The following is a 60948-nucleotide window of genomic DNA, read 5'->3' as shown; positions in this document are numbered from 1 at the left end:
CCTGACCTTAGAGAGCCTTTTATTCTCTATTTGGTTAGGTCGGTGTGTGACTAGGGTGGGTACTCTAGTTTTTCTATTTCTATGTTGGCCTGGTATGGTTCCCAATCAGAGGCAGCTGTCTATCGTTGTCTCTGATTGGGGATCATATTTAGGCAGCCTTTTTCCATCTGTTGTGTGTGGGATCTTGTTTTTGTAATGTAGTCGTTTTGCTCTACAAAGCTGCACGTTCGGTTTGTTACTCTTTATTGTTTTGTTGCTGGTTCACATTAATAAACTTGATGAACGCCTTCCATGTTGGTCCAATCCTTCCAACAACGATCGTTACACCTCCACAAGTCTGGTTAATCTAGGGAGCCATTTCCAAATGCCTGAAGGTACCACGTTCATCTGTACAAACAATAATATGAAAGTATTAACACCATGGGATCACGCAGCCGTCATACCGCTTAGGAAGGAGAAGCGTTCTGTCTCCTAGAGATGAACGTACTTTGGTGCGAAAAGTGCAAATCAATCCCAGAGAAACAGCAAAGGACCTTGTGAAGATGCTGGAGGAAACAGGTACAAAAGTATATATATCCACAGTAAAACGAGTCCTATATCGACATAACCTGAAAGGCCGCTCAGCAAGGAAGAAGCCACTGCTCCAAAACCACCATAAAAAAGCCAGACTACGGTTTGCAACTGTACATGGGGACAAAGATTGTACTTTTTGGAGAAATGTCCTCTGGTCTGATGAAACAAAAATATAACTGTTTGGCCTTAATGACCATCATTATATTTGGAGGAAAAAGGGGGAGGCTTGCAAGCCGAAGAACACCATCCCAACCGTGAAGCACAGGGGTGACAGCATCGTGTTGTGGGGGTGCTTTGCTGCAGGAGGGACTGGTGCACTTCATCACGAGGAAGGAAAATTATGTGGATATATTGAAGCAACATCTCAAGACATCAGTCAGGTTAGTCAGTCAGATGTTAAAGCTTGGTCGCAAATGGGTCTTCCAAATGGACAATGACCCCAAGAATACTTCCAAAGTTGTGGGAAAATAGCTTAAGGACAACAAAGTCATGGTATTGTAGTGGCCATCACAAAGCCCTGACCTCAATCCTATAGAAAATTTGTGGGCAGAACTGAAAAAGTGTTTTTCGAGCAAGGAAGCCTACAAACCTGACTCAGTTACACCAGCTCTGTCAGGAGGAATGAGCCAAAATTCACCCAACTTACTGTAGGAAGCTTGTGGAAGGCTACCTGAAACATTTGACCCATTTGACTTCCGGGTTGGAGCGATCTGGTCGCATCCGCGCTTCGGTCTGCAGGTTGTATAACTTTTTCATTACATTTCATTATAGTACAACGGTCTGATTTGTCTAATCTTAGCAATTTCTTCTTAGCTAGCTACATAGTCGTCGTTGTATCAAAGATAATTGCGTAATTATCGTATTTCGTCGTCTCCTATCTGTCCAACACGTTCACCGTCTACCGTAGCACTGTAGTAACTATCACACTCAACTGAACGACTTGATTAGTGTAGTGTTAGCTAGCTACATAGCTAGCTACATAGTTGTCTTTGCTGTCTTCGTATCCAAGATAATTGTGTAGCTTAGAGTGTGGAGTCTTAGAGTGATAATTGCGTTATTATCGTATTTCGTCGCCCTCCTATCTGCCTAGCAGCTAGCCAGCTAGCATACGTTCACCGGCTACCGTAGCACTGTAGTAACTATCACACTCAACCGAACGACTTGATTAGTGTAGTATTAGATAGCTACATAGTTGTCTTTGCTGTCTTCGTATCCAAGATAATTGTGTAGTTTAGAGTGTGTAGTCTTAGAGTGATTATCTTAATTCACCGAGGTTAGCTAGCCAGCTATTTTGTCGTCCTTAACGTAGGAGACACTCCTAGCTAGCCAACGTCTACTGAATAGAACTTTCGCATTCCGGTCGCATTCCGCGTCGCTCCACAGGTAGTATCACTTTTTCATTTCATTTCATTACAGTCCCAACGGTGTGATTTGTTTGATCGTAGCTAGCTACATAGCTAGCTACATAGCCGTCTTTGTTTCAAAGATAATTGTGTAGTCTAGAGCGATTTTCTAGGTTAGCTAGCCAGCTATTGTCGTTCTCCTAACGCAACGTAACGTAACCAACACTGCTAGCTAGCCAGCTAGCTCCCGAAAAGCAGCATTGTAGAAACTTCACACTCAACGGTACGACTTGATTAGGGTAGTGTCAACAACGCAGCTAGCCTACCCCAGCAGTACTCTATCATTTTAATCATTTTAGTCAATTAGATTCTTGCTACGTAAGCTTAACTTTCTGAACATTCGAGACGTGTAGTCCACTTGTCATTCCAATCTCCTCTGCATTAGCGTAGCCTCTTCTCTAGCCTGTCAACTATGTGTCTGTCTATCCCTGTTCTCTCCTCTCTGCACAGACCATACAAACGCTCCACACCGCATGGCCGCAGCCACCCTAATCTGGTGGTCCCAGCGCGCACGACCCACGTGGAGTTCCAGGTCTCCGGTAGCCTCTGGAACTGCCGATCTGCGGCCAACAAGGCAGAGTTCATCTCAGCCTATGCCTCCCTCCAGTCCCTCGACTTCTTGGCTCTGACGGAAACATGGATCACCACAGACAACACCGCTACTCCTACTGCTCTCTCTTCGTCCGCCCACGTGCTCTCGCACACCCCGAGAGCTTCTGGTCAGCGGGGTGGTGGCACCGGGATCCTCATCTCTCCCAAGTGGTCATTCTCTCTCTCTCCCCTTACCCATCTGTCTATCGCCTCCTTTGAATTCCATGCTGTCACAGTTACCAGCCCTTTCAAGCTTAATATCCTTATCATTTATCGCCCTCCAGGTTCCCTCGGAGAGTTCATCAATGAGCTTGATGCCTTGATAAGCTCCTTTCCTGAGGACGGCTCACCTCTCACAGTTCTGGGCGACTTTAACCTCCCCACGTCTACCTTTGACTCATTCCTCTCTGCCTCCTTCTTTCCACTCCTCTCCTCTTTTGACCTCACCCTCTCACCTTCCCCCCCTACTCACAAGGCAGGCAATACGCTCGACCTCATCTTTACTAGATGCTGTTCCTCCACTAACCTCATTGCAACTCCCCTCCAAGTCTCCGACCACTACCTTGTATCCTTTTCCCTCTCGCTCTCATCCAACACTTCCCACACTGCCCCTACTCGGATGGTATCGCGCCGTCCCAACCTTCGCTCTCTCTCCCCGCTACTCTCTCCTCTTCCATCCTATCATCTCTTCCCTCTGCTCAAACCTTCTCCAACCTATCTCCTGATTCTGCCTCCTCAACCCTCCTCTCCTCCCTTTCTGCATCCTTTGACTCTCTATGTCCCCTATCCTCCAGGCCGGCTCGGTCCTCCCCTCCCGCTCCGTGGCTCGACGACTCATTGCGAGCTCACAGAACAGGGCTCCGGGCAGCCGAGCGGAAATGGAGGAAAACTCGCCTCCCTGCGGACCTGGCATCCTTTCACTCCCTCCTCTCTACATTTTCCTCCTCTGTCTCTGCTGCTAAAGCCACTTTCTACCACTCTAAATTCCAAGCATCTGCCTCTAACCCTAGGAAGCTCTTTGCCACCTTCTCCTCCCTCTTGAATCCTCCTCCCCCCTCCCTCTCTGCAGATGACTTCGTCAACCATTTTGAAAAGAAGGTCGACGACATCCGATCCTCGTTTGCTAAGTCAAACGACACCGCTGGTTCTGCTCACACTGCCCTACCCTGTGCTCTGACCTCTTTCTCCCCTCTCTCTCCAGATGACATCTCGCGTCTTGTGACGGCCGGCCGCCCAACAACCTGCCCGCTTGACCCTATCCGCTCCTCTCTTCTCCAGACCATCTCCGGTGACCTTCTCCCTTACCTCACCTCGCTCATCAACTCATCCCTGACCGCTGGCTACGTCCCTCCCGTCTTCAAGAGAGCGAGAGTTGCACCCCTTCTGAAAAAACCTACACTCGATCCCTCCGATGTCAACAACTACAGACCAGTATCCCTTCTTTCTTTTCTCTCCAAAACTCTTGAACGTGCCGTCCTTGGCCAGCTCTCCCGCTATCTCTCTCAGAATGACCTTCTTGATCCAAATCAGTCAGGTTTCAAGACTAGTCATTCAACTGAGACTGCTCTTCTCTGTATCACGGAGGCGCTCCGCACTGCTAAAGCTAACTCTCTCTCCTCTGCTCTCATCCTTCTAGACCTATCGGCTGCCTTCGATACTGTGAACCATCAGATCCTCCTCTCCACCCTCTCCGAGTTGGGCATCTCCGGCGCGGCCCACGCTTGGATTGCGTCCTACCTGACAGGTCGCTCCTACCAGGTGGCGTGGCGAGAATCCGTCTCCTCACCACGTGCTCTCACCACTGGTGTCCCCCAGGGCTCTGTTCTAGGCCCTCTCCTATTCTCGCTATACACCAAGTCACTTGGCTCTGTCATAACCTCACATGGTCTCTCCTATCATTGCTATGCAGACGACACACAATTAATCTTCTCCTTTCCCCCTTCTGACGACCAAGTGGCGAATCGCATCTCTGCATGTCTGGCAGACATATCAGTGTGGATGACGGATCATCACCTCAAGCTGAACCTCGGCAAGACGGAGCTGCTCTTCCTCCCGGGGAAGGACTGCCCGTTCCATGATCTCGCCATCACGGTTGACAACTCCATTGTGTCCTCGTCCCAGAGCGCTAAGAACCTTGGCGTGATCCTAGACAACACCCTGTCGTTCTCAAATAACATCAAGGCGGTGGCCCGTTCCTGTAGGTTCATGCTCTACAACATCCGCAGAGTACGACCCTGCCTCACACAGGAAGCGGCGCAGGTCCTAATCCAGGCACTTGTCATCTCCCGTCTGGATTACTGCAACTCGCTGTTGGCTGGGCTCCCTGCCTGTGCCATTAAACCCCTACAACTCATCCAGAACGCCGCAGCCCGTCTGGTGTTCAACCTTCCCAAGTTCTCTCACGTCACCCCGCTCCTCCGCTCTCTCCACTGGCTTCCAGTTGAAGCTCGCATCCGCTACAAGACCATGGTGCTTGCCTACGGAGCTGTGAGGGGAACGGCACCTCAGTACCTCCAGGCTCTGATCAGGCCCTACACCCAAACAAGGGCACTGCGTTCATCCACCTCTGGCCTGCTCGCCTCCCTACCACTGAGGAAGTACAGTTCCCGCTCAGCCCAGTCAAAACTGTTCGCTGCTCTGGCCCCCCAATGGTGGAACAAACTCCCTCACGACGCCAGGACAGCGGAGTCAATCACCACCTTCCGGAGACACCTGAAACCCCACCTCTTTAAGGAATACCTAGGATAGGATAAAGTAATCCTTCTCCCCCCTTAAAAGACCTAGATGCACTATTGTAAAGTGGCTGTTCCACTGGATGTCATAAGGTGAAAGCACCAATTTGTAAGTCGCTCTGGATAAGAGCGTCTGCTAAATGACTTAAATGTAAATGTTAAAGGCAATGCTACCAAATACTAATTGAGTGTATGTAAACTTCTGACCCACTGGGAATGTGATGAAAGAAATAAAAGCTGAAATAAATCATTCTCTCTAGTATTATTCTGACATTTCACATTCTTAAATATAGTGGTGATCATAACTGACCCAAAACATGGAATTGTTACTAGGATTAAATGTCAGGAATTGTGAAAAACTGAGTTTAAATGTATTTAGCTAAGTTGTATGTAAACTTCCGACATCAACTTTAGTTTCACAGACATATTGTTGCATTTTTTTTCTGGTTTGTGCGAAATCTTTAAGAATAATATAAAACCAGTCTGCACACCACCAAGGTGAATTAGTTTAGTCTTGACTCTTGGTTGACAGTGTTGGGGGATGGGTAATGTATTATTGCTGGAGTGACAAATCAACACAAATGGATAAGAAAAGGTCTAAGGCGTCAGATGCCCAGTTTAGGAAAAAGAGGAAAGAAGAAGAGGAGAAACGCGCAAAAGACAAAGGTATGCAGCTATGTCATCTCCTTATGTGTATAATATTATGCATGTAATGAAATAGGCTAGTGTTATGTATGTTAGCATACTGTATGTTGCTATGTTACTTGCTATGCTATTACACATAGGGGGACAATATTCCGTTTCCTGTCCAACTAGGTTACATAACATTGGATATAATTTCACACAGTTTCATCATGATAATGTGTGTAGCCTGCAGCAAAACGATTACAACCTAACTAGCACATTATTGATTTGGTTAACTTTCATTGAGGTGACATCATAAAGGTTTTCTGTGATTGTATTGACTAAGTCCTGAGTTCAGTAAGGGGAATTTCACACGCTGTAGGCTAAATTAAAAGAAGTCAATTTTATGATGATATTTTTTTCATCTTTAGTGATATATAGTCTTTTGACATTTTTTTTTTTACAGTTAGTGCAGAATGGTGCCTTTTGGGGGGGGGGGGGGGGGCATAATGGAAATTACGGGTTGGCTCTAATCCGCTCTTATTGTTGAAGCAAGTCAGCCATATCAGCTGTGTGTTTTTTAAAGGCAGTAAAAGAGGCTGAACGGACTGTTTCGCTGCAAACAAGGCTCCACTGATAGCCAGGTGTAGCATTGGTAAGATGTTGGGACTGCTGTTGGACAACTTTATGTAGGCCGTTTGTGATCACAGCTTGTCACCGTTATACTGCAATTAATGTATTGTTTAGTGTTGTGTTGTGTAGTGTAGTGGCTTTGCTGGCATGCATCCCACTTTTTAGTGTTTGCCCCACCAATATATAATTGGTGGGGCAAATGCTACAATTGCCACTGACACACACAAAACACATACAAACAAATTACAATGTAACCTGGTCGCTAGAATCTTCTCCACTCTTTGAATCAGAACATGCATTGTTAATTCAGGAAATATTCAGGAAAGTTAGTTGTCTAACATAACAAATATTATCTCTGTCTCCACCCTCCTCTTCCCTCCATCTCTGAGCAAGTGGAGCGTTGCGCTGCGCATTGATGTGGTGCTCTTGCGCACCCAATTTTCACAGACTATAGTGGGCGTGGTGTTGGCAATGGGGATGGCGTCACCGGCAACGTGTTCTGTGTGTACATAGTAGCAAGACAACAACGAGCCTTTGACAGAAGAGACACACGAGTCACATCATACAAGTCTGACACTTAGAGAAAGGACCAGGAACCGCTGCGAATTCAAACCCTGAAGAAGAGACCAGAGGAGCTGACAAGGTGTTACAAAGAAAAAGGGATTCTGACATGCACTGGCAGAAATGTGAGTGTTTATTATGTTGATGGTGAATATGACATTGACTCGCAGGCTACTAATACGCCTAGATACGAATATTGTGATCATATAGCGGATGTTGTGACATTGACAATCAAATGCTATTTTTTACATTCTCTTGCTGCTCAGTTTGAACATCCATTCCTAATGTCTAAGTTACGTCATTGTTTTGATGAATAAGTGGCAAGTAGGCTTAGACAATAGCCTACAAGTCAGGACTAACATTCAAAATAAATGAGGGTTGTTATAAAGTGTGTAGGCCTATGTCATACCATACAATTGAGTGCATCAAACGAATGTGAGATTATTAAAACGTTAATACTAAGAAGTTAAGTCAACATTTACAGCCAATGATGAAAACAATAGCCTACTTTTGCGTATTGAAAACAGACAGCGGGGAAACTCTCTCAACCCTCGCCCATGTTCGCTACATCCCAGTTCCCCTTTTAATGCTGGGTGTAAAGGGGGAACCCGGATAGGCTATTTTACACACGCAATAATGAACGTGATTTGCCACTGCCGGCGACGGGCATAGTGTAGCAGTCAACTCTATGCAATATGTTAGTCTACACAGTGCCACAGTCATTGAGGAAGTTCACTTCGTTTTCTCTGCTCCGCACCGCAGCATATCGAGCCAGCAAATAGAAAGGTCGTCGGAATCCCCGCCGCCCACGCGCATGACTAAATGGCCAGGGGTTTCCGCCATTTAAATATTACATTGCAACAGCGTTCAGACAGGGTATCCCAGCAGCCCTGTCTCCTTGTCATGGATCGTTTAACTAACGTCCCAACTTTGACAACTGTAAAAATCGACCTTTGAATACGTTTAGTGCAATAGGCTGATGTAAATAACTTTCTGCACTGATATAATTATTTGTCTGCCTAATGATGTACTGTAACTCTAGGTTCAAATGGACTTGTAGAGTACTACGTGAATTATTCTATACCCAAACTCAAGTAGCAATATGCTTTATAGAGCACTACATCACTGTGTAGGTAATATTACAGAATACAGCTGGGACCTTTATTTCTTGCTTGGTGACAAAGAACAACTATTGAGGACGGTTCTCCCTCTCTGTGGGTGTTTTAAAATAAATACTGATTTTGGACATGGATAGTAGACTGCCTTTAAGGGTTAACACCCAACTGTAGCCTATCCTGTATATGTATGGGGGTTATTCTATCCCCCAACATGCACTACTAGTCAAATATTTGCATGAGATTATTTTTGGGTAGGCACACCTGCTGTCTACAGTATGCACCAGTGGCCAGAGCTGCCCTTCCGTGTTAAGATCACCCTTTCTTTCTCACCCCTGTGAGGCATCCCCTCAATTGGTATTCATCCCTCCTACACTGTGGTGAGGGTTGAGAAATGACGTCAGGGGGATTCAATAAATGACTTTACAGTATCTGATGATGTATTGTATGAAGATGAACTCATTAGATACATTGGAATAAAGTATTGATATGGTCACAACCGTTTTCAGTTTCATTTTACCAATACGTCATAGTTTGGCAAATGTATTCTTATTTGGCCTATAACAGTAGTAGCAATGCATTTTAAATAATAATATAATACAATAGGAGTCTCTTACAGTAATGTTTATAATCAATGTTATAAGGTATGAAAATTGCACAATTGATGTAATGTGTAATTTTAGCTTAACTAAAAATCCTTGGCATCTCCTGTCTTATTTTTAGTATTACAAATGCCAGTAGTCTGTCTTTTATTCCTTACTCAGCAAGACAGGTAACTGAGGAAAGAGAAAATAAATTAGGGAAAAAATTGAGAGACATGTAAAACTCAAGTCCAAGAGAAGAGAGAGACAAGTAAAACTCAGGCCCAAGAGAAGAGAGAGACAAGTAAAACTCAGGTCCAAGAGAAGAGAGAGACAAGTAAAACTCAGGTCCAAGAGAAGAGAGGGACAAGTAAAACTCAGGTCCAAGAGAAGAGAGAGACAAGTAAAACTCAGGTCCAAGAGAAGAGAGAGACAAGTAAAACTCAGGTCCAAGAGAAGAGAGAGACAAGTAAAACTCAGGGCCAAGAGAAGAGAGAGACATGTAAAACTCAGGCCCAAGAGAAGAGAGAAACAAGTAAAACTCAGGGCCAAGAGAAGAGAGAGACAAGTAAAACTCAGGCCCAAGAGAAGAGAGAGACATGTAAAACTCAGACCCAAGAGAAGAGAGAGACAAGTAAAACTCAGGGCCAAGAGAAGAGAGAGACAAGTAAAACTCAGGTCCAAGAGAAGAGAGAGACAAGGAACAGAATGTTAATAACTTCTGGAGTTTCCACAATGGCAGAACAGAAAGGCAGTTCCTCCTTTGTATCCATTTGAGTGGCTTCAAGTGATACCAAACTTTGCTCGTTGTGAGAGGGATACTTAAAGTGAAAACGCAACACACCCCTCACCCAGGCATTCACTATACTCTCGCTCTCAAATCAGAGATTTTGACGTTCCACTGAAACTGTGTTGATGGCACTACAAAAGTGTGTTTTTATCACTCCTTCCTATGTTCACCGAACCCCCTTGGGGAATAGATGAGACTCCTGTAGCATTCAAATATGTTATTGCAACTAGACCAAAAACTCAGGCTCACCCCCAAAAAAGCCCCCTTTCTATGGCTTGATTGTCTTCTAAGGAAAGGACAGGTGATGTGAGATGTCTGTGAGAAACTATCTGCTCCATGACCACATTTATGAATCATCATGCTAATAGTCAGACACTATGCTATGGCTGCCAGCCCAGTCACACAGCAGAGCAGACATGGCCCACGTTTATATGTTCACTCTTCACTTCTGGGTTGTAACGTGCTCTCGGCACACACAGCAGCGACAGGAAGGTGCTGTGGTTTACCACAGACAGCGTAACGGAGCTAGACAGGAAAGAGTCACAGAAAATGTGCAGTGGCAAGCCTCCACAAGGTAGTGGTTCTATTGAATCTATCTGTTAGTTCTGACCTCACAGCCTGTTTTCCTAATGGAATAGGTTCCTCAGAGCTCTCTCTCTCTCTCTACCTGTTTATGCTCCTCGGTGGAAATGTCGCTTTGTCTTTCACGTGCGGGGTGATGACTTCGAGGAAAAACTACCCTGCTTTGCCGCACACAAGCAATATCAAGCTGGAAACCTCAGATACCTATATTTTTCACCACTATCTCTCTTTCCTCTGGCTGCTGAATGGAACAGAAAGTGATGGGGAAAGAGAGTAAACATGATATCATAGATGAATCATGGGAAATCACAGAGCTGGAGGAGAATGGCCTCTTTCTGCCAATCCTTTCAATCCAAAAACTAAAGAATGAAGCGTTATCCAAAATTACCACATTACTTCATATTATGTCATAACATTATACCAAGAGCTTTAGCTGTGTCGCTCTGTAGTAATACATGTCTGATAATAATAGTAGACCATTGTAGAAAAGCACCGCAATAGAGAACAAATGTCATGGTCGACTTCATGACTATCCACCAAAGATCATTCATTGCAACATCACCTCTGTCTCCACAGCACCGAAGGAGAAGCCGTGTTACACTCTTCCCACAGTGAAGAAACTCCTGGAGCAGAAGAGGAAGAGGGAGACCTCCTCGACGGCAACAACCAGTACCGGTGTCCCCACTGCCACTGTCCTCTCCCAACAGGTGTCAACACCAGAGAAGTCTACCTCAACAGGTGAGTACTGCTTGAAGCACCCATGTAAGCCCTTTGCAACCCAACCAGACCTGGGTCAAATACATTGTCAAATCATTCAAATACTTTTCCATTGACATTGACAGATGGGTTAACTTGTGACCCTCCCAGGTGTAGCCAGCAGCTACTCAGACATGGCAGTGGGGTATGAGAGATGGGGTCCTATGGATGAGCACCAAGCCCTCTCGGCCATACCTGAAGGTCCATTCTCCCCTATGGGGAACAATTACTTCTCCAGCCCATCCTCCTCAATGGACTACAGCCAAACTCCGGCCTACAGCACTCAGATGGCCTCCAGCTACAACACACAGCAGATGCAGGACTACCCAGACACCAGGATGCCCCAGTGTTATGTAAGGAGGACTGGTTTCTCGAGCAGAAGCAATTTGACATTACATCGTCCTTTTGACTACTTGTTGTTCACTTGCTATTAAGTACATGAACAGTATGTGCTATAGTATTTATGATGATACCAATTTTACCGTTACAGACGGAGTGTCCAGTGACCGAGGCTGTGTCTAGTTTGGTTCCTTCAGGGCCCCTGCAGTCTGCTGTCTTCTCCTGGTCATCGGGGGCCCTGGGCCCCACAGAACCTGTCCAGCAGGTGTTTAGTGGCCAGATGGATGTCATTAAGCTGGAGGAAGCCAGGATGTTCCTCAGAGGGATGGACTACAGCAGAACCACCTGGCAGGATGACGACGGAGACACGTAAGTGTGTGTTTGTGACATCAGCTTGTGACCTGATGTTGAGAAAGTAGACCTGTCTAAGTTTAGGAAAATGTTAAGAGAAACTTGGCAAATGTCTTATGTTTCATGACTTTTTACATTTTCGACTGTAGGTGTCACCTGAAACCAATTTGTCACGTTGTCTTGTCTTGTCAGGATTCTGCACATCTATACAGCCAAGGGCCTGAGGGAGTATGCATTCGCTGCAGCAGAGAGGCTTGCTGAGCTGGGCAGGCTAGACTCCAAGGAACACAAGGGGAAGGTAATGCACCAAGAAGACACTTCTTCTTTAGAGAACACAGGATTGAGTTCAACACAAATGAGATGCTTCCTCTAAAATAAATGTGTGGATGCCACACATACTGAGCCTTAGTTTAATAGCATTTGCCACACATACTGAGCCTTAGTTTAATAGCATTACCCCCCCCTGTTTCCCAGTCTGCTTTGCTGGTGGCGGTGACTGCTAACCATCCGGAAATCGTCCAGGATCTGTTGTCTTTAGGAGCGGATATAAATGCCTGTGATGTCAAAGGTCAAACAGCACTTCATCTTGCTGCCACCTATGGCTTCCCCAGGGTTATGCAGGTAAACCAGCAGCACTGCCTTCAACCAAAGTGATCATCTGTTAGGGCTCAATCTAGATAAATAACAGAATGATGTGAATAACCATTTTCAATCTTTGGATCTGTATTTGTAGGTTATTCTCTCCATTGGGCCTGGAGTGAACCTGGAGGCTCGCAATTTTGAAGGTAACATCCAGCTTATGTTAAATGAGAACAACACAACCATTACTCAAAAGACATGACAAACAATATAATAAGACAACAGAATAAGTAATAACAATAGAATAAACTATTTTCCCACTCCTGTCTCAGGTCTGACTCCTCTGCACTGTGCAGCCATCTCCCACAGTGACACCATGAAGACTCTCTCCTCCCTCTCCTCCACCGGGCTGGGTGATGCCAGCCTCCATGCCCTGGCAGAGGAGAAGCTCTCCTGGCTGCAGATGCTACTCAACACCGGAGCCTCCCTGACCAGCCAGGTACTGAATGCACTACTTAAATGTAACATACAAGAGTTAGTATTTTAGAGCCAGTGTTCTACAAGTGGTGCAGTACTCAATAAGTAGAAAACACCATCTATACCTCCGTCCTCCCGAGGGAATGGCATGGTTCGTTTTGGTAGAAAATAAATCAAATATGGAGCTATTAGTCAGCTTTTTGTCTACCCAACCTCACACCTGCAAAAATCTTGAATGGGTTTTGAATATTTTCCTCACTTCGGCGCGTTGCAGTTTCATTTGGAGGCTTCATACAGTGTTTTCCTCTGTTTCCAGGAAATCAAAAGTAACAAGACTGTTCTTCACCTGGCTGTGAAGGAGGGGAACATCCAGCTGGTTCGCCATCTGCTGAAGACCCCCCTAGACAACATGAGGGACTTTGTCAACATGAAGGTCAGTTCTGCTGTGAGATTGTCCGCTCTTCAAAGGTGTAGAGAAACGGACCTGTGTCCTGAGACTCCATGAAAAGAGAAAGGAGAGGTAGAACATCTTCAGCAGTGTGTGAAAAGGTGAAAGGAAAAAAGTGAAAAGAAAGGGAGACTCATCGACAGTGTGTGCATATCTAATTATTGCCTTAGTGGTGGTCTATACTCACAGCTTCATGATTCCCTTTACCTCCTCACCGGCAGGCCCATGGTCATACTGCGCTGCACATGGCTGCTGGTCTCCATGGCAGCCCACACCAAGAGGAGATGCTGAGGCTGCTGCTGGGCCGAGGGGCCGACCCCAGCATCCGCAACCTGGAGAACGACCAGCCTGCACACCTGCTGCAGAGTGGACCCCACGGGGAACAGGTGAGCGGTCAGACAGACAGACAGCAAATGGCCATTTTGTTTCATTCATATAATCTCAGCTCACCTATTCCTGTCCCGTCTGTTTTCAGCTCAAGCTCATCCTGAAGAAGCGAAGTGCTTCCTCTCGTCGACGTGTAATGTCCTTACAGGACCAAGAGTGACCCGGACTAGTTTTTATGTCCCTGTGTATCCCTCCACCTCTTTTCAGAGGAAGTACTGAAGGTCTTCACTGTAGGTTGAATCCAGACATCTGTACTTCCAAGAGGGAGGGATTCTAGCGTATCTTCATGTGAGGATTTTCAAACACGGCAAATCTCTAATATATACTAGGGCATTCACTTTGAAACTATATGTTTGATTGACATGATTTTGGTCACTATCTGAATTCAGTTCTGAATTTAATAATGGCTAGCTAGTAATGAGCAATGGTAACAGGTGGTATTCCAGTCCCCCCTGATATTACTGTCACTCAGTACAACCTTGATTTCTATGAAATCGTTTACATTATATTCAAAGCTGCACAGACTCATTGTGTGAGTACCCCCCCAGCCGGGAAGCCCTCTTTAGAGGTATATCTGAGGAGGGTTTCTTGGCTCCCACCCCCACTCATTCTCTTGTCAAAACTTCCCACCATGGTTAGAAATCATATTGGTTTGTTGAAAGGTGGTTGTTGTTTCACTAAGCATGTGACACAGTGTACCATTGTGCTCATGCTTTCAATGTCTTTTATAACTTAACTAGGTCTTTTCTTTTTATATTTGATATACTCACAGCGCTCATTGAATAGCTAATATATTGTCAGTGGTGGAAAAAGTACTCAAAAATCATACTTGAATAAAAGTAAAGATACCTTAATAGAAAATGACTCAAGTGAAAGTGAATGTCACCCAGTAAAAAAATACTTGAGTAAAAGTAAATATACTTAAGTATCAAAAGTCAATTGAATTGCTAACATTTTTATTTATTTATTTAAACAAATGTTTTTACGGATAGCCAGGGGCACACTACAGCACTCTGACAGTAATTTACAAACAAAGCATTTGTGTTTAGTGAGTCCGCCAGATCAGAGGCAGTAGGGATGACCAGGGATGTTCTCTTGATAAGTGCGTGAATTGGACCATTTCCCTGTCAAAATGTAACCAGTTTGTTTGGTTGTCAGAAAAAAAGTATGGAGTAAAAAGTACATTTTTTTTTTTAGGAATATAGTGAAGTAGTCAAAAATATAAATAGTAAAGTACAGATACCCCCCAAAACGACTTAAGCAGTACTTTAAAGTATTTTTACTTAATTACTTTACACCACTGTATATTGTCTCATTCATACTATGACTTATGGAAAGAACATTTTATATTTTAAGGGAATATGTTGATATTTGCAACACATGCTATATAAAATGAGATAACATATCAACAGTGTATACAATGTAGTACCAGTAGTATGTATTTCTTAAAAGGCATTATAGGAGGAGTATTTCAGTTATGACTCGTTTCACCTTCAACCAATCAGGTATTTTCAAACATGACTCATGGTTGAAAATACCACAACATGTTTTGTGGTGACAAGAAAACATCCATCACTTATTCCTTTTATGACTGTTTTTTTCTTCTTTTTAATCTCCAATGAGGTAGCATGCATGTGCCCTTTGAAATATTGTTGTAGTGAATATACCACTTCATCACTGCCAGTGGCATAAAAAATGTAATTTAAAAAAACCATCTCATTGGAGATATGACACAAGATTTCCCCAAACTTATAGAATAAATTATTTTCAAATGTGATTTCCCCTAGTTTTGGCACCTGGGCAGTCTTAGTTTAGGAACATACAGAGATGTTCTTTGTATGTTCCTAGGTCTAAATCATAGGTGAGTTAACATTAGTTATCCTCCCTCATGTTATCGTTTAAAAATGGTACTAGAGAATCTGTTGATTTTGGCTGTTTGGTTCCATTTGGCTCAAAGTTTCTGGACTATATACTACTTAGACCGTTTGTAACAGTGTAATACTGCTGTTACTTTTCACTGAATGTATCCTTCTGATTTACTGAATTGCCTGATTTACTGAACTTAACGCTGGCATTAAATCTGTTCTTCAAATATCTCTATTTGTCATCTATTTTATACTCCATTTTACATCACATGTACGTATTGATAAAGGTTCAGATTAAAAGATATGGGAAATAACTGTAAACAATACATCAATAAGACCATTGTATACAGGGTGATTTTTATTGCAGCAGCTGTCTTATTGGTTAGCTCTGGTGAGAATCACTCATTTGCTTTTGGTTAACTGTTACGCCATTGGCTCAGTATCAGGCATTACTAGTGCTACATACCGGGAAATAAAAAGAGCTGAAGTTAACAGACATTGTACTTTCAGCAAGTTAGAAACAGCTCTAAATAATGATAATAAAGAACGTTTATTTGCAGGTAGTTACTGTGCCTTCTTATCTTAATGTATTGATCTTTTCATTAAGCTTAAACTCACACACTTTTAAAATGCCCGTTCCTTCAACCCAAGGTAATACCTTTTTAGTGCTTTGAATGATTCTACTCGTGCAATGTAACTTAGAATGCATTAGGAGAAAGAAAAAGGCCATTGACATACAATACTATACTGGTGGCACCCTCTTACAGACCCCAGAGAATGACAGGAGACTTCATTCCTGCTTCTGTTTCAAATTGCTGTAAAATGAACATTAGACATGGGGTTGACATTCTTCTCATTGCTACCTAGAACACAACCACCCACGACAATCCACTTAATGCCATCAAAAATGACAGCAGATAGATCCTGAGCCAACCGTCAGTAAAACAGAGTGGGATAATGGGGTTGGGTTGATATCTTAATTCATGCTTGGTGTTGTTAATACAGGTCCAATGTGAAATCCTAAACGTTAAAGACCTCTCTCACGACTGGATAATAAAGTTGTAGATTTCTAAAGTGCATTGAGAGTACTATACAGTAAAATGAGACATGCAATCAACTGTCTTGGGTGTGCATGAAGTCAAAAGCAAGGAACAGAGAGAGCACAGCATTCAGTTCTGTTTCAACACTACCCATATCATGATATACATTTACAGCGCACCTGAAAGCTGATCTTGGGCCAGGTATGTTTTATTTTTGCTGGGCAAGGTAGATTGATAGCACCTAATACACAAGTAACAAAGACGGTTACGTGTCAAATCTTCATCTAGGCTTGATATACATTTAATTTAAATCAAGAATGACAATTCCGTCATTCTTCTGGTCAGCTTGGGCTGGGTGTGCACCATTACTTGATGTTCCAATGGGCGCTGGTGTGTGTCAGCCATAAACAAGTGAGTGTGTGTGTTGGCCTCTCAGCGGCACCTCCCATGATGACTCTCCCTCGCCTCCATGTACACTTCGCCTATACTGTTGGAGGTGGCACTGCAACACAAGATAGAGGACAGTGTGTTATTTTTTCTCTCTCTCTTCTCTCTCTCTCGCTCTCTCTCTCTCTCTCTCTCTCTCTCTCTCTCTCTCTCTCTCTCTCACCATCTGTCTTTGGTATTTGGGTGCCTGCTGTATTAGAGCTGAAGACGAGAAGACAAGAGAACAGTTATTCACTCTGATACAAGGAGAGAAAGGGAATTAAAGGAAGCAATCCTGGATAGTTCCAACAGTTCAGTTCTCCTCAAAGCTTTGTGGAAACAACCACAATGTAACCAAGATCATGTGTGTTCTGACCAAAGAGAAGGTATTTTAGATGGATTAGGTCAACTGTATCCATGCACAGAAGGGGCTGGGGCCACAAAGCTTTAACAATCATAGGATTCAATTTGGGGCAAAATGCAGTGATCTGTCAGGATCTTCCCAATCAGTGTCCTCTCTCAAAGGGTAGGCGAGAGGGAGAGACTGGGTCGGCATGCCATTGGCTGTAAACATACACTCTTTGAGGCCATCCACCCACACTGCCAACCCATGCAACAACAGCCCCCATTCTCAACCAGGGGCCCCAAAAAGCCCTAATGCAGGACATGTCCTTAATATTGCTTGTTTGACAAGAACACTTGATTTTCAAAAGGTCAAAGATGGCACAGAGTTAGACTACTAGACTATCTTGAGATATTTGACAGTAATATGATGCTCTGTATAAGGGTGACTGTTTAATTAGTTGAATGGGTGGGCAGTATTATTGGATTTAGAGAGGGAGGGCGGGACTGTAATATCTTAACCAATAGGCAGCATTCAGACATGGGCTCCACTGTGGGAGGGGAGAGAGGGGGAAAGGACAGACATGGTAACAGTAAAATAGTATTAGTAAAGCCATCCTGTATTTGGTGGGGACTCCTCTTCCAAAGTCTGATGCATTCCACATGCACAGGCGGAGCAACTGCCAAGCCCTGTACAAACTCTTACTTGGAAGACGATTTTGAGCATGTGAGTTTTTTACCTGTTGAAGAGATCAAAAAGTTACAGTAACCTTCAGAGAGTTACAGGTGAGCATGTGACAGACTAGGCGGAGTGTGTACAAGCATACTCACTAAGAGCTATTAGGATACCAGACACAAACAAGATCACCCCAATGATGACCCCTGTAGTTCGAAGTGTCTCATAATCTGAAACCAGAAAAAAAATCTATAATCATGACCATTAGTAGTAGTCACATGGTACAACTCACATGCCATGTATGGTGTGACTCAAATAACCAATGAATCCATTCAGGTGAATTCACTCACCATATTCGAAGTCACTTTGATCATGTAAAATCGATTCTGTAAAGAAAACACAAATGATTTACTAGAACACACAACAATGTATTATCAACATTAGGCCTAATAACAAGGTTCTAACATGATGTAATGTAAGTTGTAAAAAATGTCAGAATCTTGCAGTGCTGGAGAAGTAAACAGCCAATAGACCGAGTCCAAACTCATGGGAACGCCCTTTTTGGGATGGGTGTCGGTTCAGCACCATGGACAGCAGAACGCGACGGTTTTGGGAAAACGATATTGATATGAGTAGCCTAATGTGGACAGATTTTGCTCTCGTATTTATCACTGATTCTAAATGGGCATACTCGTGATAGCGATGAAAGCAATTGCAATTTGAGTTAGTGCGTTATTTTTGCTTAATGTGATCACACGAATAGACCAACTGTAAATCAAATCAACGCGCTACACAAAAAGGAATATCTTATGCGTAAATCTTCCAGTTTACTAGGCGTTATCTTAAAGACGACAACAGCTGTCTCCGTGCTGCTTGACTGCGGAGCGCTGATCAATGCAGAGTCTTTGCTCAGCAGAAAAGACCGCCCACAGAAAGTGGGTTAGAAGCGCACGAGAGGCGTTCAATACAACGCGATTTACAAGACAATCAATCAAGTTGCTTGTACCGATTATCCATATCGGATGTGTTAAAAAATAGAACAATCCTAATAATTGTTAATACAATATTTTATTTTATACACTAAAGTGTTGTCCACACCCTTGGTGATGAACTGTGCTCCAACATCTTCAGATGAGAGCTCGCAGCCATAGTCCAAGTAAATATGCAAAATCTGGACTTTAACGAGCAGTAGGCTATAAGATCCGAGCGTCAACAATGCGGCTTTATGTTGCTGAACCCCCACTTTATGTAATGGCTTAGTTGGCGCTTTCAACTTCTCCCCAGCGCTCTACCCCTCCCCTCTTGCACCCCGATGGGCAAGCCTACACAACCATTCACAAATTATAAGAAAACCATACATTTACAAAAAATACAGCGAGTATTACGTATTTTGAAAAATAATAAGCAATAGATAGATTAAATGGAAAGTGATCCAAAACATGGGAAAAGTAGCCTAGACTGTAATGGCGCTCTAGCAGCAATGCACCAATTGTTCATCAATTCCATGAAATAGAAATTGATGGGATGAGTCTAGGAGCAAGCTTAGCCTAAATAATTGATGTGCAAGAACAGCCTGAGCAAAGAACCTGTACCTAAAACACTGAACTGAAGAACAACAAAAACATTATGAAACGCACTAGTAGTTTCAATTGTCTTGTTCTATTTAAAAAAATAAAAAATACAAACCTCCTTCAGTTGACATGACTGCAGTGTGGATATACTGTGTCTTTGTCTGCTGAGTTTCTCTTGCGCCCCGATGCAGGTTTTCAGGTCAGCGGACAGAAAATGGGAAGACGCGCACTTTTGAGGAGTGGAGTAGGATAGGAAGAAAAGAAAGGAAACTGCGGCTCAATAAAGTCAATTGCACAAACACTTAGAACGCACGAGAGTCCTCTGGTGGTGATGCACAGGCACTGCATTCGGTTATAGGCTATTCAATGCTGCAGCCTCAGTCTATTGAGGTATCCCCCAGGCCGTGAAGAAAAATGTGCCTCCCACTGCCGACGGTATTCTACCGCACTCGAGTAGCCTACTATCAATATGCCCCGAGGAGGCGTGGGAAACTGCGAGGGGAGGAATGCGCTAACAGGTCTCTCCTCCTGTAATGCGGCACGAGGAGGGAAGATATCCCTAGCAACAGAGCAACAAGGGAGAGGTTTCCCGTCTTCTCATCTATATAAAAATACAGAGTAAATGTATAGTAAAAAAAACATCTGCAAGTCGCAACTGCAAGTGTAGGCAGAAAATGCATGCGATATTTTATGCAATAATTTAGCCTCTAGTTTAATAAGCTACATTATTTCACAAATAATGCCTTAGTTAGCCTATATTTGAGTGACCAAGATAATTTAGGGAAATTCTTAATTTCAAATGGGAATTATGATTTCAAGTATTTTTCTAATGGCATGATAAAAAGGTTCATTATGCAGTCAACCCCCTTTTTCTTTTGAATGTTGCCACTTTCCGAGATAAAGGAAATAAATCTGACACTATTGAAAAACTGTCTTTGAAAGGTCCCCTCCCTCATCCATCCTGCAGCTAGACCTCATTTGGCCAATAATATATCAATAGAGTTACTTTCATTATAAAATGATAGGCCACAGATTAGCATGCAACAATGGCTCTAAACAATAGGCTACAGCATTGTTGATGTTGCGGCACTTGTTAGGAGGTTGAATGATTTTGTCTACTATTGCCTGCAGAAAGGTGCAACGTCAGCAAAAGAGGTGTGCTGCATAACCATTAGAACTGCGCTACTGGGACGAGACCGTGCCAGTGATTGACAGTGGGAAAAGTTGGAACACAATACACAATTACCCATGTACATCACTTTATTTCAGTGTGGAAATATTACAATTTAAAATAGTCAGTCAAGTTATAACAAAATCGCTTGTTAATGTGTCTATCACGTATGACAGGTGTAATTATAGCCTACAATTAAACAACCCTACTGCATCAACCAATTATGTCCTCAAAATACTGTCGCTGTAGATTCATTCATATAGAAAAAAAGAGAAAAGCAAAAAAAGATGCCAAGAGAACATATCAGCAGGATGGAATTTAAAAAAGGAGCCTCGTGCTCTGGGAGACGGCCATAGTAGCACTCTACAGTCCGATGCTGCCGCCTGGTGGCGAGACTTCACATCACTTGGGACCTGAGAGCAGATAGGTGTCATGATGAGATGTATTGGTTTCATAAATACAAATGATATACACAAATCAGACATTTGATAAAGACCAACATGGAAATGAAATCAATGATAGATGATTTTTACTTGTCACAGCCCCTGCCTCTGCCTCAGGTACTCCAGCAGGCCTGAGAGATGAACATGGGAAACAGGTAAACCACCACTTGGCCAGTGATTAAAAAGTATACAGTACCAAACCAAGCCATCTAAACCCTAAAACATAGGGGGGAAATGTATTAAAGATCAAACCGAGTACTGAAGCTTCTAACTGTTAAGAATATTCTAAAAGCTCCTCTCATTAAGAGTCTAGAGATAACACTTTAATAGCCTTACAATGAACTCAGTCAAGGTCTTCTCTGCCATGTTTAATCAACACCTAGCTCTTCTTTGCCCAACTTACCGTGACTTCGGACTTGATTTACATGGGCATTTCCGGCCTGCAGAGAGAGCGAGAGAAATTAGTGTGAAAGAGCTACTATGATGGAAAGCTGATGTACTCTGAGGATAGCTTGAGTTGACAGGACTCTCTCCATCCTAGATGTCAAAGATACCGCCTGCTAAACTAGCACTGGAATGAAGATACCGCCTGCTAAACTAGCACTGGAATGAAGATACCGCCTGCTAAACTAGCACTGGAATGAAGATACCGCCTGCTAAACTAGCACTGGAATGAAGATACCGCCTGCTAAACTAGCACTGGAATGAAGATACCGCCTGCTAAACTAGCACTGGAATGAAGATACCGCCTGCTAAACTAACACTGGAATGAAGATACCGCCTGCTAAACTAACACTGGAATGAAGATACCGCCTGCTAAACTAACACTGGAATGAAGACACCGCCTGCTAAACTAACACTGGAATGAAGATACCGCCTGCTAAACTAACACTGGAATGAAGATACCGCCTGCTAAACTAACACTGGAATGAAGATACCGCCTGCTAAACTAGCACTGGAATGAAGATACCGCCTGCTAAACTAACACTAGAATGAAGATACTTCAGTAATTGATGTGTATAGAAGTTGGAATATTACATAATTTTACAAGACCCTATCCAGTAAAACATATACAAACTGCTTGATTATTCTAAATTATTATTTGTACAGCTTGGACAGAACACTAAAGACCCAAAGCCTTCTCTTTGCACATGTGCAGTAGCAGGAGGGGGCACTCCCTCTGTCCCCTGTGATATCTATGACTAATGTATGGGCTGATTAATGTAATGGATGCCTGGAGTAAGAGTTAGGGTGGGTGGAGGTCTCCAGCTATGCCTGGGGTGGGGTGGATGAGGGCAAGGGCAGGAGATGAGGAGGGAGGGGACAAGGCTGCATAGTGTCCAGGCCAGTTTTAGTCAGTGCCCTAGATGTGAAGATGTCTACAGGGTAGAGAGGTGTTGGGTGTCCTGGGCGTTGTGCAAGGCATGTTGGCCTGCATGCCAGCAAGTAACTGATCCCAGGCTTGTTTATGGGGCGGCAGGGTAGCCTAGTGGTTAGAGCATTGGACTAGTAACCGAAAGGTTGCAAGTTCAAATCCCAGAGCTGACAAGGTACAAAATCTGTCGTTCAGTTAACCCACTGTTCTTAGGTCATCATTGAAAATAAGAATTTGTTCTTAACTGACTTGCCTAGTAAAATAAAGGTTAAATAAAATAAAAATATAAGGACTGGACTGGTAAAGAGGGGCTGTCCAATGGATCAACATGTTGAACAGTGCAGAACTACAATAATATGGAATGAGATTGGTACAGTAGAAATAAACTTATGGGACTAATCACATTTTATTTCAATGGAAGTGTAATACTTCAAATGGTATTTTAAATATAACTGTAGTTGGGCCGACAGACTTACTGACGATGAGGACAATGCCCATGACAAACAGTACCACAGCGAAGATCAGTCCACCGATCCTCAGAGATTCATAGTCTGAAACAGAAATACATTTTTATCCCTACACACTAAGGCCCACTACTGCAGAATATGTGCAAGGCACAGTGTAACTTAAAACATCTTATTCAGTACATGCATATGCACTGTACCCTCTTAGGGTGGATACAGCATAGCAAAGCTATGCAATTATGACACAATCAATCACATTACTGAAACAATTCAAACATACGTGCCTACTGTATATGCCACGATTGATGAATCCATCAGGTTCACATCTATAGATATCTATATTCTGATGAATATTACTGCCTCAAACATGGAAGGATATTCACTGTAAGAGCTGAATATATCCTATAATGTGTCTGAATGCATAGACCTACTGAAGACAGGATAGAGCAATGAACAGGTTTGATGACAGAATCTCTATTATGGTTGTGATGTGTTTAGAAATGAGACTACAGCAGAGTGGGAGGGACTAGAACGGTTTGCCAGTTGAACTCCGGAAGCGTGGCCCGAAGGGTCAATGTTTTCCGACGCTCCTGGAAAAATGGAGGGAAAACACGAGCCCGTCTTGACCTCCCTGATATTCCCTGAGAAGTGTCACGTTTGCCCCCAGGGGAGTTAGTCCACGTTGATCCATCCCCCACTCACCGTAGTGAAACGCAGCGTCATAGTCTGGGAATACATGAAAACCAGATACATTTAGTGAGGGACTGCATTTTGTAGAATGTTATTATTCACAGTTATTCAATCTCCATTGAAATTGCAGCTATAGTTTAAAAAAAAGGACATTAGACCACTTGTCCCATCGCCAGCCAAAGCAGATTGAAGACAGAGCTGCGCATGAGGCCAGATGGAATGTATTGTAAAGGATCCACTGGGAGACTTCTAAAACATTGTGTCCCTAGTGGGAATTACATCTCCTTTAAAATCACATGCATTCATAGTGGTCCTTTTCAATAGAAACTTACACACCATGTTTGGAGCTAAACTAATTCAAACGTCAACGGGGTTGAGTGTAACTGGAGTGAAAAAGCTGAGTGACCAAAAACTGATTTAACTCTTTGCCAACATGCTCTTTAAAGTGAAATACAATTGGTACAATAATGTTAATTTGAAACAAGAAAATGTTACCTTTTTCATCCATCGTCAATGCTAGAAAACAAAAGACCGAAAGCATTAGTGATTGACAGGCATTAGCTCCGACTGTGTGCTTGGTGTGAACTACGAAGCTTTCATAACTGGTTTGAGGCTCTGTTGACTTTCAAAACTGTAGTCAAGTGTTCCAGAAGTGTACATTGAATGTCAATAGTGACTACTGTACACATGATAGTAAAGACTGGTTGTAGTGTTCTATGCTTAAAAATAAAAAAAATGGTCCACTTGTACTGAAAGTTTAGGAATGGGGCATGCACTTACAGATTACACCACTGGGTGATGCGATACACAGTGCATGCTTTTAAATACAACCTGGCAACACTCAGGTGGCTCCCTCCTTATAACAGTAAAGGAGAAGCAGCAAAATGCAGTGTACCATAAGCAGCTCTGTTGAAAGCAGTAGAAATGCTAATGCTACAATGATGCAAGACACCACAGAGTCCTGATGCATTACTAACCATCCCCACTCTGCAGTCATTTCCTAAGGCCAGTGACCCATGTCAGCTCAGGTAGGTGCTGTTATAAAGCAGACTTCACTGTGTGCACGCAGAGCGAGTAACTGTTTGAGAATCAACCAAATGTCACATCGGTCCTCACAATACCAAGATGGCCTGCTGTTTGTGAAGTGGATGGACACCAGAGAGGTGGTGATGTGCTCCACTATACACAAGGCCTTCACTGGTGATCACGTCGCCAGGCATGTGAAGGACACTACTGGGGCATGGACCACAAAAAATGTCCCCATTCCAACAGCAGTGAAGGACTACAATAAAAGCATGGGAGGAGTCGACCTGTCAGATGCACTTATTGGTTACTATAATGTTCTTCACAAAACCATGAAATGGTACAAGACATTCTTTTACCATTTCATGGACATTGCTGTGGTGAATTCCTTCATCCTCCATAACGAAATGGCCAAGAGCTGTGGACAGCCCCCCATGTCACAGCTGGTATTCAGGGAGCAGCTCGTCCGTGAGCTTGCTAGCTACAGCAGGTCCACTGCAGCACCTTCAGTCCCCTCTACCTCTGTCCCTTCTGCTCCTTCAACCAGTGGTGTGCACATGCTGAAATTCCTTATTGCAGGCGAGAAGGAGTGCAAAAGGAATTCAGTAAGGAGGCTTCGTTGTGCTCTTTGCCACAAGAAATCCTCTGTCGGCTGCAGCACCTGTGAAGTGACACTCTGCTTCACAGCAGAAAGAGACTGCTATGCGCTGTGGCATCAGCAGCACAATATTGTGTAGAGGGTCTTCACATTATTGAACATTGAACATGTAAATAGTTACCCATGTTATTTTTATTTTTTTGGAAATGTTCATTTTTTTCTTCAATTTTCCAAAATATATGTTTCCGGGTATGTGTGAATATTTTTTTTAAAATTTTGTATATAGTTATTTTCAGCAATGTACCCATGTACCAATTCGGCCACTTGGGTACATTTGGGAAACTTGTGAGGGACACCTGGGTGACTACATACCCAATGGCATGTACCTCACTCATTCCTAGAGGCATCTGTCTGAAACTTTGGGGAAATACTGTTGCCTGCTTATTCTCTCATTTAAAAGTATCCAGAGTATCATAACTGAATATGTTGATGTTCTAGTTGATTTTAAAGATGCTACAACAATAAAATAACTGAAAAACGCCTGTTTATTTCCTTGTATTTTCTTCTACCAGATCTAGTGTGTTATATTCTCCTACATTCAATTCACATTTACACAAACTTCAGAGTGTTTTTAATCAAATGGTAACAAGAATATGCATATCCTTGCTTCTGGGCCTGAGCTACAGGCTGTTAGAATAGGGTATGTCTTCAGGCGGAAATTGCACAAAGTGGGGGGGTATCCTTAACAGGTTTTAACCACAGATTAAGAATCTAAATCACATGGATGTCACACTATCTGGATCACCAAACAAATAAATGACTCCTGCTTTGTTTAGTACAGAAGTAATAGAACCACTTCTAGAAAGTTCCAAAGTGTATTACATTAATCACTGCTCAGCTCTAACAACGAAATGCTCCTCTGATTGGCTCATCTTGTATCTGCTGACATTTAAATTCTCTTCTAAAGGATGTCAGAGAATGACAACCCGAGTCAGCAGGGCTTTTTATGGTGCAGTAGATAAGCCTAATGTCCGACAAACACTTCCGTTTGGTGTCATTCCTCTCCATTACCAGGGGAACTCATATCCTGCCCAAATCACCCTGTTGACTGTGGAGAAAAACAACTAATGTAGCGCAATCTGCTCAAGAACAAGTCAGCACAACACAACACAAAGTGCAGTGTAGGACTGCCTAGCACCACATGCTACTACAATATGGGAGGCTTGGCTGCACACCAAATGACCGATTACTAAAATCCTTCACATGAGAAAAAGGCTAATCCTGGCCAGGAAAGCAAAGGCTCTTTCTTACACCAGTCTAGATGAGCCCATTTCAAATGAACTGGATTTAATCACAACTTGAAATCCTTACACAATAGTATTTAAATAAATATAGTTGTGCAATATGTAAGTACAGACAGAGCAAAGCTTGTCATACTCTAGGGCAGGGGTATCAAACTCAATCTATGGAGGGCCTAGTGTCTGCTGGTCTTTGCTTTTTCCTTTCAATTAAAGACCTAGACAACCAGGCGAGGAGAGTTCTTAACTAATTAGAGTTGAGTGAAAACCCACAGACACTCGGCCCTCCATGAAATGAGTTCGACACATGTGCTCTATGGCAGTTTCCTGACACCCCAATGAGGAGATATTTCAATCAGCTGTGTAGTGCACCAAAATGTGCACCCAGGGGAGACCCCCAGACTGAGTTTGATGAAAAGCTGCTCTAGTGCAACTGACCAGACAATAACAAATATGGCTGTGCATTCTTAGTGCCCATTCCAAAACAGACACCTGTGTTTCTCATTCCTTTATGACAACACTGAGGCATCCAAAAAAAAAAAAACTTACCTGGCATGTCCCTGCCTATAGATGACCCTGTTAGTATAGACAGACCAGTTCATTCTTTAAATCACTGGAACTCGTAAGACACTACAAGTTCTAAAATATGACACTACAAACTTTCCTTTATCACTCTGCAGTGTCTCCCCTAAATGCATTGGCTAACACTGTAAAATAATAAATCAATTATATATGCCCCAAGAACACCCCCTTCCTAACTCTGCTGAAAAACACTGCATTGTGAATGACCTTTCCAGTTTCTCTACAGACAGCCATACTCTAGGACAGGGTTTCCCACCCCCACCAGACATTTCACACTTTTGTTTTAACCCTAAATGGGAACACCTGGTTCGATTAGTCAACTAATCATCAAGCCTTTGACTAATTGAATCAGGTGTGCCCATTTAGGGTTAAAACAAAAGTGTGAAATGTCTGGGGGGTGGGGGCAGCGGAGAGAGTTGGGAAACCCTGTTCTAGAGTATGGCTGTCTTGAAGCCCCGGACAAAAACACCAAATTCAACTCATCGAGGATTCAATGATTAGTTGACAAGTTGAAACAGGTTTGTTAGTCCAGGGCTACAATACGAATGTGTACTGTAAAAAACAAGGGGTTATTCGAGGACTGGAGCTGGGAAACACTGCTCTAGGGCAACTGATAAGCCAACAACAAAGATGCCATGCATACTGTGTCCATTCCAAGGCAGACAGACTGCATTTCTCATTCCTTTAACACAACGGAGGCATCCAATGCACTGCAAACTTACCTGGCATCTCCCTGCCAAATCCTGACCCTGTTAGTACAGACAGACCAGCTCATTCTTTAATCACCGGCACTCTGAATAAAACATTACATTTCCCTCAACCACACTGTGAACGCTCCTCAGTCACCATTCAAGTGCTGGGTTCAAGTATTTGAGAGAGAAGCTCAAACAAGAAAAAGAGTGAAAGGAAAAAGCTCACCCAAAGCAGGAGGAACACAGGAGCAGAATGCCACCAACAGAGAGAGATCCATGTCACCTGGAGACAAAGGGAAACAACCACCAGAAACATGACAAGACAGAAAGCAAATACTTTATTTGAGAACCAAGTTCAATCCCCTGGGGGGACTCAAGTTGATACATGACAATTACATATTTCAAGCATAACGTAATGGAAAGACTTCTGGGCTCATAATGAGGAAACATAACAGGCTTACACAGTTGAATCCTACAGATGAAGAACCATATGTGACAATTTTTCCATTTTAAGTTATTTTTATATTATTAATTGTGTGTACCACATTAGGTGTTTTATGGTTGACAAATAATTCACCATACCCATATCTTCCAACAACAATTGATATTTTTTTGTTATTTCAAAAAATACTTTTGTTATTGCCGTTTTAATTTTTAGAATGTGGAAGAACAGTTTATCTCGTGATGATTTCAGTTTGTGGAAGAACAGTATATCTCCAGTGATGATCTCAGTTTGTGGAAGAACAGTATATCTCCAGTGATGATCTCAGTTTGTGGAAGAACAGTATATCTCCAGTGATGATCTCAGTTTGTGGAAGAACATTATATCTCCAGTGATGATCTCAGTTTGTGGAAGAACAGTATATCTCCAGTGATGATCTCAGTTTGTGGAAGAACAGTATATCTCCAGTGATGATCTCAGTTTGTGGAAGAACAGTATATCTCCAGTGATGATCTCAGTTTGTGGAAGAACAGTATATCTCCAGTGATGATCTCAGTTTGTGGAAGAACAGTATATCTCCAGTGATGATTTCAGTTTGTGGAAGAACAGTATATGTGACATTTTGCATGACTCTTGTAAGATGTCCTTTTTTAACACCTGATATGACGTTTTAAGTACTTTCAAGTACAGACGCCCTTCATGTAAATAACTTAAATGCAATATGTAGTTAATTCATTTGTATGGAGGTTCATTTAGAGGTGGTCTATCAACTTTAGCACTGATGACTTTTCTTAAAAGTTGAGTCATGAAATATTAGTCAAATTTAAAATGAAGCCCTCAATGTGAACATACCATAGAATAACTACAAAAATATAATACAATTAAATGAATTCAATCAAAACAAGCACAACTTGTACATATCAAATATGGATCAATGTGATGTGCCATTATGCAGGTCCCTAAGGTCAATATTACATAACGTTCAGAAAACCATTCTCTTTGCGTTTAACACTATGATCAGCAATTAAGTTTTGAATTGCGTTAAACCCATGCTAAAGGCAAGAAATGTCTTTCTGTACCGAGGTGACAGCAGTAAATGAGTATTAACTGCTTAGAGTTCATGCTAAATGTGGTGACAGAGAGACGTACTGTACATTGTAATGAATAAAAAAAGGGAATCAAGATCAAATGAACACTCACATACTGTATGTGACGACTTATTTGTTTTTAATTCATTCAGATTAAAAAAGGTTCAAATGATCACACACACAAAATAATTCGCAACATAACACAATGTACATAACATTTTCTACACTAGGAACAACATCTTAAAATTAAATTAATTCAATATATTGTGCTGGTTCAAATCATACACAAATTGACTCACATAGAAAACACATTTAATTTCCTACAATAGGGGTGACATGTCTTCTGAAATGTATTCAGATTCAACATACTATACATTTTCAGGGGATCATAAACTCACAGAAAAAAAAACAGTTAATTATGTAGCTTGGTTTAACAACAGATGATTCACTCTGCAGTGATTTATAAAAAGAGCGTGCAGCAGCTGGTAAGTAGTTGAGCTGGTCATCAGATCTTGGTACTTGTTTTGTTTTGATGGGCAGAGGACTCTCATATGCTCTACGGTAGTGGCTTGCAAAATAGGGAGGTTGAGGTGTAGCTCCTTGTTTTGGTTTGGAGATCAGTCACGATTTCCATCCCTCAAATAGACTGTGGCTCTGTCTGGTCTACAGATTCCAAGTATCCTCAACTGAAATTAGAACAGAAACATGTTAAGTTCCTGACATCAATAAACAACGTTCACAGTCAAGAATTAGGATATTTCATTGTTAGAACAACATGTTGCATGTTGATGGGATGTTGGTAAACTATTCTCTGTGCAATACCTGTGACTTTTAACCACCTCACTGAGGTGGTCTGTAGTCCAGCTGGTCGCTTGAGGACAGAATCTGGGACGTGTCTGAAGTCTTCACATTGCATCCTCATCGCCTTGAATGGTTTTGTTGGTTGTGCATCAAGTATCATCTTTGAAACATCATCAGTTGTATGAAGGACTGACACCTTGCGCCTCTTCTCGATGGTGGCAAAAGATCCATCACAAGGAAGAAAAGAATGACCAGAGACCATGAACTTCTGCTCAAAATGGGTAAAGTAACCCATAGAGACGAGCATCGACATCAGATTGAGCATCCGCCAGTTGTTATTCTGCCCACAGCATCTGTCCCTGAAGATGATCAACTTGCGCACCTCTGGTTTGGTGAGTGGCGTAAATTCTGTCTTCACCACTTCAATATGCAGCTTGCCACCTCAATGGACCCCTGGTGTGCAATCTCTGTAGGATACAGTGTTACATATAACTAACTAGCTACTGTAGCCATGTCGAATCATCTGGTGGATGGAGAAAAAGTAGCTAGCTATGCTTCTTCTATAATCTAGCAATAACATTTGTAACGATAATGTATAAGTTAGTAGCCAACGAACTTTAGCTAATATCTTTTCTCTATAGTTACAAATGAGACAACCCAGAACATACATGTTAGTTACTATACTCTATAGCTAGCTAGCTTGATTGTTTGATATACGGTTCTTCCACATACCTCTTTTGGACAGCTTTTCCCAGTTTTTTCTTGACCCTTACGATTTGTATAGGGTTTTCTTGACCCTTACGATTTGTATAGGGTTTTCTTGACCCTTACGATTTGTATAGGGTTTTCTTGACCCTTACGATTTGTATAGGGTTTTCTTGACCCTTACGATTTGTATAGGGTTTTCCCGCATCCAGTAAGATCTTCCTTTGCCTGTCTTTACATTCTTTTAGTTTTGTTTTACGGTTCTTTCCCACATTTCGGCGATTTTCATCAGCAACAGAAAGGTTGTGCGCTTGTCCATCCATTCTGAGTGGTGCACATAAACGGTTATTCCACCAGAGCCTATTTTTAAATTTAAAATGATTGTTAATTCGAGCTGGAAAGCTTGTGAAACCGGTTCACTATAGAAAAAGGGTGTCCAATAATGATTTTTCATGTATATCTCTTTTTGTACATTTTTTAAATGTCACATATATGGTTCTTCGTCTGTAGGATTCAGTTGTCCTGGCCAGAGGAGTGTTGAAGTTCTCCCACCACCAGTGTCTGACAGGTCTGGTTGTGGGAGAAATAGGTGCAGATCCCAGTGGTTTAACATCAGCCTTGTTACTGAACACATACAGCTTTGTATCGGAGGGGACCAGCAGAGCTAGTCACAACACCCTGCAACTTTAACACTTCACTATCAAAGAAAGCACTGTTCTTGAAATCACACCAATCTCTCTCAAGAAATGAAACTACAGGGGAAAGGTACATCTCTAGAATTATTCTTGACTTCACATTCCTTGTTTGTGCCCCTGACCGTGGGGAGGAATTAAACATTGAGGAGACGCGTTCAAATAACCCCAACATCTTGTGATCTTATAGCTGACCTGCTATGGAGGCCATGGTCTGTTGCTGCTAGACTTAAACAGTTCTCCCATGATCTCTTTATGTTTTTAGCTCCTGACTCGGGGTAAGGGCAGAGGGGGCTATTTCAGTCTCTGCACCGTAGAACATGGGTGTCCTGTCCTGGCAGTATTGGGGTGCAGGGAAGAGAGACCCGGGTTGAGTTGCACTTGATATTTGGTCAGTGGGTTAAAGACATACAGTGCCTTCAGAAAGTATTTACACCACTTTACTTTTTCTGCATTTTGTTAAGTTACAAAGTGGGGTTAACATTTATTTAATTGTAATGTGTTGTCAACGATCTACACAAAATACTATGTAATGTCAAAGTGGAAGACAAATTATAACATTTGTAAAATAAATAATAATAATTGTGAAATAAATTACTATTATATCTTGATTAGGTAAGTATTCAACCCCCTAACTCAATAAATGTTAGAATCACCATCCGCAGCAATTACAGCTGAGTGTCTTTCTCAGTACATATCTAAGAGTTATCTGCATCTGGATTGTACAACATTTGCCCAATATTATTTTCAACATTCTTCAAGCTCTGTCCAATTGGTTGTTGGTTATGGCTAGACAACCATTTTCAGGTCTTGCCATAGATTTTCAAGTAGATTTAAGTCAAAACTGTAACTTGGCCACTCAGGAACATATACTTTCTTCTAGGTAAGCAACTCCAGTGTAGATTTGGCCTTGTGTTTTAGGTTACGGTTTTGCTGAAAGCTGAATTAATCTCCCAGTGTCTGGTGTAAAGCAGACAACCAGGTTTCCACTAGAATTTTGCCTGTGCTTTGCCCCATTCCATTTATTTCTTATCCTTTAAAGCTCCCTAGTCCTAAACGATTATAAGCATACCCATAACATGATACAGCCACCATTATGCTTGAAAATATGGAGAGTGGTACTCAGTAATGTGCTGTATTGGATTTGCCCCAAACATAACATGTTGTATTCATGACAAAAAGTGAACTGCTTTGCCACATTCTTTGCTGTATTACTTTAGTGCCTTGTTGCAAACAGGATTATGTTTTGGAATATATTTATTCTGTACAGGCTTCCTTCTTTTCACTGTCAATTAGGTTAATATTGTGGAATAACCACAATGATGTTGATCCATCCCCAGTTCTCTCCTACTGTATCACAGCCATTAAGCTCTGTAACTGTTTTAAAGTCACTACTGGCCTCATGGTGAAATCCCTGAGCGGTTTCCTTCCTGAGTTGGATCAACATCATTGTGGTTATTCCACAATATTAACCTAGGTGCAGATCCTGTATCTTTGTAGTGACTGGGTGTATTGATACACCATCCAAAGTGTAATAAATAACTTCACCATGCTCAAAGGGATATTCATCATCTGCTTTTACATTTTGTATAAATGTTTTGACCCATCTACCAATAGATGCCCTTCTTTGCGAGGCATTGGAAAACTTCCCTGGTCTTTGTGTTTGAATCAGTGTTTGATATTCACTCCCAGCGACCTTACAGATAATTGTATGTGTGGGTTAGAGAGATGAGGTTGACATTAAAAAAATCATGTTAAACACTATTGTTACACACAGAGTGAGTCCATGCAACTTGTTAAGCACATTTTACACTCCTGAACTTATTTAGCCTTGCCATAACAAAGCAGTTGAATAATTATTGACTCAAGACATTTCCGCTTTTCATCTTTTATTAATTTATTTTAATCTTTTATGTATTTATTTTTAGAAAAACACAATTCCACTGACATTATATCATTAAATCTAAGTTTAATCCAATTGAAATGCAGGCTGTAACAACAACATTTGGAAAATGTCAAGGGGTGTGAATACTTTTTGAAGGCACTGTAACTCAGCAGTTTTTTTTTTCCTCAGCTGGAATGTGCAGTCACTGCTCACAACGGTATGCCGCATACCGCTACAGTTTGTTTTTCACACATAGGCCATTCTTTCTACAGATGTTCTTCCAAGCCCTTCTAGATTTTCACATCAAGTGTTAACTGGCCGTGGCTCTTAAACCAAACTCCCACACTTGGAGTGTTGTTTGTGGAGGCATTGGCACCCTCGGCAGAAAGTGTCCTGAGTTTTGTTACAGACAGCAGATAAGCCTAAATGTTTCTTTAAACAAAATCTTGTTTGTTGGAGTGCTGCAGAAGAATGTACTCACCTGACACTGATCTCTAGGGAACTGTGAGCATATTTGATTTTGGAAGAATTGAACGGTGAACATACAAATGAGCCATATTATATATCTAATTATGTATTCATTGCATCACCTGTCAGATTAAGTCACTGTCCTCGGGACTTCTGTACAACTGAAATATGATAATCAAGAACTACTCCGGCAGCAGATGAGGAGACAGAACTCATACTATACATTATGTAGATTTCCGTATGAAGAAATACCATACTGTAATGGGCATCAGATAGCCGTCACTGTAGTTAACATAATCATTTGACATAGCCATTAAAACGATTAGCCCCAATGACTCTGATCAGACCCCATCTTTTGGCACAGACCCTATCTGTTCCATCCCTAGCCCAAGGCATAGAAAAGCTGTTCCATACGGCGACTAGAACTATTCATACTTATGGTCTCTGAGTTGGAGCAGTGTGGCATGGTTTAGAGAGATGCTGGGTTTTAAACACTCAAACCAGGGCTTAAGAACAGGACTAACAACAAAGGACTGCCAATCAATATCTTAATCTGCCAAATGCTGCAAGAGTTATAGCAAAGGCCAATAATCATGTTTGTTACAGCATTCTACTTTAAAGTAGACTAGGCTCACCCTCAAGTAAACAAAGTTTAAACTAAGTTATTCTTAGAAAATACTTTTAACCTCAGTCATGGTTTTCATCTAGCCCATTAGGCTACAGATAGCTACTTCTCGTGCCTAGAGAGTTGTGAGGTTATTGCACTTTGCCTGAACTGAAAAGGACAAATACAAAGTAAGAAAAGTAGACCTACCTACTACAACCACTGAAACTGTTAAGCCAGTCAGTTTTGAAAAGTTATGGCACAGCAGGCCTACGCCAACTGGTGGCCTGCGACTGAATTTGGCTCGCGGGTGATTTTATTTGACCACCCAAGTTTTCTGAGCAAAGAAAAAAAAGTATTTAAAATTAGTTTTATTGAACATAAAATACTGTAAAAACTAAAGCAAATCAGCTCCAAGTGATTTTAATTTTGTAAATCTCGTCCAAAGTATTCCCACGCATAATGAAGAGATATGTGACCATATACAAATTTAAGCAAGGTTTGAAATTATGTTTACCTCAAATATTATACACTACATGACCAAAGGTATGTGGACATCTGCTCGTTGAACATCTCAGTCCAAAATCATGGGAATTAATATGGAGTTGGCTCCCCCTTTGCTGCTATAACAGCCTCCACTCTTCTGGGAAGGCTTTCCACTAAATGTTAGAACATTGCTGCGGGGACTTGCTTCCACTCAGCCACAAAAGCATTAGTGAGGTCGGGCATTGATTTTGGGCAATTAGGCCTGGCTCGCAGTCAGAGTTTCAATTCATCCCAAGGGTGTTCGATGGGGTTGAGGTCAGGGCTCTGTGCAGGCCAGTCAAGTTCTTCCACACTGATCTCGACCAACAATTTCTGTATGGACTTCGCTTTGTGCACGGGGGCATTGTCATGCTGAAACAGGAAAGAGCATTCCCCAAACTGTTGCCACAAAGGAAGCACAGAATGGAAAGAGCTGTGTGTTGTTATTGTTAATACAGACAGAGAAGAGCTCCAACTTCTTAATCATAGCCTCAATTTTGTCCCGCATATTGAATATAGTTGTGGAGAGTCCCTGTAATCCTAGATTCAGATCATACAGACGAGAAAAAACATCACCCAGATAGGCCAGCCGTGTGAGAAACTCCGTCATCATGCAAGCGGTCAGACAAGAGATAATTATGGTCAGTAAAGAGAACTTTAAGCTTGTGTCAATACTTTGCCCCTTGATAACCAGCGCACTTCTGTATGTTGTAAAAGTGTTACATGGTCGCTGCCCATATCATTGCATAGTGCAGATAATGCACAAGAGTTCAGGGGCCTTGCTTGAACAAAGTTAACCATTTTCACTGTAGTGTGCAAAACGTATTTCAAGTTGTCAGGCATTCCCGTGGCAGCAAGAGCCTCTCAATGGATGCTGCAGTGTACCCAAGTGGCGTTGAGAGCAACTGCTTGCATGCGCGTTACCACTCCACTATGTCTCCCTGTCATGGCTTTTGCGCCATCAGTACAGATACCAACATATCTTGACCACCAAAGACCATTTGATGTCACAAATCTGTCCAATACTTAAAAAATATCCTCTCCTGTTGCCCTGGTTTCCAGTGATTTGCAGAAGAGGATATCTTCCTTAATTGACCCCCCATAAACGTAATAGACAAATACCAAAAGCTGTGCCAGGCCCGCCACGTCTGTTGACTCATACAGCAGTAACGCGGACACTGCCGCAGATATGGCTTGTATGTGAAGCAGTAATTGTTTCTTAACATCTCCTGCCATGTCACTGATGCGTCGTGAAACAGTGCTGTTTGATGAAGCAATTGTCTGTATAGTTTTTTGGGCCTTTCCCCCCCAGCATTGTCACAGCCATATCCGTGGCAGCAGGAAGAATTAAGTCCTCCATAATAGTATGGGGCTTGCCTGTCCTAGCCACTCGGTAGCTCACCATATACGACGCTTCTAGCCCCTTCATATTAATGGTATCTGTTGCTTTTATACATGTCTTACTAATCGAAAGTCATCTTTATTCTCGCTCAAAAAAACTCCCTTGGCTTATTTTTCAAATTGGCATGTTTTGTTTCTAAATGCCTGTTTCGTTGAGTTGTGTGATAGGACTTTTAACACACTGTGGCCGAGGAAAGGCACTACTCCCAATATAAGTGAACCCCAAATCAACGTAGTTCTCATCATATTTAATATTTGCGCCTCTTGATGGTCCAATGTCCCTGTCTGTTGTTCGGTACTTTCCCGGGCTGCATCAGATTCACAACTGTCAGTGTCCATGGTAGCTGGGTTAACAACAAATGTAGAATTACTGGTGTTATCATTGGATGTGCTCGTGGAAGCAGGACAACTTGTGTCATTGACAGGTGCAGGTGTAGTACTGCTGGTAGTAGCAGTACTACCAGTAGAGCTGGTATGTGTCTCTATGGATGTGCTTGTGGAAGCAGGACAACTTGTGTCATCGACAGGTGCAGGTGTAGTACTGCTGGTAGTAGCAGTACTACCAGTAGAGCTGGTATGTGTCTCTATGGACGAGGCCTTACTTTTTAAAAACATTTATCCATTTTTGAGCAAACGGAATGAGCAGCAGCTGCGTTTGGCTACATACGGACCGTTAGTGGAATTCCCACAAGAGAGTAACGGTTAACGTGATTGGATGTTAATTATTTGACTAGGCTAGCTGTATTTGAAAGTGTGTTGTTATTCTGCTGAACACTAGATAGTTTCATTTTATTTTTGGCAGTGAAGGCTACGAGGCTACTCAGGCGAGAAAAAACCTCACCAAAATGTATAGCCCGTTGGAAATGATAAATGGACTGTTTGAATATGTGAAGATTTTCAAAATGTTTTTATTTGCATACCACCCCAACAGATCCACAGATGACACAATCTCAATCGTACTCCACACTGCCCTTTCCCACCTTGACAAAAGGAACACCTATGTGAAAATGCTGTTCATTGACTACAGCTCAGCATTCAACACCATAGTGCCCACAAAGCTCATCACTAAGCTAAGGACCCTGGGACTAAACACCTCCCTCTGCAACTGGATCCTGGACTTCCTGACGGGCCACCCCCAAGTGGTCAGGGTAGACAACTACAAGTCTGCCACGCTGATCCTGAACACTGGAGCCTCTCACGGGTGCGTGCTTAGTCCCCTCCTGTACGCCTTGTTCAAACACGACTCCAACAACATCACTAAGTTTGCTGACGACACAACAGTAGTAGGTCTGATCGCCGACAACGATGAGACAGCCTATAGGGAGGTCAGAAACCTGGCTGTGTGGTGCCAGGACAACAACCTCTCCCTCACTGTGAGCAAAACAAAGGAGCTGATTGTGGACTACAGAAAAAGGCTGGCCGAACAGGCCCCCATTAACATCGACGGGGCTGTAGTAGAGCGGGTAGAGAGCTTCAAGTTCCCCAGTGTAAAAAAACACACCAAGACAGTTGTGAAGAGGGCACGACAACACCTGTTCCCCCCTCAGGAGACTGAAAAGATTTGGCATGGGTCCCCAGATCCTCAAAAAGTTCTACAGCTGCACCATCGAGAGCATCCTGACCGGTTGCATCACCGCCTGGTACGGCAACTGCTTGGCATCTGACCGTAAGGCAAATCCAGGACCTATATACCAGGCGGTGTGAGAGGAAAGCCCAAAAAATGGTCAAAGACTCCAGTGACCCAATTCATAAACGTTTCTCTCTGCTACCGCATGGCAAGCGGTACCGGAGCGCCAAGTCTAGGACCACAAGGCTCCTTAACAGCTTCTAACCCCAAGCCACAAGACTGCTGAACAATTAATCAAATGGCCACCCAAACTATTTACATTAACACACCCCTCCCTCCATTTGTTTTTACACTGCTGCTACTCGCTGTAATTATCTATGCATAGTCACTTCACCCCTACATACATGTACAAATTACCTCAACTAACCTGTACCCCTGCACATTGAATCGGCACCAGTATTCCCTCTATATAGCCTCGTTATTGTTATTTTATTGTGTTAGTTTTGTATAAATTTTTCCTTTATTTGGTAATACTTTAACTCTTTCTTGAACTGCACTGCTGGTTAATTAAGGGCTTGTAAGTAAGCATTTCACCATAAATTGAAAAAAATGTGAATTTATATTTTGATGTGTGTATTTTCGGTAATTTCTGTAATTCAGGACTCATCTGTAAAATATACATTGGTCTCAGTAGGACTCCCTGATAAAATAAAGGTGAAATAAATAAATACAAAATATATGGTCACGTGCTCTCAAAGATATTTAGAAATCGTTTAAATGTAATGATATGGGGAACTTTCTATAGACTAAATGTTCTTAAACCAACGGAAAACATGGCTTACTTGCAAGGCTATTTACATAAATGTAGCAAATTATACAAACTTTAAAGCTATGTGCACAGGTCAAAAACAGTTTTCCCTAAAGCACGTGTTGTTAGTTATTCACATGTTTTGACGGGAAAATTGCCTCTTGGTAAAAGATGTATGGCAAATGAAAACAAATTACCTGTCAGAAGTCCAATTAATGGAAAATAGGTGACTGTGGAGATTAGATGAATAATAAAAACGCTTAGGTCGCTGCCTTGCCTCCGCTCCTTCAGAAACAATGTTTCTAGTGTTCTAATTTATCGACACAAAAAGTCCGCTTTTGCAAAACTGATAAAACACGATTTAACGAGCGTACTTAATGTACAGAAATGAATGAAAATCCGGTCCTGAAATGTTTCTCCTGAAACATCCAGCAAAGTTTTCGCAGTCGGATATAATTTTAGCGTCTGGCGAGGGAAAGAAGGGGGAGGGAGTTAGGGGTTGGTCTGAGAAGAAATGCAAACTGCCCTCCAGAATTACCCTGCTACTGAGGGGTAAACAACCTTACCACCAACTCTATTTTGATGTTTGTTTTTTTACCACCATTTTCACATTTTCGGACAATTTGTTGTACACCGCGTTCAGTTTAGGGTGTGCACCATCCTAAAACGAAAATACATGCTATAACGCTTGCTTGTTCTGCCCGCTACGATTAATTTGGTCCCATTTGAAACGAGAGTCTGTGGTCTATCTTGGGTTAGTTATACAAACCTTTGATGATGCGTTATGTGCAACTACGAGCCGGTCCATGGGGGACACGAGTGTATTACCGGGAAGGCACGTCAATCCTAGACAATAGTGCAGATATAGCACCTACTGTCGGCTGTTTAGGCTACCCTGAATCGGTTTTAGTCTGTTTAATAAAATACAAAATGTGTGCAGTTATTTGGCATTTTGAGACTATTTTCCATATAATTATTTCACAGTTCAAAACAAGTTTAGCACTGTATGTTAGGTCTGAGTGAGGTAACATTCAGTGGGAGTCAAATTATTTCCTAAGCATGCAGAAAATGGGGTATGGTCTTTTCTATCTCTAAGGTTGGCCCAGCAGTTGTAAGGTTGGCCCAGCAGTTGTAAGGTTGGCCCAGCAGTTGTAAGGTTGGCCCAGCAGCTGTAAGTTTGGCCCAGCAGTTTCGAACGGAGGCAACAGAACAGAGTCAGTTCCAGGTTAGTGGGAATTAGGCTAGAACAAAACAATAAAATTACAAACCTTGGAAAGAAAACAAAAGGCTACGCTTGGTTATAGGTTATGCCAACTTGGCTTGGGCCCTAAAAAGGTAGCTACATGCTATCCCACACATCAAGACTTTTCCATGTAGGCCTACTGCCGTGAGTAGCCTGCCTAGCCCTCGAGTCATTGAGTAATAGCCTCAAGTGGATGTTGAACTAGAGGCGAAAGTTCCGCATCCAGTTCAACATACACTCAAGGGCTCACCATGGCGGGGCTGTCCAGGTGAGCTATACATTCAACTTCTGCATAAAGTTCAACATCCACTCGAGGGCTCCCCCTTGCGGGCTGTCCAGGTGCAGTATACAGTCTATCTTGGAGCCCTCGAGTGGATGTTGAGCGGGATTCAAGGATGTCTCCGTCAGGGAGAGCCACTGCTCAACTGGATGCGGAAGTGTAACCAGATCTCGACAGATTCTGTGGTTTGCATTTTGCCTGTACATTTCATAATATAATTTTTTTCTAACAGGCTTATATGTTGTTTTGGACTCTTTTTAAGACATTAATTAAGATTAAACTTGACTCTTATTGTTGCAAACAATTATTTTGTATGTAGCAGTAAAGCTAGCCAGCATGCTAGCTATCAATCATAATGGGTTTGGTTAGCTAGCAAACTAGTGTCGTCAACCAGATTAGAATCTGAATTCGAATTATTTTGAGTGTAATGCAGTTTGGTGACACTAACCACATTTCCATCCAGTTTTTATGGGAGTAAAGTCATACCTTATTAAAATAAATCATGACAGTTGTCATGGAAACAGGAAGTTTCGGTACAATTTTACAAATGCAGACATAATTTGTTGGTTTGACATGGTGGGATCTGTTTGTGTCAATAAACTTAATTATGTGAGAAATGATGGTGGAAATGCCTTTATGTGCAAATATTGAAAGAATAATCATCATTGAAGTAAATTTGGAGTCGTGATGACATGGTGTGTGGTCCTCCCACTAAGATTCTGGAAAGCATTACTATATTAGGCTACAGATTAAATAAATGATGAACTTCACAGGGTGGTGAAAGTGCACAGTATGAACTTTATGCACCTTTCCAATAAATGTTGAGGGGTCTTATTCTGGTGACATGATGATTGATGCTTGACTGTCGTTTGACAAATAACAATATTCTTGCTCTTATCCACAATAATCTCATCATGTAGACTAACCTACCCGCACTGTATCTGCAAGCTGTTGGCTAGAGTGTACATGCCAAGAGTAAGCACATGCAACAGTTTGTGACAAAACTATAGGTAGAGTTGAAAATGCAATGGAAACACATTGAACGTTCAATTTTGATTTGGTACATGAAAACTAAAAAGTGTGTGCACTGTGTCATCACACACTGACTTTTATCCTCAACATGTCAGTTTGCTGGAAACATACCACTGGTGGGAAAATGTGCACATTTACTTTATGAGGATTTTAGAATATTCCCATGAAAATCTGTTGCCAGGTTTTAGATGGAAACCTAGCTAGTGTCCGACTTTTGGCTGTCACAGATGCACCTCTCCAACTTTACTTGCCGACTTTCATCAACAGTTGGCTTCGTTAGGCTTACTAATTGAACACACACCTTTTCTATCTATTCCTTCCATAGAGATAGATAGGGAACTCATTTTTGTATCTGTGCCATTATAGCATTTGTGACAGCATGGGCAGCGCCATTGAGCAGTCAATTGTCTTCTTCACGTTCGGCTGATCCCTCCTGATGTCCCGGTTGGACATAATAATGGTGCCGAAGGAGATGGCTACCGTTTTATGATCTCGTAACCAATTGTGCTACTGTGTATGTTTTCTTTGCATTATTTGTAACGTATTTTGTACATAATGTTTCTGCCACCGTATCTAATGACTGAAAAGAGCTTCTTGATATCAGGGCAGCGATTACTCACCCCGTACTGGAGGAATTCTTCTTCTTCAACGAGTTGGACGGGAAAGATTTACGCCAGACATCCGACAAGGCCCTCCTCCCCGTCATTGGCAGGAGGAAAAGACAAAGTTATCGTGGATGACAGTCCGTATGCCTTGTTAGGATCCGTCGCCGGGAGGGTAATCTACCTTTGCCATCGGTCCTATTAGCCAATGTACAATCAATCGATAATACAATAGATGAACTACGAGCAAGTATATCCTACCAACGGGACATTAAAAACTGTAATATCTTATGTTTCATCGAGTCATGGCTGAACGACGACATGATTAACATACAGAGGGCGGGTTTTAAGATTTTTTCAGTAGGATAGAACAGCGGCCTCTGGTAAGACAAGGGGCGGCGGCCTATGCCTATTTGTAAACAACAGCTGGTGCACGGTTTTTCAAGGTTTTGCTCGCCTGAGTCAGAGTATCTCATGATAAGCTGTAGACCACACTATTTACCAAGAGAGTTTACAAATATTTTTCGTAGCTGTCTATATACCACCGTAGACCAATTCTAACTTTAATGCAGGGAAACTCAACTCAGTTTTACCTCATTTCTATCAGCATGTTAAATGTGCAATCAGAGGAGAAAAAAAACCTCTAGACCACCTTTACTCCACACAGAGAGATGCATACAAAGCTCTCCCTCACCCTCCATTTGGCAAATCTGACCACAATTCTATCCTCCTGATTCCTGCTTACAAGCAAAAACTAAAGCAGGAAGCACCAGTGACTCGGTCAATAAGAAAGTGGTCAGGTGAAGCAGATGCTAAGCTACAGGAATAACTTTCTAGCACAGACTGGAAAATGTTCTGGGATTCTTCCAATGTCATTGAGGAGTACACCACATCAGTCACTGGCTTCATCAATAAGTACATTGATGACGTCATTCCCACAGTGACCGTACGTACATACCCCAGCCAGAAGCCATGGATAACAGGCAACATCCGCACGGAGCTAAAGGGAAGAGCTGCCGCTTTTAAGGAGCGGAACTCTAACCTGGAAGCTTATAATAAATCCCGCTCTGCCCTCAGACGAACCATCAAACAGGCAAAGCATCAATACAGGACTAAGATTGAATCGTACTACACCGGCTCCGACGCTCGTCGGATGTGGTAGAGCTCGCAAACTATTACAAACTACAAAAGGACACACAGCCACGAGCTGCCCTGTGACACAAACCTACCAGACGAGCTAAATTACTTATATGCTCGCTTTGAGGCAAATAACACTTAAACATGCATGAGAGCACCAGCTGTTCCAGACGACTGTGTGATTACACTCTCCGTAGCTGATGTGAGTAAGACATTTAAACAGGTCAACATTCACAAGGCTGCAGGGCCAGACGGATTACCAGGACGTGTACTCCGAGCATGCGCTGACCAACTGGCAAGTGTCTTCACTGACATTTTCAATCTGTCCCTGACTCGAGTCTGTAATACCAATATTTTTCAATATACCCATATTTTTCAAGCAGACCACCTTGTTCCGCAAGGTGTTCATTTTGTATATCAACAACATTGGGGATCTTATTGAAACAGCGGATGTTCATTTTTATGCTGATGATACTGTTCTTAATTCAAGTGGTATTAGTTTATCTTTAGCTTTTGAAAATGCTCAAAGAGCATTTAACATCATACAACAGAATCTGTATGATTTAAAGCTGATTCTAAATTCGGGTAAAATAAAATGCATGATATTTTCAAATGCCAGGCATGTTACAAATCATGTCATTGCTACATTGGCTGGACATACTATAGAGCAAGTTTAAAGTGTACAAATATTTGGGTGTGTGGGTTGATGATACGCTGAGCTTCTCTGTGCATGTAGAGAACTTGATAAGGAAGCTCAAGCTGAAAATAGGATTGTATTAATGGCATAAGGCTTGTTTTTCTTTTGAGGCCAGGAAGGAGCTGGTACGATGTACATTACTGTTGGTTTTAGATTTTAGTGATGTTATATATATGCAGGCCTCAGCACCTACCCTATTTTCTGTTCAGTGTTTTTGTTGCACCTTACAGAACTGTTCGTCAAAAAAATATTTTGAATACGTACCACGCTGCACTTTGGTCCTCTTCTCCCGACGACAATCGTTACACACTTGTTCGATGTATATATCATAGAGTGTAATTGTTTTTAGGTCAGCTGTTTTTAGTCAAGACGTTTGTGTTTTTAATGTACAATGTTTTTGTTGTTGTTTATATTTTTGTTTAATGTTGTGTTAGTGTATGTAAATTGTTTTGTCTGAAACGTTGTTCCCTCTGCTGCTATTGGACCAGGTCTCTCTTGGAAAAGAGATGTTATCTCAATGACAAAAAACCTGCATAAATAAAGGTAAAATAAAAGTGTTCTTGGGCACAGGAACTAAGTTAACCTGCCTAAATGACTACTGATCAGTAGTACTCACGTCTGTAGCAATGAAGTGCTTTGAAAGGCTGGTCATGGCTCACATCAAAACCATTATCAGACAAACCCTAGACCCACTCCAATTTGCATACCGCCCTGATAGATCCACATATGATGCAATCTCTATTGCACTCAATACTGCCCTTTCCCACCTGTACAAAAGGAACACCTACAGTTAAAGTCGGAAGTTTACATACACCTTAGCAAAATACATTTAAACTCTGTTTATCACAATTCTTGAAATTTAATCCAAGTAAAAATTCATAGGTCAGTTACGATCACTCACTTTATTTTAAGATTGTGAAATGTCAGAATAAAAGTAGAGAGAATGATTTATTTTAGCTTTTATTTCGTTCACTACATTCCCAGTGTGTCAGAAGTTTACATATACTCAATTAGTATTTGGTAGCATTGCCTTTAAATTGTTTAACTTGGGTCAAACATTTTGGGTAGCCTTCCACAAGCTTCCCAAAATAAGTTGGGTGAATTTTGGCCCATTTCTCCTGACAGAGCTGGTGTAACTGAGTCAGGTTTGTAGGCCTCCTTGCTTGCACACGCTTTTTCAGTTCTGCCCACAGATTTTCTATAGCATTTAGGTCAGGCCTTTGTGATGGCCATATCCAATACCTTGACTTTGTTGTCCTTAAGCCATTTTGCCACAACTTTGGAAGTATGCTTGGGGTCATTGTCCATTTGGAAGACCCATTTGCGACCAAGTTTTAACTTCCTGACTGATGTCTTGAGATGTTGCTTCAATATATCCATATAATTTTCCTCCCTCATGATGTCATCTATTTTGTGAATTGCACCAGTCCACCCTGCTGCAAAGCAACCCCACAACATGATGCTGCCATCCCCGTGCTTCACGGTTAGGATGGTGTTATTCGGCTTGCAAGCCTCCCCCTTTTCCCTCCAAACATAACAATGGTCATTATGGCCAAACAGTTCTATTTTTGTTTCATCAGACCAGGGGACATTTCTCCAAAAAGTACAATCTTTGTTCCCATGTGCAGTTGCAAACCGAAATCTGGCTTTTTTATGGCAGTTTTGGAGCAGTGGTTTCTCTTTGCTGAGCGCCCTTTCAGGTTATGTCAATATAGGACTCGTTTTACTGTGGATATAGATACTTTTGTACCTTCCAGCATCTTCAGATTTGAAGGTAGGCCTCCAACTGACTCAAATTATGTCAATTAGCCTATCAGAAGCTTCTAAAGCCATGACATTGTCAGTGGTTGAAAAACAAGTTTTAATGACTCCAATCTAAGTGTATGTAAACTTCCGACTTCAATTTTATGTGAGAATACTATTAATTTACTACAGCTCAGCATTCAACAGCATAGTGCCCTCAAAGCTCATCACTAAGCTAAGGACCCTGGGACTAAACACCTCCCTCTGCAACTGGATCCTGGACTTCCTGATGGGCTGCCCCCAGTTGGTAAGAGTAGGGAACAGCACATCCGCCACGCTGATCCTCAACACAGGGGTGCATGCTCAGTCCCCTCCTGTACTCCCTGTTCATTCGTGACTGCATGGCCAGGCACGACTCCAACACTATCATCAAGTTTGCTGATGACACAACAGTGGTAGGCCTGATTACCTACAATGATGAGACGGCCTTAAGGGAGGAGATCAGAGACCTGGTCTTGTGGTGCCAGGACAACAACCACTCCCTCAATGTGACGAAAACAAAGGAGATGATCGTGGACTACAGGAAAAGGAGGGCCGGGCACACCCCCTTTCTCATCGACAGGGCTGTAGTGGAACAGGTTGAGAGCTTCAAGTTCCTTGGTGTCCACATCACCAACAAACTATCATGGTCCAAACACACCAAGACAGTCGTGAAGAGGGCACGACAAAGCCCATTCCCCCTCAGGAGAATGAAAAGGCATGGGTACTCAGATCCTCAAAAGGTTCTACATCTGCACCATAGAGATTTCTGACTGGTTGCATCACTGCCTGGTATGGCAACTGCTCGGCCTCCGACCGCAAGGCACTACAGAGGGTATGGCCCAGTACATCACTGTTCTCTCTGCTACCGCATGGCAAGCAGTACTGGAGTGTCAAATCAAGGTCCAAAAGGATTCTTAACAGCTTCTATCCCCAAGCCATAAGACTTCTGAACAGCTAATCAGCGGGCTAACCAGACCCCTCTTTTATGCTGCTGCTATTCTGTTTATAATCAATGCATAGTAACTTTAACTTTACCAACATGCACATTTTACCTCAATTACCCAGTGCGCCCGCGCTTTGATTCTGTACCAGTACCCCCTGTATATAGCCTCGCTTGTTATTTTACTGCTATTGTTTAATTATTTGTTACTTTTTTAAAATGTATTTCTTATACTTTATCTTAAAGCATTGTTGGTTAAGGGCTTGTAAGAAAGCATTTCACTACACCTGTGGATATTCGGCGCATGTGACATAACATTTGATTTGGAACTGTTCAGAGACTGCGTGAATCAGGCCTTTATGGTTGAATTGCTGCAAAGAAACCAATACTAAAGGACACCAATAAATGGAAACTTGCTTTGTTCAAGAAAGACAAGCAATGGACATGGAAATCTGTCCTTTGGTCTGATGAGTGCAAATCTGAGATTTTTTGTTCCAACCGTTGTGTCTTTGTGAGACACAGATTAGGTGAACAGATGATCTCCGCATGTGTGGTTCCCACCATGAAGCAGGTGTGATGGTGCTTTACTGGTGTCAGTGATTTATTTAGAATTCAAGGCACACTTAACCAGCATGGCTACCACAGCATTCTGCAGCGATATGCCATCCCATCTGATTTGTGCTTAGTGGGACTACCTGTTGTTTTTCAACAGGACAATGATCCAACACACCTCTAGGCTGTGTAAGGGCTATTTGACCAAGAAGGAGAGTGGAGTGTTGCATCAAATGACCTGGCCTCCACAATCACTCAACCTTAACCCAATTGAGATGGTTTGGAATGAGTTGGTCTGAAAAGTGAAGGAAAAGCAGCCAACAGGTACTCAATATATGTGGACACTCCTTCAAGACTGTTCGAAAAGCATACCAGGTGAAGCTGGTTGAGAGAATGCTAAGAGTGCAAAGCTGTCAAGGTAAAAGGTGGCTATTTTGAAGAATCATAAATATAACATTGATTTAATACTTGTGTTACTTCATAGTTGCCTTCACTATTATTCCACAATGTAGAGAAAAACCCTTGAACGAGTAAGTTTGGACACCTACTGACCGGTAACCTGACCGGTACTGTATACTTCGCTCTAAGTGTTGATAAGAGCAAACATTCATTTACTGAACATAAAATGTAATGTTTGTGTATGGTTTAGAAGTCAAAACCCATGTCGGTATTCGTTATATAAGGAGAATGCGGTTCTTGTCGAGTTACACAAATCCACAAGGAGTCAGAAGAAACCATATTTAATTAAGCAAATCAGCAAACGTTTTTAAAAAGGCAGTAAATTAAGCTGAATTAACTATCTCGCTGCCAGACGAGGCTCCGCTGATATCTAGGTGTAGCGGTGATAAGGATTCACTCCATGGTGCTGAAAGGAAAGCTCCGCTGATATCTTGGTGTAGCGGTGATAAGGATTCACTCCATGGTGCTGAAAGGAAAGCTCCGCTGATATCTAGGTGTAGCGGTGATAAGGATTCACTCCATGGTGCTGAAAGGAAAGCTCCGCTGTCAGGACAGCTTTATGTAGGCACCATTTGTCACAGTTCTAGTGCAATTAATGTATTGTATAGTGGCTTTGCAGGCATGCGGCTAACAAAATTGGTGAATTAGCCCCACCAAGATTTACATGCTAAAATTGCCACTGCTCCGGCGGACTGTCTGTAGACCGTTGCTGCGACTGTCAGTTTCCTTGTCGCAGACATGAAAACAAGTTCAAGTCTCTGCAACTGTCCATTGTCGTGGTTACCAGACGGCCACAGCAAACAGACCAAATCCTCCTGTGATAAGATGCAGGAGTTCTAAAATTCTCAGATAGAATGAGCTACTTTTATTTTGTCACATTGTGGCAGTAAGCTGTTCTATAAGCTCGCCATTACCTTGTAATTAATGTGGGTTTATTTTCTTTTAATAATTAATTAAAAGCTACAGTAATGTTGTCAGCTGTACTCTGGGTCATTAGAACTGGCTAGCCAGCTAGCAACGATCCAAAACATTCAGAAAATTGCATTTAGTTGCCTGGCTTGCTAGGTTGAAATTTACTGAATTCATTTTTAAACGGATGGTTTATTGGTGTTAAAGTAGAGAAAGCACAGTATGCCAGTGTAGTGAATGGCGTTATCACAATGCTACATATACTGGCCGAATATCTGCCTGCTCGAATAGCAATAGAGGTACATACGGATTCCCTGGGTAATTTCATAAGAGTTTTTAAATGTTTTTCACATTTAAAAACTCAGATGAACAAAAAAAAAATCATAATGGGTGAATCTTTAAAGTAGTAAAACATTTGCATTTTGTATTAGCTGAAGTGGACATTTACTTGAGACATGTGAACAAAAGATTTGATGAAGTAGAAAGTATTTGAAAGTAGTACTTTATTTGTGCATAAGCAATTTGAGTTGGACAATAGACTTCAACATTTGCATTGCATCATATGTAGGTGAAAGTGTTCAACTTCATAGTAAGATTTGACAAATTCTAAATGGTTACAGTCAAATTCATTTTTGCAAATCACTGTACATAGAAACGATAAACCACAGTTGAGTGACCTCAATTGTTACTATTGCTCTAAGCAAGTGGAAATGCAGGATTTCTTCAAAGTGCAATATTCAAATATTCAGGAGGAAATGTCAGTCCTTCATTGTAGAGTTGAGTACAGATGGAGAAACAGCATTCTTACAGGCCACTGCAATTAAAGAGAAGGCAATTAGACATAACTCCAAGTTCCAGGCCACTGGAAGCGAGCCACAAGACAAACATCCACCGATCGCATTGAATAAAAACACGTAATCAGCAGAACACTCAGGACTGAAGTTTAGAGAAGAGCCAGCCTAATGCAGGCACTCAAGAGAAACAGCGCAGGACAATATTCCTAAGACTACACAGCAGAATGTCTTCTATAATGGAGATGCAATCCACAGTGGGAAATCAAATCATTAGTTTATTTGTCAGGTGCGCCGAAAACAACAGGTAAGCAAAGGTAAGCAAAGAAATAAAACATCAGTAAAAAGACAGGCTATATACAGTAGGGGGGCTATAAAAGTAGCGAGGCTACATACAGACACCGGTTAGTCAGGGTGATTGAGGTAGAATGTACATATCGTTAAAGTGACTATGCATATATGATAAACAGAGAGTAGCAGCGGTATAAAAGAGGGGTTGGGGGGGAGGCACACAAAGAAAAAAGTCAGGGTAGCCATTTGACTACCTGTTCAGGAGTCTTATGGCTTGGGGGTAAAAACTGTTGAGAAGCTTTTTTGTCCTAGACTTGGCATTCCGGTACCGCTTACCATGAGGTAGTAGAAAGAACAGTCTATGACTGGGGTCTGTTGAAATTATTATGGATAAATGAATAAACAATATCCCCATTTTAAATAGAAGTGTAACTCATAAGAAGGGATTGTGTGACACGGACAAGGAGTAATAAAAAGTTAATGAACACCATTCCAATTAGGCAGAAACAAATGGGTTGTGGACTGTGTAAACACAGAAGGTCGTTAGCCTATGGTTGACCCTACTGAAACTTAGCTCTGGGGTTTTTAGATAAGGCAGTGAGTGCATTCCTAGGTTCTGTTAATTAAAACTGTCAGTTCAGTGGTGATCGATAATGTTGAGGGGTCAAAAGTTATCTGGGAGTGTGTTAGTAAGTTTTCACCTTACTTTGTCCCGGTCGAGAGGAGGGGATTCTGTTAAAGCAGTGAAATGACGTCATGATCTGTATTTAACCTCATAGTCCGCCCAAACCCGTATGCGGTAGCGTAACTACAACCTCAAGCTCATTACCATAACGCAACGTTATCCTTTTCTTAACAATCCTGTCGTCCCAGAGAAAATCAATAATTTGTGTAAGAGTGGTGATAGCTAGCTTAGCATTTAGCGTTAGCATTTAGCACGCAACATATTCACAAAAACCAGCCAAGGAATCAAATAAAATAATTTACCTTTGAAGAACTTCAGATGTTTCAATGAGGAGACTCTCAGTTACATAGCAGATGTCCAGTTTTCCTGAAAGATTCTTGTGTAGGACACATCGTTCCCTTTTGTTACTATGCATTTGGCTACCGAAACTAACCGAAAATTCAGTCACCTACATGTCGAACTTTTTTCCGAATTAACTCCATAATATCGACTGAAACATGGAAAACGTTGTTTGAATCAATCCTGAAGGTGGTTTGTCATATATCTCTCCATTGAAAGCACCGTCCTTGTAGCCTGGTTTGTTCTGAGATTCGAATGGAAAAATACTGGGAGCTGAGTTTTGCGCACCAAATGCCACGCAGACACCAAGAGGGACACTTGGCAATTGTAGTCTCTTATGGTCAATCTTCCAATGATATGCCTACAAATACGTCACAATGCTGCAGAGACCTTGGGGAAACAAGATAAAGAGTCCGTTCATTCCTGTCACATTCACAGCCATATAAGGCGATCATGGAAAACGTAGCCTCAGAAATCCTGTGCATTTCCTGGTCGGTCATACATCTTGGTTTTGCCCGAAGCATTTGTTCTAAGGGACTCACAGTGAAAATCTTTGCAGTTCTGGAAACGTAAGACTGTCTTCTTTCCAAAACTATCAATTCCAAGCATATTCGAGCATCTTTTCGTGACAAAATATTGCGCTTAAAACGGGCACGTCTTTTTATCCAAAAATGAAATACTGCCCCTAGAGTACTAACAGGATAAACTGCTGCACATGATTAAGTGGCAGCGCGCTCCGAGAATAAATTATATTACCTATTATTGAAAGACTGGTCTGCGTCTATTTCATGCAAACAAGAAATCTTACAAATTCTCATAAAATAGATTAAGGGCTTTCAATTGATGAAAGCACATTGGCATAATTAAATTACAGTAACAGGTCTTTGACAATTTTTAGGGCCTTCCTCTGACACAGCCTGTAGTAGAGGTCCTGGATGGCAGGAAGCTTTGCCCCAGTGATGTACTGGGCCGTATGCACAACCCCCTGTAGTGCCTTGCGGTCAGGGGCCGAGCAATTGCCGTACCAGGCAGTGATGCAACCAGGATGTTCTCGATGTTGCAGCTGTAGAACCTTTTGAGGATCTCAGGACCCATGCCAAATCTTTTTAGTTTACTGAGGGGGAATAGGTTGTGCCCTCTTCACGACTGTCTTGGTGTGTTTGGACCATGATAGTTTGTTGTTGATGTGGACACCAAGGAATTTGAAGCTCTCAACCTGCTCCACTACAGCCCCGTAGATGAGAATGGGGACGTGCTCTGTGCTTTTCCTGTAGTCCACAATCATCTCCTTAGTCTTGGTTACATTGAGGGATAGGTTGTTGTTCTGGTAGCACCCAGCCAGGTCTCTGACCTCCTCCCTATAGGCTGTCTCGTCGTTGTCGGTAATCAGGCCTACCACTGCACCCCTGGGGAGCATGGCAGATGTGTTGCTACCTACCCTCACCACCTGGGGGCGGCCCGTCAGGAAGTCCAGGATCCAGTTGCAGAGGGAGGTGTTTAGTCCCAGGTTCCTTAGCTTAGTGATAAGCTTTGAGGGTACTATGGTGTTGAACACTGAGCTGTAGTCAATGAATAGCATAGGTGTTCCTTTTGTCCAGGTAGGAAAGGGCAGTGTGGAGTGCAATAGAGATTGCATCATCTGCATCATCTGTGGATCTGTTTGGGCGGTATGCAAATTGGAGTGGGTCTAATGGGATAATGGTGTCGATGTGATTACCAGCCTTTCAAAGCACTTCATGGCTACGGATGTGAGTGCTACGGGTCTGTAGTCATTTAGGCAGGTTGCCTTTGTGTTCTTGGGCACAGGGACTATGGTGGTCTGCTTGAAGCATGTTGGTATTACAGACTCAGTATTACAGACATGTTGAAAATGTCAGTGAAGACATCGCAGGGCATAGCAGGATTTCTTGTAAGCTTCCAGGTTAGAGTCCCGCACCTTGAAAGCGGCAGCTCTACCCTTTAGCTCAGTGCGAATGTTAACTGTAAACCATGTCTTCTGGTTGGGGTATGTAGGTACAGTCACTGTGGGGACGACATCCTCGATGCACTTATTGATAAAGCCAGTGACTGATGTGGTGTACTCCTCAATGTCATCGGAAGAATCCCGGAACATGTTCCAGTCTATGATAGCAAAACAGTCCTGTAGTTTAGCATCTGCTTCATCTGACAACCTTTTTATAAACCGAGTCACTGGTGCTTCCTGCTTTAGTTTTAGCTTGTAAGCAGGAATCAGGAGGATAGAGTTGTGGTTGGATTTACCAAATGGAGGGCGAGGGAGAGCTTTGTACGAGTCTCTGTGTGTGGAGTACAGGTGATCTAGAATTTTTACCCCTCTGGTTGCACATTTAACATGTTGATGGAAATTTGGTAGAATTGATTTAAGTTTCCCTGCATTAAAGTCTCCGGCCACTAGGAGCGCCGCCTCTGGATGAGTGGTTTCCTGTTTGCTTATTTCCTTATACAGCTGACTGAGTGCGGTCTTAGTGCCAGCATCTGTCTGTGGTGGTAAATAAACAGCCACGAAAAGTATAGCTGAAAGCTCTCTAGGCAAGTAGTGTGGCCTGCAATTTATCACAATATACTCTACTTCAGGCGAGCAAAATCTAGAGACTTCCATAGATTTCGTGCACCAGCTGCTGAATTTTACAAATATGCACAGACCGACCCCCCTCGTCTACCAGAGTGTGCTGTTCTATCTTGCCTGTGCAGCGTATATCCCGCTAGCCGAATATCCATGTCGTCATTCAGCCACGATTCCGTGAAACATAGGATATTACAGTTTTTGATGTCCCGTTGGTAGGATATTCATGATCGTACCTCGTCTAATTTATTGTTCAATGATTGCACGTTGGCGAGTAGTATTGACGGTAATGGCAGCTTTCCCACTCGCCTTCTCTGGGTCCTCACGAGGCATCCGGCTCTTTGTCCTCTGTACCTGCGTCGTTTTCTCTTGCAAATAACGGGGATGTCGGCCCACCTGGGTGTTTGGAGAATGTCCAGTGCGTCTTGCTTGTTGTTGAAAAAATCTTTGTCTAATCCGAGGTAGTGATCGCAGTCCTGATATCCAGAAGCTCTTTGTCTAATCCGAGGTGAGTGATCGCTGTCCTGATATCCAGAAGCTCTTTTTTGCCATAAGATACGGTTGCAGAAACATTATGTACAAAATAAGTTACAAATAATGCGTGAAAAAAACACATAATAGCACAATTGGCTGGGTGCCTGTAAAGCTGCTGCCATTTCCTCCGGCGCCATTTTATCATCAGGACCAGCACACAAAGTAGCAAAACAGAGGAACAAAGACAACAGCACATTGAAGCAGCGGGGAATGGCTAACATTAAGCCATAGCAGCTACAAGAAGCCCCCCACCCACCACCAACCCAAATGACAGAACATGATGGAAGGCTCAAATTAGTATGTTTTTTTAAGTGGCCTTGGGATGACGAACAGTGATGGCATGACAAGCTTGGGAGCGTTTTGATGGCCCAGCCTGTCAGTGTAACCTGTCTAGTAATTATGTTGTTTAATTAAATAGGAATAAATGCAATTAAAAACCACACTTTCATTCCCTTAAAAGGATTCGGCAGGCTCCTTGTTTGGTCCTTGTTTAAGATACTAAGCGGTTGAATGGTCTTAGCGTTGCTGCATACCCATATCTTCATGCTTATTGTAACGGTCAAATTACAAATTGCGCGTAGCATAATAAAGGGCAAGATGTTCAAGATTAATAATTTAACAAGGATAAGTAGAGGCTCAGCAAGTAGTTTACAGTATACAGTCTCTACAGTATTGTAGAGAAAGATACATCACTTCTACTAGGCATAGGATTAAAGCAAATATTATAACTGGACACTGAGGGAATAATGTAGTGATGTTCTATGTACATTACCTCGTTATACTACTGCTCTATAAGAAGAGTTACAGATCATTATACTCTACAGGCCAACCACTCACCAGCTAGAGAAGTCCCCAACCCACCAGTAGCCAACGATCACAGTCACATCTGTGGAGGATTTCTCGTTGGATGTTGTCATGGCATCCTTGACAATACCATGGTAGTTGCCGCAGGCGCCGCACACCTTGCCAGCCAGGTGGTTGTCGACAGTAACGAATATCTCCTGGGAGATGGAGTAGGTGACATGCACACCAGAATCCCTCTTGATGACCACTGTCCTGTTGGCGATGCTGACAGACAGCTGTCTGGCTGGAGTGCTGGGAAGGGACACATTCTGACTATTCACCTGGGAGATACAGGAAGAGGACGAAGACAGTCAGTCATGTCCATTACAGAAATAGGTTACCAAAAATATCTACATTTCTTTGCGCCAACTGCTACAGTAAATGTGCTCTGTGGAGGTCTCATCCCTCGTTCCTCAGCCTTACTCACCCAGGTGTTGTGCTGGCTGTTGACAGTGACATACTTGAAGAAGATATAGACTGTAGCCACATTGGGATAGGCTCCGTTACTGCAGACATCCACCACCACCCTGAACCACTGGGCAGAGGTCTGGTCAGAGGCTACCGCATAACCCCCTTCATGCAATCGAAGGTGGTGAAGTTGGCACCAGGGTGGACCATGCAGTTCCCCTGTTTGAGTTGGCATCTTCTGACCCCGTCCTTCACCCCACAGACTTCTCCGCTGGCACAGATCAGCTTCTCACACCTCACCCGCCGAGGCCTGGCACACAGTATTAAAGCCTTTGGTTACCACCAGTTGGCCAATCTGGAAATATAGAACAGTGCTATTCATGTACAATAGACATAGCAGGGTGATCTATCGCCTCACCATCAGATACAGGCCGTCGTAGAGACGCATCCGCACATATCCATGAAGACAAACTTGTCACCGTCAAAGACGAAGCCCACGTCGCACTGGCAGCCCTCAAAGCAGCTAGAAGAGCAGGTGAAGGAGTCCACCAGGCTGGCACAGCTAGTACCACAGGTGTCGGCACATAGCTCGTAATGGCTGTTAGCTGGGCAGGAGACAGCTGCAGGGGAATACCATGAGAGAGAGAGTGGATTTAAATATGCAAGACTAATACAGTACATCACAATTTTCTGCAGGGTGGTTAAAGTAGTGTTGGATTCTAAAATTTAAGATATTAAAGACATGATAGATCAGACGTATATAAAGGAGTGAGATCTGTAGAAAGACAGAGTAGCTGTGGAATGTGCTGAGTGGATGGGAGGAGATCACAGGATTGCATTTACATTTTACATTTAAGTCATTTAGCAGACGCTCTTATCCAGAGCGACTTACAAATTGGTGCTTTCACCTTATGACATCCAGTGGAACAGCCACTTTACAATAGTGCATCTAGGTCTTTTAAGGGGGGAGGGGGAGAAGGATTACTTTATCCTATCCTAGGTATTCCTTAAAGAGGTGGGGTTTCAGGTGTCTCCGGAAGGTGGTGATTGACTCCGCTGTCCTGGCGTCGTGAGGGAGTTTGTTCCACCATTGGGGGGCCAGAGCAGCGAACAGTTTTGACTGGGCTGAGCGGGAACTGTACTTCCTCAGTGGTAGGGAGGCGAGCAGGCCAGAGGTGGATGAACGCAGTGCCCTTGTTTGGGTGTAGGGCCTGATCAGAGCCTGGAGGTAGTGAGGTGCCGTTCCCCTCACAGCTCCGTAGGCAAGCACCATGGTCTTGTAGCGGATGCGAGCTTCAACTGGAAGCCAGTGGAGAGAGCGGAGGAGCGGGGTGACGTGAGAGAACTTGGAAAGGTTGAACACCAGACGGGCTGCGGCGTTCTGGATGAGTTGTAGGGGTTTAATGGCACAGGCAGGGAGCCCAGCCAACAGCGAGTTGCAGTAATCCAACTCGCTGTTGGCTGGGCTCCCTGCCTGTGCCATTAAACCCCTACAACTTGCTATAGGGATTGCTATAGGGGAAGCAGATGGACATCTGTGGATTAGGCAAGGAGGGGTTGAGGTCAGGAGGTCAGATCCCCTGAAGGAAGTAAAAAGAGTTTAGTATCCTGTTACCCTCTTCAAGTGGAACCATAAGATGTAAGGATTGGAGAGAAGGAGGAGTGTCCAAAGTGGGGCTATATATACCTGTGACGGTGAGAAATGATTTTTTGTCTGAATACAGCTGTAACGACCCTTTGGGAAGAATTAAACTTGGTTAAGCTTCTCTAGTGTCCGTGAGGTATTTACTCAGAAAAATAAGAAACTAACAGTAGTAATTAAACATGTAAACAGGTTACAGTAATCTCATCTGATGGTTCAGACTCACAGCAGAAGGAGCTGCTCCTCCAGGCCTGTATCCGAGCCCCAGCGTGCTGACAAGTGATGGCGTAAGCCTGGATGCTCTCACAGAGTCCCTCTGTCCCCGTCCATGGCACACACGTCAAACACACAGTGGGCCACGTATGCTGCCGGGTTCACCTGATTGTGGCAGGCCTGGAAGGGCCCATTGTCTGCTGCCATGATGCCGCAGGAGTCTAGCCTGCCGTACTGGGATGCCTTGGCATGATCACATACTGGGCACTGCCCGCCGCAGCCTCCACACACTGCCCCAGGGAGGTCCAGCACCCACGCCTTCCCAAACTCATACACGCTGCCCATTTGGTAGGCGGAAGTCGTTGTCTGGCTTGGTGTTGTAGTTGCCACAGATCTTGCTCTGGTAGGTGGAGGGAACGATGACTTTGACGTAGTACACGGTGTCATAGAGCACCCGCAGGCCGAAGTCTGTCTGGAGGATAATGTTACAACCCTCCTGGGTCGCCATAACCGACCAGCACAGAGAGAGAGAAAGGTTCACCAGCTCCTCATCCATCTGTGTTGGATAGGACAAGACCAAACAGGATCACAGAAAGGACAACTCCCAGGGCCACCACCCCTGGCGTAGACTACAGGTTATTTTAAGTATAGGAAAAAAACAATAATCTAAAAGTTGTTCAAAAAGATGTTCACTTACAATCACTCTCCAGCTCATCCCCTGCACAATGCTGATGGCATAGGTGTGACAGACACGATCTTGTTAGTGACAGCCACCTTCCCATTGCCATACTTTTCAATCCCTTGAGTCACAGTGAAGCCGGTCAGTCTGCCTTTGTCGTCTTCACACACCTTGGCCAGCGTGTAGACGAAGGTGCCCTGGAAGTCGAACCTGCGTTCGAATGACATGTAGTGGAGGTCGCCTGACGCCAAACACGTGGCCTGCCCAATTGGGTGGCACCCCAACACCCCGTTTACCACCTTACAGGCCTCCCCGGCACCACTGCTCCGTTCTCCCCACAGGTACACTGTTCCAGACCCTGGGGGTAGAAGGTCTCCCTCTTCCTGTAGTAGTGCCCCCCCGTAAGAGCAGCCACACTGGGCCATGGGTACGCAGGCGTCACCACTCAGCAGGTAGCCTTTGTCACACTGGCAGCCCTCAGAACAGGACTGGCGACATGTAGAGAGGCTTGTACAGGTGGCAGGCAGCCTGGGGCACAGAGGCTATAGTGGCTGTTGGCTGGACAGGAGAGAACTAGGACAAAGAAGAGGGTTGAATTGTAGTTTACTCCGATTTGGAGTGAAAAAAAGTATATACACTATTTGTTTCATTGAGGATGGGAAATTAAGCAAACATGTGTATAAGCCACAATCTGGAATATTAAAGCTGATCCACATTATAACAGGCATCGAAAACAGTCCTCCAGGTACGGAGCAGGGTCCACGTTGCCATGGCACTCTTTAAAGGGGCCGGCCTTGTCTGCTATGATGCCACAGCGGGAGCTGTACGTGTTCTTCTCTGTGTCAGAGCAGGACTGGCATTGTGTCCCCTGGCATCCAGAGGAGCAGCCAGGCACAAGGGCCACCCGCCAGCTCTTACCCAGCCAGGTGGCGTCGGGAGCGGGATGACTGTCCCGCATAGTGAGGTCGTCCTGGGGCATGGCGTTGTAGTTGCCACACAGGCCGCAGACTGCCCCCTAGTAGGGGCTGGGGAGATTGACGTGCACCGTGCTGTGCCAGTCAAAGGTCAGCGTGATACCCGCAGCAGTCTCCACCACCGCTCGTTGGCCACTGCAGAACACCATCAGCTGACTGTTCAGGCCCAGGGGCAGGGACACAAGATGTCCATCCAACTGAGACAAAAGAGAAAGGAGAATTATATGGGAGCCTATAGATTTAATATTTTTCCATTGTTCACTAATCCAGAGTAATTCCCAATGAAATGTTAAGGACTTGAACGCTTAAATAGCTGTAACAGCACCATATGTGGTAGAATTGAACACGTGGGGGAAAATAAACCACCACTTAGTGTTAAATACCAAGAGTCTTAAAATACTAACATAATTATAAATTCCTGTAAATATACAACCCCCCCCCCATACAGCAGGGGTTCTTAAACTTTTTGAGCCTGGGACCCAAATGAGAAATTCTGTGTTTTCCTGGGACCCAAGCTTAGGAACATATGCAACTATACGTCCATATTGGTACATTTTATTGCCCTTACGCCTAAAACATATGCAATATAGACAAAAACAAATAGCTAGTCATGTTTATTTCCCCCATTAACTCTTACATCTGTCTAGGTTGGAACTGTTGCTGTTCATTCAAAAAATAATTTTTCATTCTGAACTGGAACAAACAGATTGATCACATCACACAGATGCATAACAGAACAGACTCGCAGGCTTTTTGATAGCGCAACCCTAAGTAACAGTATAGATGATGAAAAATGATCAGGCCTACTGTACAAATTATTGTCAAAAGAAAGCCTAGGTTGGAGCTGTTGATGTTAAAATAGAAGTCATCTTTTTTTTCTGAACTGGAATAAACTGACTGATCCAGGCTGTATCACATCCGGCCGTGATTGGGAGTCCCATAGGGAGGCGCACAATTATCCCAGCGTCGTCCAGGCTTGGCCGGGGTAGGCCGCCATTGTAAATAATGATTTGTTCTTAAGGTATAGGGGGCAGCATTTTCACTTTTGGATAAATAGCGTGCCCAATTTCAACTTCCTGCTACTCATGCTAAGAATAGAAGATATGCATATTATTAGTAGATTTGGATAGAAAACACTCTGAAGTTTCTAAAACTGTTTGAATCATGTCTGTGAGTATAACAGAACTTATGTAGCAGGCAAAACCCAGAGGACTAACCGTTGAGAATTTTTCTTTTTTGAGGTCTCTGTCTGTTCACTGAAATTCTCATTGGCAAACGATATTTCTTATGAACTTGTTTTCAGTTCCTACCGTTTCCACTGGATGTCACCAGTCTTTGGAATTTGGATAAGGTTATTCATTTGTGCAATGAAGAAGTAGGGCCAACTAGGAACTGCGTAACACAGTTGAGAGTTGCGCAAGACTTGAAAAGTAGCTTGGTTTGTTGTCTTCCTGTATTGAACACAGATAGACCAGTATTCAATTCGATCGATTATTAACGTTTAAAGAAAACTAAAGTTGTATTACAAAAGTAGTTTGAAATATTTTGGCAAAGTTTATAGGCAACTTTTGAAATATTTTGTAGTTACGTTGCACATTTTGGAAGCTGTTTTTTTCTGGATCAAACGCGCCAAATAAATTGACATTTTGGATATATATGGATGGAATTAATCGAACAAAAGGACCAATTGTGATGTTTATGGGACATATTGGAGTGCCAACAAAAGAAGCTCGTCAAAGGTAAGGCATGTTTTATATATTTTTCTGCGTTTTGTGTAGCGCCTGCAGGGTTGAAATATGCTACTCTCTTTGTTTACTGTTGTGCTATCATCAGATAATAGCTATCTTATGCTTTCGCCGAAAAGCCTTTTTAAAATCTGACATGTTGGCTGGATTCACAACGAGTGTAGCTTTAATTTTGTATCTTACATGTGTGATTTAATGAAAGTTAGATTTTTATATCAATTTATTTGAATTTGCAGTGCTGCATTTTCCCTGGTTTTTGGCCAAGTGGGACGCAAGCGTCCCCTATACCATAAGAAGTTAAGTAGAAGTATATCTTTAAATTCTGTGAATAACACTTGTATATTTTATCAATGTTTATTATGAGTATTTCTGTAAATTGATGTGGCTCTCTGCAAAATCACTGGATGTTTTGGAAGCAAAACATTACTGAACGTAACGCGCCAATGTAAACAGATTTTTGGATATAAATATGCATTTTATCAAACAAAACATACATGTATTGTGTAACATGATGTCATATGAGTGTCATCTGATGAAGATCATCAAAGGTTAGTGATTAATTTTATCTATATTCCTGCTTTTTGTGACTCCTCTCTTTGGCTGGAAAAATGGCTGTGTGTGTTTTTGTGACTTGGCTCTGACCTAACTGTGCTTTCGCTATAAAGCATTTTTGAAATCGGACACGATGGGTAGATTAACCAGAAGTTTCTTTCATTTGGTGTATTGCACTTGTAATTATGAAAGTTACAATTTCACGCACTGCCTTTTCAGAGGAATGTTTGAGGGGTGCCGCTAGCAGAACCCCTAGCCGTAAGAAGTTAAC

General features: G+C 42.7%; 4 protein-coding genes across 10 annotated transcripts in view; 1 reads left to right on the top strand and 3 right to left on the bottom strand.

The window, feature by feature from the left end:
* Positions 1–7090: 7090 nt before the first annotated feature.
* LOC115142023 (NF-kappa-B inhibitor delta-like) lies at positions 7091–15618 on the top strand. The gene is made up of 11 exons (XM_029681494.2): positions 7091–7242; positions 10762–10923; positions 11053–11294; positions 11432–11649; positions 11824–11929; positions 12106–12252; positions 12365–12416; positions 12543–12709; positions 13004–13120; positions 13357–13521; positions 13611–15618. Exons 1-11 carry the CDS (start codon positions 7227–7229, stop codon positions 13680–13682), a joined length of 1464 nt encoding a protein of 487 aa, XP_029537354.1. The 5' UTR covers positions 7091–7226; the 3' UTR covers positions 13683–15618.
* Positions 15619–15723: 105 nt separating this feature from the next.
* Positions 15724–19900, bottom strand: LOC115140885 (phospholemman-like). Its single transcript, XM_029679329.2, has 5 exons — positions 19558–19900; positions 18222–18257; positions 18027–18101; positions 17038–17075; positions 15724–16929 (listed from the first exon to the last, which is right to left on the bottom strand). The coding sequence occupies exons 1-5, from the start codon at positions 19571–19573 to the stop codon at positions 16825–16827; spliced, it is 270 nt and encodes an 89-aa protein (XP_029535189.1). The 5' UTR covers positions 19574–19900; the 3' UTR covers positions 15724–16824.
* Positions 19901–20684: 784 nt separating this feature from the next.
* Positions 20685–39262, bottom strand: LOC115140884 (FXYD domain-containing ion transport regulator 6-like). 3 transcript variants are annotated; one of them, XM_029679325.2, is made up of 10 exons: positions 38962–39262; positions 28005–28061; positions 27809–27835; positions 27054–27080; positions 24081–24101; positions 23598–23621; positions 22908–22982; positions 21460–21496; positions 21147–21187; positions 20685–21026 (listed from the first exon to the last, which is right to left on the bottom strand). In XM_029679325.2, the coding sequence occupies exons 2-10, from the start codon at positions 28054–28056 to the stop codon at positions 21016–21018; spliced, it is 315 nt and encodes a 104-aa protein (XP_029535185.1). In that variant the 5' UTR covers positions 28057–28061; positions 38962–39262; the 3' UTR covers positions 20685–21015. The 3 variants fall into 3 exon arrangements, with proteins under 3 accessions (XP_029535185.1, XP_029535187.1, XP_029535188.1); XM_029679327.2 differs by lacking the exon at positions 27054–27080 and having other exon boundaries at positions 38962–39261; XM_029679328.2 differs by lacking the exons at positions 27054–27080; positions 27809–27835 and having other exon boundaries at positions 38962–39258.
* Positions 39263–48886: 9624 nt separating this feature from the next.
* Positions 48887–60948, bottom strand: part of LOC115140881 (IgGFc-binding protein-like) — a 19615-nt gene continuing 7553 nt past the window's right edge. For 2 of the 5 annotated variants that reach the window (XM_029679321.2, XM_029679320.2), the window contains exons 2-7: positions 57425–58577; positions 56741–57283; positions 55291–55492; positions 54892–55182; positions 54459–54745; positions 48887–49214 (exon numbers count right to left, since the gene is read on the bottom strand). In XM_029679321.2, the coding sequence (XP_029535181.1) occupies positions 49205–49214; positions 54459–54745; positions 54892–55107 (513 nt within the window). In that variant the 5' untranslated portion in view covers positions 55108–55182; positions 55291–55492; positions 56741–57283; positions 57425–58577 and the 3' untranslated portion in view covers positions 48887–49204. The remainder of the gene's footprint in view (positions 49215–54458; positions 54746–54891; positions 55183–55290; positions 55493–56740; positions 57284–57424; positions 58578–60948) is intronic. The other 3 variants (XM_065027979.1, XM_029679322.2, XM_029679323.2) reach the window with 3 other exon arrangements.

Source organism: Oncorhynchus nerka, linkage group LG14, assembly GCF_034236695.1.
Source record: "Oncorhynchus nerka isolate Pitt River linkage group LG14, Oner_Uvic_2.0, whole genome shotgun sequence".
In the NCBI taxonomy this organism is placed as follows: domain Eukaryota; kingdom Metazoa; phylum Chordata; class Actinopteri; order Salmoniformes; family Salmonidae; genus Oncorhynchus; species Oncorhynchus nerka.
Note: the sequence above shows the minus strand (reverse complement) of the source record. Positions and strands in the feature narration are given on the sequence as shown.

What these genes read in the sequence shown, in the direction of transcription:
- LOC115142023 (XM_029681494.2), top strand. An exon ending in CAGGATGACGACGGAGACAC is followed by an intron (nt 11,650 to 11,823) that starts GTAAGTGTGTGT and finishes TTGTCTTGTCAG; the next exon opens with GATTCTGCACATCTATACAG. An exon ending in GGAGGCTCGCAATTTTGAAG is followed by an intron (nt 12,417 to 12,542) that starts GTAACATCCAGC and finishes CTCCTGTCTCAG; the next exon opens with GTCTGACTCCTCTGCACTGT.
- LOC115140885 (XM_029679329.2), bottom strand. An exon ending in TCAAAGTGACTTCGAATATG is followed by an intron (nt 18,102 to 18,221) that starts GTGAGTGAATTC and finishes TTCTGGTTTCAG; the next exon opens with ATTATGAGACACTTCGAACT. An exon ending in CCAAATACCAAAGACAGATG is followed by an intron (nt 16,930 to 17,037) that starts GTGAGAGAGAGA and finishes CTTGTGTTGCAG; the next exon opens with TGCCACCTCCAACAGTATAG.
- LOC115140884 (XM_029679325.2), bottom strand. Translation starts at nt 28,056, where the DNA reads ATGGATCTCTCTCTGTTGGTGGCATTCTGCTCCTGTGTTCCTCCTGCT. An exon ending in CTGTGTTCCTCCTGCTTTGG is followed by an intron (nt 27,836 to 28,004) that starts GTGAGCTTTTTC and finishes CTGTACTAACAG; the next exon opens with GGTCAGGATTTGGCAGGGAG. An exon ending in GGGCATTGTCCTCATCGTCA is followed by an intron (nt 21,497 to 22,907) that starts GTAAGTCTGTCG and finishes CTCTCTCTGCAG; the next exon opens with GCCGGAAATGCCCATGTAAA.